We start from the raw sequence: 72,089 nt of genomic DNA on the forward strand, positions 1-72,089 counted from the left end.
CATATCTGCATATTATTTCTTTCATCATGATACACTACAACACCCCATTGTACAGTGCACCAATGGGAATTAAAAACCACAAAACGAACAAACTTTAACAAATACAGCAGTTATATATATACATATATATACATGTATATATATATCAAAGATATATCAAAGAACAACACCAGATATTACCAGCTGCAAAAAGCAAGTTGTACTTCTCAAGGACCAAACAAAAATGAAACAAGTTAGTAAGATTTACAGGCTGTACTTATAACTTTGGGTATGAATTACACAGTAACCTTTCTTTTCCACAGTGAGAAAAAGCTAGAAGGTCGAGTCCTGTTGTTAGATGGTGCAACTTTGTGGGATGAGAACAACACATGCTCTCTTTAAAACCTGCAGCCCCTTCTGTTAGCCCAGACAGTTGAGGTATTTATGTGCCACCATAGCATTAACAATGTCTTTTTTTTTGAAAGTGGGGGTTTATGATTTCCTGTATAGACTCTTGCCTATGGGAGTGTGAGTGAGACCAGTGCATCACAACTGCCAAGACCAATCAGGAGGAGATGGGTAAGGAGCAGTCTCTCATTCCAATATGGCAATGAACACAATCCTTCCTACTCTGCACTTCCTGAGAAATGTACATCACCCACAATTCCTTTTAGCCAATGTCACCAAGTCAATGTCAGGAACACATAATAGAAAAAAAAAAAAAAGCACAGAGGGAGTCCCTCATGAAGAAAAGTCCACACTACCTCCATTTCCTAGTTTGAATACAAAGCCATTTTCTTTTCTTTTTGTACCTAAATGCACTTAAATGTTCTTAAAGCGTAAGAAATTGGAGCTATCTGCTTTCAGAAGACGTCTAGCCCAAAGTTGTCTTTGTGAAAGCTCTATTTGAATGTCGCAATCCCATGCATGTGGAATACTGTGTAATGATTTCTAACACTATTTTAGTTGATACTGCAGGATATAGGTTCATTTTTGAAAGACTTCAAAACATCCACTAATCCCTTTTGGGTTTTAAATCCTACAAAAAAGAATGTCTTTTTCTTGGAGAAGTAATTTTGGCAAAAGGCAACAGCTTAGGTGTTTCAGAGTGATGCATGTACGACTTCAGCTCAACAAGAAGAGGAAAGCATTTTAGACAGGAAGTTGCTCTTGAGGAGGAAAAGCGATCACAACAGCCTCTCCTGTAAAGTCTTAGGGAAAATACAAGTATACAAGGAACAACAATTATGTACACGAAAGAGGCTTTTTGCTACCCATCACCATTCCAACTGAAAAACATGAAGTAAACTCCGTGGTGAAATAGCATCCTGGTTCCTGCTTGTGGTGGGGCCGGTGTCTGGGATGCTATTTCTGCGCTTGCGCACTGTTTAATTACAACTATTGGCTGTCTCAGGGCCGGACATCACTGCTTACCAGGAGGCACCTTTCTCTCTTGGGACCTTCAGAAGGCCCCCGTAGACAAACAGGTCTTCAGTATCAGGGAGGTACTTGCACACAAGAGTAACCTAGGCTTAGTAAAAATTTTGGAGAGAAAACCTTCCTTGACTTGTCTTGTTCCAAATGGCATGAAAATGGAGTGCTGTCATGCAGCCCTAGTGGCCACCTTCGGATTATGTGTTTCATTTGCACCTCCCTCCGCCCCAGCGTGAGAAATGAAGGCCATCTCTGGATTGCTTACTAACCTGAAGGCTTACATCCAAGAGTGGACCATTAACTGCTGCCTGGACTTGGTAAGCTGACCCCAGCTCTAGCTTCAAACACATTTCCTGATTTCTGACATCCCCACCCACCAAGACATTCTAATCTGGGGAGCATGTGGTTGACCCTCAGTGGGCTTCCATTGACATCTCTGGACCTGGTAAAACCTGCTGGGAAAGGCAGCAGCAACTTCGTCTGTGCTTTTAGGCTGATTCTCAAACTCCTTGTGCTCAAGCTAAGTAAAATCTTGAGCTGAGGTTTTGCTGTGTAGCTCAGATAGAAATAAAAACTTATCAGGTTTGGTTGTTTAAATTTTATAGTTGAGAATTTTAAAGTGGCTGCATATTACTTTGTCTCATCTGTCCGTATGTTAAATGTGAGGTTAATGATCAAAGGAAGAATCACATATTGCCTTCAGTATGGATATTTGTTCTGTTTAATATGGCAAATCAACTTGGAGTGTCTATGTGACCTGTTAGCTCCTTGCATAGGCAGAGGAAGCCACTGCCCCAGCTTCTTAAAGTCCAACTTTCCCTGATTCATACTTTCATCATTTCCCCAGTGCCTCCCCACCCAAGGAGAGCCGGCCAGCTCAGTTCCACTTGCACGTCTATCTGTGGGTGAGCCCTAACCTGCCTTCTCAAATTTCTTACTGTTACATACATAAATCATGCATAATTCATAAGCTCCTGCCAAACTAGCTTCTTGCTTTCCCTTGAAGGAGGCACAGTACAAATTATTAGTCAGGAGACAGCCATCAGCCACATTCTACACCTTACTCATGCTGATCTTCCACTCGGCAAGCCTCTCCCCCGTTTCTACCTGCAAAATTCTGTCCATTCCACAAGGCTCAACACAAGGGCTGCATTCTCTATGATCTTTTCAATGGAAGGAGGTCTCTTTCATATTCAAACCCTCACTGAACATTATAACTTCCTCATCTTACCTATCATTTTCATGATTGTTCTTTATTTATATATCTTATTTCCCTTATTTCTTATGCCATAGCACATCATAAGCACTCCATAAAAACTTGCTGAATGAATTATAATTTATTTTCCTTTCATTCATCACACATCCATCCATCCATCCATCCATCCATCCATCCATCCATCCAGATATTTATGGAACATCCATTATGTGCCAGGCACAAGTACCTGGTAAAATCAGGCCTGAAATTTATCTGTGTGTTTCAATAACCTATGCTATTGTAATAATCTGCCCTTATAGAGGAAGATTTGTTGTTATTTGTACTTCTTCCTGTCATTACCAACAATCGCATTATTTTTCAAGTTGCCCCTCATTGGCAATTAGCATTGCCTATCAAGTTTCTGCATTTCAGTACTTACCACACTTCTAGCTTTGTTTTATCCTTTTTGTTTGCCCACAGCTCCCTACTTAATTATTTTGGGTATTATATGTAATTTAATAGCCACCTTGAACCTTTTGAAATGAAGCAGAGTACCAATAAATCAACAACAACTAAAATATCAAATAATTGGCTCCAAACCACAAATCCACATGATGTAACCTCATTGGAAGAGCTCTTGCTGCAGAGAAGAATTTAATAAAATGTAGGTCTTCCTTGGACTCCTTTCAAGGGGGCTAAATTTCTATGGTAATTATTTATAAGGCGATCTTACTTTTAATGTGGTTTCACAAATGTGGTCTTAAGAAAATTATCAGGAAACACTAGTAAAATCATCCTAGTGATTGATGGTATTCGAAAACTGCATTGTGAAATCTGGGACTGTTTCATGAGAGCTGGGGAACATGAGGAAAAATATATCTATTTGCCTTATAAAAACCTTTTTCTATCATATTGACTAATTTCAAAAAAACCAAGTTTGCTAGGAAGATACTAATCAATTTTAGAGAAATAAAGAGATCAAAACTTAAAAAATTAGAGAGATACTATTTGGGAGAAGTGACTTCTGAAATGAAGTAGTTCATAGGATCTTCACGAAATCAATGCCAATGGTATTTCCAAAGCTTGTGTTCTCTCTCCTCATGCTCCAGAAATTGCATACAGCGGCCACCAGGCTATTATGACTTTAATACCTAAAACCTCTCTAGTAAAAGGAAGCTCTTTCACCCACATTAAGATTTTGTGATTTTGCATTCATATTTCTCTTTGAACATTTATAATGAATACAGCCCCACCCTATCTGCCTGGATATATCCCAGGCTTAACCAGATTTTATTTAAACTAGGCAGATTTGTTGAATTCTCAAGCCAGTTCAAAACTTCATTTTCACAAAAATTGCTGATGATTAGATTACAATTAACACCCAAGGATCTATTTCACAGACCAGGTACTGTATCTTTATGGCTGAGGTTAGGGGAGAAAAAACAAAACAAAATGGCATGGCTAAGCATTACATTAAAATGACAAATGGCCTAAGAAAAACTAGAGTTATAAACAATTAATATAGAAGAATGAAAAAGAAGGTCTAGAAAATAGTAGTTATTTGAATTGAAATGACATGTTGGCTATGGGCATGATATACAATCTATTTAAAAGCATATTAGAACGATAGTTTCAATTGACCTTTTAAAAATACTATGGTAAAGCCCAGTGCATCAGCCATGGGGACTTGTGATGTTCAGCTATCAGGCTGCAGTGCTGCTCTTTCCCTGGGCTGAGAGCCTCCAAGGGCACATGTCACTCTTTTCTGCATTCCTATCACTTATCACGTGGTACTTTCTCAATCAGGATCAGTTGAGTGAAAAAATGGACTTCTGCTTCCTATCCATAATCCTACAGTGTGCCAAGATGGCACTAACCTCAACCTGTAAGAAAGAATAGATTTAAACATTTGTTGATGTGTTCTGGAAAACTTTTGGCATAACACTAGATCCAGGAGAGAGAGAGTAAGGAATTTGCTATTTTGCCCCATTTTCAGAAATTCTCACAGAGATTTTAGCTTAACCCAAGCTGTGCCTTCACATACATGTGTACATATCTCAACGCAGCGTTGGAATCCCTGCAACCCAAGAGCAGTTAACAGACCACGAGCCTTCCCTGTTGCAGATTGTCTCCTCTAGCTAGTGTCAGAGAAATTCCTTCAAGAGCACCTCTTAAGGCCCAGATTTAGGCCTCACCAGGTAGCGATTTCTCTGGGCTTCAGTGAAATTGCTCTGGGAAATAACAGGGGGAAAAATACATGTCTGAAAGTGAGCTACCCCAGAAGAATAAGGTTCAGAAGTGAAATGTGATCTCATGGAATGCAATTACCTAAGAAGCTGTGCTTCAACATTTTTGTTTTCAGAGTAGCACCCACCAATCAAATGGTGGCATATCTTAAAAAAAAAAAAAGAAACACGACAGAATTTATAATTTTAGAAATCTGAAATAGAATTTGCAATGTGATCTCAGTGGCTGGGTCACTTCTCCTTGTAAAGATTTTCATCTGATTATAAAACAAACAGCCTCCTTCTTCAAGGCATATTAGTGCCATGAAATCATGCCCCACCTTTGCCCCCCTTCCATTCTATCAGCAGGAGCTTAGAGTCGGCTATAAGAGAAGGCTTGACAGGGAGTTAATTTCTGCCAACACCCTCTGGCCTTCGCTGCAAGAGATGTTATTTAATGTTTTGTGGGCATTTACGTAGAGCTTTGATGGTGCTCCTCACCCCATTACTGGGTCTGCACGACTGCTGTATGATAAATCTGAAGCCTTTGGGGAAATGGTTTCAGAGTCCCTGACCTTTGGGGGATCCTAAAGTTATATTTTGGAGACTGCAAGAATGTTGGTGAATAAAAAGAAGCATGTGTCTTTTTCATGAATTTGTTTTTGTGAGATTTCAGGACAAAATGCTGCTTGCTGAGGAAGTGCCAATGCCACCTGCTCACCCTGGCCTGGGGAGCCGCCCTCAGCCCGTATGCTGAGCACAGAGCGTTGCCCTTGCGGTCTCAGGTGGTAGAAATGCTGCCTTGTGCCCACACCCACCTGCTTTGGCACATCTCCACAAGGAGCTGCAGCCTCAGTGTGGTCCAAGGTTTTCTCCTTGCTTCTTGGGGGTCTCCATGAGAAGCAAAAACGATTCAACCAGCAAAGCAAAGGCCTGGGAAACATTTGCTGCCATCAGCTCTGATGGTTGCATCTAAGTTAGAATTTCTTGTAGCTTCTTGTTTCGTTAAAAAAAATTTTTTTTTCTATAAGGGGACCAGTCAGGGGACCCAGGTTAAACCCTTCAACAGAACTATCGAGAAGAGCAAAAGTAGCAAATGACAGGCTATGACTGGGGACTGACTTTGGGGAAGGCTAGACTTTGGAAATGAGAGGCAAAACCGCTTTCACCTTCTAGCCCAATAGGTTAAGTTACTGAAAATACATCACCACCATTTCTATGTATTTCTTGTGTTGTTTACTCCTACTCTGGAGAGTAATCTAACTCATCATTTGCAATCAGGGCCTCCGAGTTCTGTTTGTGTTTGCTTTTGCTCTTCGCTTTGCTACTTGTCCGGGTGTTGGCCGTGGCATCTGACATCTGTTGGTAATAGAAGCCTTTGTCTTCGGACGGCCCGCCCCAGTTCTCCTGGCTCTCACCCTCGGTGGCATAGGAGAAACCCTCCTCCACAGAGAAAGGGTCGTCCACGTCGTAGCTCTGGTACGTGCTTTGGTGCAGGGCCTCCTCGCGGGCGCTGATTTCCAGGGTGCTGTTCCAGATGCCGTACCCAAAATAAATGAGCATACCTGCAGGAGGGAGAGGCACAGGTGACTAAAAGGCATGGGCAGCTGCTTTGGGATCCATGGGATGAGTGGGGGATCACTCTCCATGGTGCAAGCAGGGCTGGTGGTCGATGTGTTTTCTTTGGTCTACACGGAGTTTGGAAGAGACTGGAGTGAAAGGCCATTAAAAATTGGGAGACTGGACATTAGGCAACCCATATTTACAGCTTCCCCTAGAAAAGTCTGACAACACGGCACCCATATTCCTGTATGGCTACTTAGGGCTGGAGGTAAGAGCTAGTGACTCCTTATACAAGATGTGGGTTCTCTAGGTCACCCCAGTCCCCACCTCCCCTGTTGACATCCAGCTCACTGCATTCAGGTAGGTGCCAGCCAGGAATCTGCATTTTTTAAACCTTGGGTTAAATATTTATGGATTAGAAACAGTGTATTCCCAACATTCTCACATTTTGTTAGCCCGTGCCTCCATCTTTTATTTTGCCACTTAGCAACATGCATATGTCACCCCATGCTTTCCCTTGGCATATTTCACTCACTGGCAGCCCAATACGCTACTGCCACACAGAGGTCCCTCCTGTGGCCTCCCAGAGCGCCTAGTGCAGTGGTCGGCAAACTCATTAGTCAACAGAGCCAAATATCAACAGTACAACGATTGAAATTTCTTCTGAGAGCCAAATTTTTTAAACTTAAACTTCTTCTAACACCACTTCTTCAAAAATAGACTCGCCCAGGCCATGGTATTTTGTGGAAGAGCCACACTCAAGGGGCCAAAGAGCCGCATGTGGCTTGCGAGCCGCGGTTTGCCGACCACTGGCCTAGTGCACGCCACTGTTATGGCCCTTAGAACAGCTATTGTGTGATTGCTTATCTGCACAGAGAGGTTCTATTTTATAGACTCTGCAGAAAACTGGCACTTAATATCTGTGGAATGAATGAAGGAGGATTCCTAAGAAGCATGAAATATCAGTGCAATTCCTTGTTTTGATGTCACTCCAGGCAAAGGAAAGAAACTTGTCTCTCTAGTCAAGCTGTAGCATTCATATGGGCCAATGTTTCATTTCTATTAGAATTACTTGATACAAAATCTAAAAATAATTTGAGAGCCCCATTTTCTATCTCGAAAACTGAGAACTATAGCCATGGGAGGTCATAGGGCATGATGATTAAGAGTGTGAGCTGTGGGTTCCAATCCTGCCTCCACCACTATTCACTGTGGTGGAGGCTAATTACTTAGCCTCTTGGCGTCTCAGTTTTAGCTTCTGTAAACCGTGAGAGCATTGTACCTATAATATGGGGTTGCTGTGGGAATGAGACCAGTTAAGCAGTAGTTTTCAACCGTGGCTGCACCTGAGGGTCACCTGGGAAGTTTTTGAACCACTCTGATATCTAGGCCCCACTGATATCTGATTTAATTGAGCTGCAGTATGACCCAACCATAGGTATGGTTTTTAAAGCTCCACAGGTGATGCCAATGGTCAGCCAAGTCTGAGAACCCCTGAGATCAGGAACACAGAACTCCTGATGCACATATTCCACCGCCAACTCTGGCCATATTATGGCCTGCCCATTGCATTGGGGGCCTCTTGGTTATGCAACCCCCTTCCAGGCCCCCGACACCCTCTTCTGAGCGGTACTAGTCCCTTTGGCTTTGCTAACCCTGCAGGCATCTGCTGGGCTCTTTGCTTAGAATAGCGAGGTCAAGCCTGCTTTCCGCTCTGGTGCTTGAGAAAAATCCTGCTCCCTTTTGAATTTGAAGTGTGTCTATTTAAGCTTGGATTTCTTCTTCCTTGTCTCAAATCAACCCCCCCCACTCCTCAACCCCCCCATGAAATCAACTTTTCAGCAGCCAAAGTAAGCAGAGATTTATAGTCCTAATTGGTAATAAATCCTCGAGTTAATCATTTGCAGATGTAGCTATTACTTCTCAAATAGTGACTTTATTTTTCTGAGCAGGGATTTTTACTTTCTTGTCTGGGGGTGGGAGTGGCCATGCTGGGTAGTCATTATCCTTATGTAGTAGCATGAGGCACTAAATTAAGACCTCTTCTAAAAGGGCCAGTGTGCCGCTTCTTGGAGAACGCCTCTGGTGGAAGCATGCCTAAGACCTGAGAATAAATTTCAGGAGACGAAGTAGAATTAGCAGATACCCTCTTTCTCTCACTTAATTTTGCTTTTTTTCCTATATTTTTTTCCTAAATATCCAGGCAGGTGCCAAATCTTGCCTCCTACTCCCATTTTGTATCTATTAGATCAGTTCTTTCCTTTCTGATCCCCTTCTCCAACCTTATTTATTTCCCTCCTGAACTCAATGCCATTTTTTCTTTTCCCATTGCCCCTAACTTCTCTGCCACCCATCCCCTCATTCAAGCACTGGTTTGACATCTATTTTGACAGGTCATCCCCTACCTTCAGCAGGTAGGTATTGGGGTGCCAGGTAGATTGATACTTATGGGTGTGAAGTGCTCATAGAATCATAGATATTCAGAGTCTATAGATCATTCATTTATTTGAATACCTTCATTTTATAGAAGACACAGAGGCTGGGAAAGGCTAAGTCACTCCCTTAGGTTTCAGAGGAGCCGAACCAGCATTCCCTATGGATCTAGAAAAGTCTCTTTCATGTCCAGTCCTTCACACCCCCTCTCCCCTGGCTGGTTTACAGACTATGCTTATTGCAGTGACTATTCAGTAAGAGGTTAGGTCTGCATTGTTCTTTGGGAGTGGCTGAACCCGGAAGGAACGTGTGTGTGTGTGTGTGTGTGTGTGTGTGTGTGTGTGTGTGTGTGTGTGTGAGAGAGAGAGAGAGAGAGAGAGAGAAAGAGAGAGAGAGAATATGTTGACTATGATTACTTTGGGAATGCAACCCATGCAAACCTGCCACATAAATATTTATGGGCCTTTTAATGTTTGCTCTGAGCCCCCTACAGTTTCAAAGGTGTGTCACTCTGCCTTCAAAAACACATTTCAAATATGAGTGCTGTAAACCAAGAAGCAACTGTGCGTGCAGCCCGACGGAGTAACTAGTAGGTATTCTCCAAGTCCTGGCTCTCTGTTTGCCTTTCTCCCTCTTGCCGACCCTCCAGCCAATTCAGGAAGAGTGGTGGGAAGCAGAGAAGGATCAGAGAAAAGAAAAGTGGCGGGGGACAAAGAAACAGAAGGAGACCAATGAAGTGAGGGAGGGAGGAGAGAGAGAGAGAAGAGGAGAGGAGAGGAACATGTACCACCATCTGTCACACATAAACAAAGGCTTTGTGTCGGAGGAGTAAACAGAGCTGCTAAAAGCCTCCTGTGTGGAAGCAGGGGGTTTTGTTTCTGCTCCTTCTCTCACTTGGCTTAGACAACTAAGCATGAGGTAGTTTCTGAAAAATCTCCGGGGATTCTGGGAATCCTGAATCATCTTAACTAAACTTCACACAACAGCTCTGGGTGCTGAGATCTTACAACGATGCATTTATGTGGCACCTTTATCTCAAGGAGCTCAAAAGATTATACAAATGTTATCTTGTTTAGACTCCTCCTAGCCTGTTTGAGAATGTGTGTGTGTGTGTGTGTGTGTGTGTGTGTGTGTGTGTGTGTGTGTGTGTAAGGTTATGGTTATGTGCATTTCAGACAGGAAACTGGGCACAGGACAGAGAAAGGATTGTCCACAGCAGCACAGTTAGTGGTCGGGCTGCGAATCCTCTGGGTCTCTCCAGGCTCTAATCCAGGGTGCTTCCATCTACCCGGGTGGCTATGAAGTATAGACTGGCTGAAAAAGTTTCTGCTTAATTTTTTATTTTGAAGGGTTTTTTTGAACATATGCAAAAGTGGAGAGAAAAGCAGACACATCACTAGATCCCCCTACCCCGACACCCACTCTCCTGATTCCTTCTCTTTAGATTATTTTGAAACAAATCCCTTTCGTCCTATGTATATATTTCTAAAACAGACTCCTTTAAAAATTTAACTTAGTATCATTACACATTTAAAAACTAATAAAAAAAGAGAAAACTCATGGACATGGACAATAGTGAGGGGGCACAGGGGTGGGTGGAGGTGGAAGAGGACACAGAGGAGATAAATGGTGATGGAAAAAATAAAATAAGTAAAAACTAATAATTGTTTAATATCATCTGATATCTACTAGTAACAATTTCCCTGAATTATTACATACGTGGGGGAAACGCTTCCCCTTATGAGGCTATATACTTTTTTCAGTGATGCTGTCATTGCGTGAAATAGTTTTGGGCACTGCTGTTTAGGTTGTCACTGGGACTGGTATTACATTCTTTTGTAAACACTTAAAGATGGCAAGGTTTTATTTTTGAGAGGGGATTTGATTTTGGCATAAGCCTGAAGTCATTTGGAATCAAGCCTCGAGAATACGATGGCTAATTGAGAAATACTATTATTTATTCTATTTGCATATTTAATTCTGCCGTTCCTTAAAAACTTTGATCCACTGCTTTGTAGTTACATATGTTATATCTGTAATAAATGAAAGGCAGGTGTGATATTGAAAATCAGAAGGGAATAAATATTTATGCTGCAGTACAACAAAACAAAACAAACAAAAACCCAAACAACAAAACCAAAACAATGGGCCCTGAGGCTCCCCTTCAGGACAGGAGTTAATTTTTTTTAGTTGATGGGTCCTGGTGGGAGGGGCACTCAAGGCAGAGACTAGTTAGCAGCAGAAGTGTTTCAGTAGTTTAACAACAGACATGGCTGTGCTGGGGCACGTGCGCTGCATGCCAGCTCTGGTCAAAGGTAATGGCTGTGAGTCCGTGAAAGGCTGTTTGCAGTGAAGGGCACTATTCAAAGGGAGGCTTTGGCTTCTTTTCTAGACAGAGTTCCCTGGTGGAAAACGTGCCCATGAGATGTTCGAGCTAGATGGAGGAAGAACCTTGCCTTCAGCAATTGAATGGGCTTTCTTTATGTAGTAGAACACTCTGTGATCATCAAGCCCTTTATAAAAAAGCATTTTCTTGTCCATCATCCCGAGAAGCTAGGAACTGCATAATCCAGCAGTGATCAAATCGGCACCGGAACTCACATCTCTTGAATACAGAGGGGGCGCTGTTCCCATCCCACCTAAATGCCTTGGGAAGGTTTAGAAATGCCAAGCCTGCCTTCAGATGCCAGGGCACCTCAGTATGAGCAGGCAATATACCTACGTGCTCTACTTGTGTAGATCCGTTCTGTAATAATGAAGCAAATGACCCCAAATCTACAAGTGAGAGGGGTGGGAGGAAGGGTCCTCTGGATCATCTGGGAGAAAAACCTAGAACAACAACTTAACTCTGAAAAGAGACTGGGGGAGCTGCAGATGGGTAACAGCAGGTTTCCAGTTCTGCAGGCACAAACTCAGGCTGGGGAGCAGGTCCCTGACCTCTGGAGTCCCCCAGGGGCTGCCTGTCCTCTGCTCAGAGCTGCATGTCAGGGCGGGATGGGGTGGGCCACCTGACCTCGGCTGGGTGGAGCTGCCTCTTCCTGGGGAGCACTTTCCATCAGGAAGCCCTGCCCGCTGCAGATAACTGGGGCACTTTGTTTTGCCCAGAGGCTTTTTTATTTTTATTACTCTGGGATCAACTTTCCAAACCCATTTGCCAACGCAGAAATGAAGACTGGATGGTACTGAGGTGTCCTCCCATCCAGCACAGTCTCCAGCAGCTCCCACGCTGCTGGTTATTTTTCACACCATGACAAGTCCTGTTGACTGTAATAGCAGTAAGGTTTACTATGGAGTGGCCAGGAAGAGCAGGCTTAGGACGGCAAGATTCTCTCCCTGGCCCTGAAACTAATCTAAACTGACACAAAGCCACATTACTTTAGGTCTCAGTTTCCCATCTGCAAAATGGAGCTGGGGACCCTTATTTTATTTGAAGGGTACAATGGCCATGAGACAGAATGCATTTTGTTAAAGAATATCTTTAAAAAAAATGTAATGATCCAAGCCAGCAGTTCTACTTCTAACTCAACAGGAACCCAAGGGAAATGTGTCCATGTGACCACCAAATGCATGTACAGGAATGTTCATAGAGGTTCTATTCCTAATAGCCCCAAACCGGAAACACGCTAAATGTCCATGGACACAATGGATAAATTCCTTGTGGTGTATTTCCACAGAGCAAGGCTGGATGGCAAGGAGAATGAACAAACTAAAACTATAGGCAACAACATGAATGAATCTCACACATACACATAATGCTGAGGGAAGGAAGCCCAGCCTCCGCTCTTTCATGGCTCTAAGTCTATTCCAGGTGCACTGCACATGCCCACGACAGGGCCTTCCATCTCTGTGATGGCCCTCTCTCCCTTCATTCTCAGGTGCCCCTGGGTTCATCACCCTGCCCCTTCCTCCCCACGTGTCTCCCTGTCCTGCACAGCACCTCTGCCAGCAGGCATACTTGACTATAACAGGATCCACCGCCACACTCCCTCCTTCTTAGAATCCCACTGGCCCTGTTGCCATCCTCAGACTGGCCTTCACGATTTTTCTTACTCTTTTGATGTTGAAGGTGCCAGTGGTTTTCTCCTCTGTCTACAAGGAGAATTTCAAACTTATGTATGGAACAGCCATCAGGAATTTGTTTATTTCAGTGCCCTCTCAATTCCCATTTCATGGCCCCTTCTTTTCCTCCTATTCTCCTCATCACAATGGCTGCTTTGGTCAATTTCCAATAAGATTTCAGAAGATAGCTCAGAGACCATAGGTGGTGTCTTCTCTTTGGAATATTTATGTTTTAGTACAGGATATATGGGCCCCATTGTCCAAATCACAAGTTCTATCTGTTCTCTACATCTATAGGCAAGAATTTGTTTTCCTCAGAGGGACTGAAAGCATTTCAGATGAAAACTTGGCAGCCTTCAAGGTAAGGGAGCCCACAAACTGATCTAACAGATAATTGATTCATAATAATGGCCCGTGGGGAACAGTTGACCTGAAAGACGCCCTTGAAAACCCCATTGCACAGTGTTCTCACTGGTCCCTCCTACTTTCATATCCCCAAGACTCTGCTCAACTCCTTGAGGTGGTCTTCACAAAACTGCATCAGCTAAGAGAAAAGGAGAATGAAGGCTGCTTTGTGCTCATTTTGTTGGGATTATTAAACATTTGCTGTTGGATTACTTCTCTTTCCTGAAGAAAAGAAACAAGTGCTGGGTAATCTTGTTGGGACTTGTGCCTCATTTAACTCTATGAGTCGTGTCTTCTGAAGGTCAAAGCTTAGGAAAACATTGTGACAAAATGCTGTGTTAAGATTCATTTATAGAGGGTTGGGTAAAAAATGTATCAGGAAGATTATCAAGTTATGACTCAGCCTAAATCTTTAAAAAATTACCTGATGTTTCATAAGAAGCTCCATTTAAAAATATCTCTACTGTTCTCCCCAAGAAAGCTATACTATGAATAGAGATTAAAAGGAAAAATCTGGTGTTTTTTGAGACTCAGAGGTTTAGAGGTGGGATATTTATTCTGTAATATCATTAAAGACTTTATAAGCCAATTTGGTATTGTGGGATGGATATATATTTTATATAGGCAAACATTTATTTTGAAAAATAGGAAGTTTTATAATTAAGTAATCTGCCTTGCTTGCTAATATCTTCTTATTCTTCTCTCTAGATGAGTGGCTCTCAAATTTGAGCATACATCAAAATCACCTGGGTGGCTTATTAAAACCTAAATTGCCCTTGGAGATTCTGTTTTGGTGGTGATAGGGTTCAAAACTGCATTTCTAACTAGTTCCCAGGTGATGCTGACGCTGCTGGTCAGGGGACACACTTTAAGAACTACTGTTCTAGATCATTTTAAACATGGCTGCACATTAAAATGACCTGCACACAAAAAATACCCCCAGTATTGGCCATATCAGACCAAACTGAATCAGAAAATCTCTGTGGCGGAGATCCTGAGCGTAGAATGTTTTAGAAACAATTCAGGTGATTCTGATGTGTGTATTTTTGTCCTAGGAGATGCTAACTAGTACACTAGCCTTCAAAGATTACCATGCCAAAGCAGTTAGCTCACAGCTGGGTGCTTGCTGACCTGTGGGCTCCTGTGCCCTGTCTAAATGGCCCCAGGCTGCAGGGTGGCATCCTCCCCTGTCAGGGAGTATCGGTTTCTGGAACGAGCTTGAAATTTGTGCTATCAGCAAAACTTTATTACAAAAGGCTCTCTGGGAGTTTTCTTCTGATAACTGGGAGGGCAGCCTGAGTCAGAACAGGTTCACGCTGTACTTTGGCATGTGATAGCTAGTCTGGGGGACAATGAATCACTTCAGGTTTTGAAAAGAAAGGCAGGAAAGCAATAGTTCTCATTGCTTTCCCCAATATTTTCTTATTTAAGCTCCAAACATCCACCACACCAATGCTAGTAAATTATCGGTATTTTTACAGATGAGTAACCTATAAACTGAGGCCCAAAGGAGTTAAGCAATCTTCCCAAGGTCACAAGACAAAGGTGGCAGAGTTGTGATTTGAATCCAGGGATGTTTGCTTTAAAGGCACGGGCCCCTTCCACTTCACCACCTTTGCAAAATGCCTTTGGGGTTACAGAGACCATAGATATCGTGTAGAACCAGCTACTTAATTTGTGGGTCCCAGTGCAAAATGAAACCATGACACCCCTTGTTAAAAACATTGTTAAGAATTCAAGAAGGCAGCAACAGAGCATTCAACCAAGTGTGGGGTCCTGTGTGACTGCACAGTTCGTACGCCCCGGAAGCCAGCTCCACCTGATGTTATGTGTTGATCCACACAAATTACATATCAGACTTTCTGATCCAATAAAAAGGTCTGTTCAGAGGCACCTGGTAGGGAGGTAGGAGCCCCAGATCTGAGCATGGAGATGCTGGATTGTAGTAATAGCCCTACAAATAACTTCCTGTTGACCTTGATCATGTAAATTTAACCTCTTGGAGGTTCAGTTTGCTCATCCGTGAAATTGAGAGAGGGACAGTGGGGAGGCGGTGGACTATATCAGTGTTTTTCAAACCTTAGGTATTTATATTTCACATTTTTAGTGTGGTGGCTATGACCATGGACTCTGGACCCACACTATCTGAGTTCTAATTTTGGTTCTGCTATATTCTAGCGATGTGACCTCAGTCAGATACCTCAGTTTTCTCATCTCTAAAATGAAGATTTCTGTGAGGATTAAATAAGTTAATATAAGTAAAGCCCTCACAATAATGACTATGTGATAAGTGCTATATATGTTAATTATTACTATGAATCATATAGCACTGGTACTATTTAGTACTAATGGTTTTCTTAATTTGACTCCCTTTTTAAAAAAAATAATCACCAGATTTATGTGAGTATGTCTATTTTTTCTAATGTGAAAATGTATAGTAATTATAAAAAGTTTACTCATACACTCTCTAAAATCAGCCCAAATATTACCAATGGAATAGTCACCCCACTGTGGGTAACATTGACCTAGAAAGTGAAGGCCCCTTCCAGCTTTAATAGTCTAGCAATGATTTAGTAAGTCCATGTATCTTTGTGTCTATACCTTCATTCATTTCACAAATAAATAACTAAAATATTTCTATCCACTTCAGTCACTCTACCCATGGTAGGATCTTTCCATTGCTTAGCTACATGTCCCAGTGGAAAAATGTTTAAACAGAGAAGAGAGATTGTGAATGAATCATATAAATGGTTAAAACTTTGACAAGTTAGTGCTCTTGTCCTCTGGAGAAATCCCCCTAATGTCTAACAAGGGATGAGACTTAGAAGACTGGAAAATTGAAACAAAATGCTTATAGGAAGGTACAGAATGTCCTTCAGAGGAGAGGAATCTGCTGGAAGACACGTGCTCTTTCCTTTGAGTACCATGCCCTTCCCTCCCCACCCCCCCACCCCCACTTCCCTCTATCTAAACCTTACCTATAGGCTCAGTTCCAATTCTACCTCCTCCAAGTCCTTTCCGGCTATTGTGATAGGAAGTTTCTTTGTTTCTCATCTAATGAGTGCTTTATAATAATAGAGAAGTATTTATTAAGCACCTACTATGTTCCAGGCACAGAGGCCGTAATATTGAACACCTATATCCCTGGCCTCAAGGAGTGGATTGTTTACTAATCCATGAGTCTCTATACTGTCTTGACCAGACTAGTTGACTCATGCATATTTATCTATCCTCTCCTTAAGGCAGGAGTTACTTATTCTATTGCTTTCCTATTCCTCAAAGCACCTAAGGATCCTCCTTAACTAAGTATTGGTTAACAGAGACTTTAGGGTTACTAAGTTGTATAGGGAACATAAAAATAGTGACTAAAGAACTTTAAAATGAGTCTTCACTTAAACATCCCTCTCAGGTTACTATTAGTATCAATCCCCAGACATCTCATAAAATCAGTGATTGTTAGACATGATAAACATCTATGGTGAATATAATATAAATAGATCACAAAGGAAAATTAGAAATCTTGGGGAAGGTATGGAACTTCTTGAAGGCAATGAAAGTGAGCTTAGAGAGAGCAACTCTATTCATACCCAAAGCTGTGAACAATTGAGGACCTGACAGAGTCATCTCAGTTATCAATAGAAGAAGGATGATGACGTGATGGGTACTTCCCAAGAGAATGATTGGAATATCAAAGGATAACAAAGGATCTTGCGGGGGCGGGGCGGGGGGGGATGAAAAACTCTTGAATAGTTTATGAAAGTCAATATGAATTGAGGGGTGTTAAATGGTGCCATAATGCAATTTTATCAGATAAAAATGATGCCAAAAATCCATACTTAATTTACACTTTGCTCATTTAAAAAAGTATGGCATGGTTCCTATTTTAATTTAATTTTGTCAAATACTTTTTTTCATAATTTTTAGTTTCTAAGATAGAATGCCAATCAATTTTTCACACCCTCACTTTTATAAGGCTGTTTCCCCCTCTTTTTATGTGGATTCATTTAAAGTGGACTTTTTATGGTATTAATTATCCATAAGAAGACTGTCCAGTAATAGTATTCATGGAAGTGATGGATTGATCAGCATCATTCTTCAGAACCAATGACCAAGACCATAGCAGGCAGAAAGGGTATAACTGACTTTCTTGACTCTAATGCAGAAAGCAAGGGTCCATAGAACCAGCCAGATTTTTCTTGGAATGGTAATACCTAGTCCAGCAAGAAGGTAATTTTGAGATAAGCTGTTTAATGCCTTAAAATGGAACTCTCAAGGCTCTAAAGGAAGTTGCTTACCCACAAAGCACCAGACGGCAAACCGGATCCATGTGATGGTGGAGAGCTTTAGCATGAGATAGATGTTCACCAGCATGGCAAAGGCAGGCACAAAGGGGAGGCAGGGGGCCATATAGGGCAGCTTCTTGGGGTTCTCTGGCTGCTGCAGGATCACAAACACCAGGGCACTAATCAGCAGCACCATCAGAACAACCAGAAGGATGGCCCACCAGCTCTGCTCTGAGATGTAGTCAGAACCAAAGATGATGAAGGAGCAGAAGATGAACATGAGGATGAAGAGCAGGAGCACACAGATGGTCACCGTGTGCCCTGTAGCTGCTGTGGGCCGGTCCATTTTGCCTGGAAGGCCCAACCGGATCCTCATGGTGTAGTAACGGGGCCCAATCAGCTTTTTTAACTTGATGAGATAAATGTTCTCAGATTCGTCGGCTTCTATGCCTGTGGTCATGTCCACAGTGCCATAGTTGGGGTGGTTGACATTGTAGGTTGACTTGTCTGATTTCCCTATGAGCATCTCATTGTCTCCCAAGGATGGTAAGTTCTTGGCCCCACATGGGTTGGTGGCAGGGCCAGAAAACTCTTCCCCTTCACTCACAGGAGAACATACTTCCTTCTCACCGTCAGCCAGAATGCCCTCCTTCTTCTTTGTGTGCTCCTCAGACAAGAACTTGACAAAACCATCAATGTCACTCTCTGGTTGGTAACGAAGGAGCAAGACACAGACAGAGACCAAGGTGTAGGCAAGGAGTGTGCCGATGGACATCATCTCTATCAGATCTCTCAGGCTGACTAATAGTGAGAGGAGAGCTGCCAGGAACCCCGACACGATGCAAGCCACCACTGGTGTCTCGGTGTAGGAGCTCACGTGAGCTAGAAACCTGGAGGGTTAATGAAGCACAGGGTTAACATGGCTATAGATGATGATTGACTCTAACATGGCTTAATTCCTCCTGGTCCCTTCCCTCCAATTGGCTTACGGATTCACTGCTTTAAATACAGCTGTGCTTCTGACCCTAGAATTTTGTTCCTGGAATACAATTTAAAAATAGTTTACTTTAATTCCTAAGTTTTGAGACAAACTTTTTATTAAAGTTCCTAGCTTATTATGTGATGTGAAGGGTTGACGGAATCTTGAATCTAGGAGGTATTTCAGAAACCTAAATTGAAATCCAGGATTTGTTAGGAAGAAGTGATAGTAGAAGTCACACAACTACTAGATGAGATAAATTTGGGGGTCCTCTGGAACTGTGCAGCCCAAAGTATGGTTCATGTATCAGTAGCACCAGCATTGCCTTGTAGCGTGTGAGAAATACATATTTTCAGGTTTCACCTGAGACCTACCACATCAGAATCTCTGGGAGTGGGGCTCAACAAACTATGCATTATAAAAAGAACCTCCAGAGTCTGACTTATGCCAAACCTTGAGACGCACAGCTTTATAACAAAAGTACAAGAAGTAAGCTGGTAAAATAGCACAATAATTAGGAACCAGTACTCATTGGTGCAGGCTAAATTCAGCCAGTTACCAACTGGAGACCAACAAGAGTGACTGAATGGCTGCTGCTTCCTTAGCAGTTCCTGTGGACCTTAATTAGGTTCCTGTTCTCTTCATGATCCTCCCCGCTCCTGCCTCTTTTACTCCTCCCTTATTTTCAGGATTCACACAAGACAATAAACCGTTCTTGGAGCCCCAGTGTCTTTCCTTTTAATTTTCTTTGACAGAAGAAAAACCTTGTAGTTGTCACATCCCCACCTTGGTCAGATTCTCCCTGATCTGTCCAGCTTCCCTAATATAGCAGCTCAGACCTGGAGATGACTTCAGGGGATAGGCTGAGGAACTGGAGCAGAAGGTGACAGCCAATGGCAGAGATAAAGTCCCTGAGCTGGTTCCCTCTGCACCCAAGGGCTCCTGGTCTCCAGGGTTTACACCTTGCTTTGTGCACTGGAAAGAATGCCTTCCCTGCAAGCCCCTCCCATGGTGGACACTGGGAACCAAGAGATGGGGCCACATCACCTCTGTGCTGGAGGCAGATAGACCACTTCATGCTCAAGATAGGGAGCTGGAAATGTCACTATATTGGTGTGGTTAAAAGCCTGGTCTTTGGAGTTAGGCCTTCTTGGGTTCAAATCCTGGCCCCCCACTCAGAAGCTGGGGGATCTGAGGCAAGGATTTTTGCCTCTCTGAGAATACTCATCTGCAAAACAGAGTTATTGTGATGACTTAAAGGCATAGTGTATATAAAGCACCTGGGATGCACAAATATTCAATGAATGGTAGCTATTGTTACTATTATTAGGTTCAGTTCATAGGGTATTTTTCTCTCTTTGATGAAAACTTTGAACTTTTTCAACTTCAGAGGGGCTGTGCAGACAGGGCCAGGTACCAGGCCTCAATATGAGGGCAGGCCTAAGATGTCCCAGGATGGGTTCTCCCTTCTGGAGGCCACCCAGTGTCACAGTTTGGCACTCATCATCTTTACAAAGGGATATACAATGTCAAACAGGAGAGGGGGCAGATAGAGGAACACATCAGTTTGTTCTGGATTGAGGGACCCAGAGTCAAATAGAGGAGCTATTTCAGGGCATAGCTCTTTCAACTCAAACTCTTTGCCAGGATGTGACAAGTTCCACAGTCTATGTGACAGGCATTCACATCAAAGTTGCAGGCAGGCTGACAGCATGTGACATTCTCCCTGTACAGGCATGACATAACAGCATTAATTCCATAGAGCATAAACCTTACCTGAAAAGGAGCCCATCACCAGCCATGGCATAAATGACCCTCGGCATTGGGAAGAGGGAGCCCAGCAAGCTGACCGTCAGTCCTGCAACTGACCCAATGGCCACAATGAATTTTGCAGCATAGAACCCATGAACCACAAACATCTCCATGAGCGGGGATTCCGTGTCAATGGCATAATAGGGCACCATCAGAGTTAAGATCATGCTCACCTGTTGAAACAAGAGAAAACATGGCTGGAGGTAGAGGGGACTGACAGCATGGATGAATGACCCACAGGAGAGCAAGTCAGAGAACCCGGGGTCAGAGGGCTGCACGGCAGTTTGGACCTGCCACTTCTTGGCACATAACTTCCCTTTAGAACAACCATTTGACCTCTGGTGTTCTCGGACTCTATTTTCTCCCTACACATGGATTTAGTGGACTAGACCAGATCACCTCTAATATCTCTCAATGGGCCTTTCATATCTGAGGAGTAAGTCTGCAGGTATTTCAGCCCCATGAAAGTACTGACAGTTCAATGAAGGGCAATTCCCAGGTGGGAGGAGCTTCAGCCACAGGCATTGGAGCCAGGGCCCGGCAGTGACCATGAGCACCCTGCCCACATGGATATGACTCTCATTTCTTTTAAACTTTCAGGGTCGTACAAGGACTTAACAGTACTCCCTGTCACCCCAAAGACCAGAGAGCAGAACTCCAAAGATAGTTGTGTAGGAGAGCCGTAGCCAATAAACTGATGAGACTCAGATGAGGACTCATATTTCCATTACAGCTTCAGGATGGAATCCAGTCTTACTCTGGGCCATAAGACCACCATGGCTTTGCTTAATCAGGAATCACTTAACCAGGACCTACCTCCCTTCATACATTATAGATCTGCCTAATATCCCTCCCTTCAGAATTGGCCTCAGGCAATGGAGCCACCAGTCATACGGCCAGGCTCCCCTTTGGCCTGCAAAGGCCAATGCTGGCATCAGGAAAGGAGTTCAGAGCCTGAAAGGGAGAGAGCGATGCACTTCTAGATCACTTCTTTGCCTATTCCTCAGGAGCCGAGAACCTCCAGTGAAGCAAGCCATGGGCTGAGAGAGGACAGCAGGATGGGCTACCACAGCCCAGCAATCCAGCTCTTCTGGTGGTGGATTGGCGGACTGCTGACCAGCACAGGAACAAACAGCTCCCGAGGCATAGCTAAGGCCCATGCATTCTGAACAAATATTTCACAGCAGCCACTCACCACTTGTAATGTCCCCTTTGGGGGTGGGGTGGGGTGGGCTGGAGGAGAGTGGGATTGATCTTACAGCAATTTCTGTTGTGTCTCCTATCCTCATTCGATCAGGATAGACAAAGAGTTGGTAGATGCCTGAAAGTGCTCTGTAGTCTATGAAGTGCCATTCTAAGGAAGGAGCAGTTATTACTAACCTTATTGTGTGTGTGCTGCAAGGGTCGACCCCTGGAGGTATAGGGAGGAATAGGAGAGGAAATGCGTAGCAGAGTGTCTCTGCTGCGCCCCCTGACACCACACCTCCCTGAGCACTCTGTCTGCAGGGAGCATCAGGATATAGATAAGAGGAAGCCACTTGTACTATGTGTGCATGGTGGGAGGTGATAAATGACCTATCCATAAATGTTTGGCTGGGCAACTGAATTTAACCACATATAAACCACATCCAAAGCTGCTCTTGTGTTTTCCTTTGGTTTCCAGGACAATCCCGTTTTGCAGCTTGCCTTAATGATCAGTTGGTCTGGCCTCTTTAGGTGGTTGCTAAAGATGGTTTTATTTTGTGCCTGGCCAGTGTGGTTCAGTGGGTTGAGAGTTGTCCCATGCACCAAGAGTTCACAGGTTTGAATCCCTGTGTGCCCGGGTTGCAGGCACACCGGGAATAGGAGGCAGTCTATCAATGTTTCTCTTTCATTGATGTTTCTCTCTCTCTCCCTTCCTCTCACTCTAAAAAATCAATAAAAACATATTTTTTAAAAATATTTTTTTTCTAGGGAAGGAGAAGGAGGTGCTTTTCCCATGCTGTGGCAGCAGGAGCCACAGGGTCTATAGTGTGCACCCCAGTTGCTGACTCTTTCCTAATTGTGGTGACTGGAGTGGGGCCCTCGGGGCCTGGAGTATTTGTGTAAACACACACCTGTTGGCTTGTCAGCTGGTTCTCTCCATTGCCAGGGGGTGAGGGGGATCTTGGATGTGGCTGAACTATCTCTGTGATAGAAATTCTAGGGTGGGAGCTGAGAGATGACACATCAGAAGTGTGAGGAGCATCCTAGGGTGTGATCCTGAGGACACAAGTCTGAAGGCTTTATTATGAGGACAACCCTTGACGGGGAAACCCTAAGGGGTAAGCTTAAACTCCTCTAAAAAGAAACAACAGCAGAAAGAAATTGCACCCTCCCACCCCCCGCATTTAAGGGAAGAGCATCTTCAGAGGACGATGTACTCTCTCTCTTGACTCTGGGGGAGCCTCGCCTCGCCTCGCCTCGCCTCGCCTCGCCTCGCCTCGCCTTGCCTCGCCTCTTCACTGCTGGGAAGCTCCCAGAAGACAGAAGAGCATTGAGGAGGGTGCACAGAGGCCCACAAAGCCTCTGCTCGCACACCCACCCGTTACTGCCAGCCTATGATCTGAGATCCTTGGACGGCGGCCCACTCCCAGCACACCATCCCCGGGCAGCAGTGGACACCAGGAGCCTGTGTGTAGGGCAGTTGGGGATGGAGACTCACAGGCAGTGACTTAAAGGAGGGCCTGGGCTTCTCCCATCTCCAGTTTGGAGTTCTGATTTTCATCTTGTTCATGAGTGGGCGAAGATATAGGGAGCATGGGCTCGTGTACAAACACCAAGGGCACAAGGAAAGGATCACTTCCTGACAGAAGGGGACCCAGCCCCAGAGCCACATTTTAGGGTCAAATATGAAAAAAGGCCATTAGGAGAGTCCCACATGTCTTGGTACTTACAGATACATATGCTGTCAGGCAGATGACCAGGGAGGCGGTGATAGCATAAGGGATGGACGTGTTGGGATTTTTGGCTTCCTCTCCGGTGGTGGCGATGATGTCAAAACCAATGAAAGCATAGAAACATGTGGCTGCTCCTTGCAGCACCTGTAGGGATGATGACATCTGTCAGTACCAGAGCAGTACCAGGGCCTTACATGTGGTACCCACAATTGCCCAATGCCCAGAAGACATTACTGAGTGGCAGAGAGGGTAACATGGTGGGACTTGTTGCTAAACACTTAACGTTCTGATCTCCTCTACTTTCTAGCTGTGTGACACTGATCCATTCCATCATGTGTAAAATGGAAATAAGGAGAATTATGCCCAAATAAAAATAAGCCATTCAACACATTCAAATCATTTTTGGAACTAAGTGGAGCTATAAAAAAAAAATCACTAAGTTGGCTATCCCCATGTCTTAGGAGAACTCATTAATCTCTCTGTGCTTTTATCACAAACAGAGGCTGTATGACTACCCCTAGGGGGCATTTGTAAATTTGGGGAGCTACTTGTGACCGTCACAGAGACATGGGGTAGGCACTTCAGGCATTTAGTGTAGTAGGCTCAGGTGTCTGCACAAGGAATTGTCTTGCCCAAATCACCATTAGTGCTTCTGATAGATCATCTCTATGGTAACTTCTAGATCTGAAGTGATGTAAAAGACTTTCAGATCTTCAGATATTCTATTGTCTTCCCTGGGAAGACAGGTAGAGACAGTTTGATTTTTCTGCTTTTTGGGGGGCTTCAGTGACCTAACAGGGCTACAAGGCAGGAGAAGGTCTGAGGTAGTTGGCTGTGTAAAGCTGGGGAGGTGGTATCCAGTGACATCTACTGGATGTCTGTCTGTCAGGAGCATGTGTGACTCCAGGGATGGTTGGGACTTGATAAGTCAAGGGTTCTGTGAAAATTTTCCATTGAGGAGCATGCTACTTTATTTCAAATAATCTACTGAAGTATAAATGCACCTATCTTAGCACCCTCATTATCAGCTGAAAGCAAAAAATGTGCCTCTTTGAATGCTTGGGGATGTCCCTTTAGGGGAAGGTGAGAGAGATTTTTCTGGACTTGTGTGTATGGGCTGAGGAGACTTGGCAGCATTTAAGCTCTAGCCAGGGGATCCAGGAGACTTGGCCTTTTTTTTTTTCTTTTCTGCACATTCAGTTTATAAATGATGAAATATTAAAACACATGCCAAGCAGACACCTGTCCCTAAATTTTCACTCTTACCTTTCCCACTGACTTCTCAATAAGTAAAAAACAAAATACTAAATTCTAGAACTTGCAAGGTCCATCTCAATATTGAAGATCTCAAACCTTCAAAAGCAACCGTTGTTCATCTGCAAAATGAGTTGGTCTCTTCCACAGTTTCTCTCGTTATGATTCCAATGTTTCACTTCCCTAACTGGGATTATCCTGGGTCTGTGCAATTCAGGGGGTCTATGAATTTTGTTGAGAAAGTATGACATCTTTATTTTCACTAACCTCTGATGGAATGTAAGCATTTCTTTCAATCAAGAATGTAGGTGATAACTTTGTCACTGGTAGCAATCATTTTTCTATCATATTAGGGTCATGGCAGAGATCTTAGAATATCAGTTGTGCTCATTGCTACTTTCAAATTATGATAGATATATGTTTTAATATTTAATGTACCAATAAAGAAGCACATTGTTATTCTATCACAATTTAAAAGTATTTTTATAACTGCATTTCAGTATAATTGATTCCTTCTGATTTCTTATGTAATTAGGTTATTCATTTATAAACACAGTTCTCAGGTGAACTTTACAGGCTTCACCAGACAGCCAAGAAGTCCATTCCCCCACCCATCCCCCAAATCTAGGAATTCCTGGTCTAGTCCAATAACTCAAGAAGAAAGAACTTCTCAAACAAGCAGTTCTGTAGTCAGAGAGCTACTCTCTGGGAGAGGAGATAACTCCCAATTTCACCCCAGCAAAGTCCTTCATTTTGGGGCATGGAAAGTGTCTTTAGCCTTCACACAAGGAGAGAAAACAGATGTACATGGAGGGTCACGGGCTTGGAAACGTGCTTGCTTTCACTTATCTAGAAAACGTGTCTGTTTGTTAAGGATGAACATATGCTGGGATTGCAGGCTCGCTAAACTGCCCCAATCAAGAAAAGCTTTGCTTTAAGACAGCTCCCCAAAGACAGGACCTGCTTACTCTTCCTTTAGCACTGCACACACACACACACACACACACACACACACACACACACACACACATCCCTCTTGTAAATCGTACAGTGACCTGATGTGACAGTTAGTTTGAAGGTGCATCTGTCCCAATTAGGATGTTCCAGGGCTACAGTTCTGTGCCTCTTTAGTGTGATCAGTTCTAAGTCTAATAGAAAGGTCGTAGGTCCTAGAAGAGTTCACTGCTGAGGAAAGGAGTGTGGGAGAGTCCTAAACAAGAATTATGGGGCAAATCTACCCCAGAAAAAAGTGAGAGGTCTGTAAAAACACACCATGTGAGGGACACCTGGGGACCTGGGGATGTCTAACTTGAAGAAGAGAAGACTCAGTGGAAGTCAAGAGAGCACACTTTCCAGTTCTGAAGTTTGGACCATGCTCTTGGAGGAGAGGTATATTATAGGCTCCAGGGGGAATCCCAGAGCCATCAACGTGGGTAGAATCAGCTTTAGTTATGAGTCCAGACTTTGTAGACTGTCAAACCCGGTTTTGCCACATATTAGGTTGGTGACCTAGAACAAGTTCCCAACCTCTTGGAGCCCAGTATATCCATCTTAAATGAAGAGAGTGATAGTACTTAACTCATAGGATTGAATGAGATAATATAATAAATTGCAGTCCTAGAATTCTGTAGTTGCTCAATAAATATTATCTCTTACCAGTAGTATTTTTATAACTTGTAAAATTTTCTAGGACAGATGAAACCCAGGGGCACAAACAAATTCCTTGCCCTCCTCCTCATTCTTCTCCTTGTTCTTGAGTGGAGGCAAAGGGAGAAAAACCAGCCCACCTGCCAAGATCAAACAGACCCTGGCCTCACAAGCTGTAGATGAAATAAACAGATTACCAAGGAGAAGATAATGGAATTAACAAATGAGGTCTCCTTTTTACTTCAGTTAGTTTGAATGAGGTTATCTCCTTGCAAGCAAATGATCCCTGATTGGTAAAGACAAAGGAGCCAAGAAGTGAAACTGTGTATGGGTGTATCTCTACTCAACTAACCACTAAAACTGCTTTTCATTTTACTCTGGCCGATCGTATTTATGATTAGAATACCTTTCCATGCATGAGAACATGAGTGGTACCTAAGGGTGAGCATCTGTGAATAAAATTGGTGTGTGAAGTGTATGTGTGTGTTACTGGTTTCATTTTATCCTACCTTTCCTTTACTGTTTTACATAAATAAAAAATAGTACTGACTTTTTAATTTGATGACATAGCAGAAAATGTTTTCCAAAGTAAACCTGGTATAGCTGCTCAGCCAGGAGATCCAGATGGGTCTGCGCCTCTATAGACCTTCGTGGGGAAGCAGCTCGTGTCTCAGTTGCTGGAGGGCTGCTGCTTAATTAGTTGTCAAAAGCAATGTCATTAGTAGCCTGCTACTCAGTGTGTGGGGTCCCTATGCTGACCCCCTTGTGCCTGGCTGATATTTGAGAGGCATTAGGGTGAGGCAGCCCTCTACGTCATGCCTTGGCCAATCTGCCAGATGCCTCGGAGGTAATTAGGCACCTTTATATAATTCACTCCCAAGTTAACAAGACGAAACTACAACTTTAATAACATTTTCGACCATGCTCATGCTCCAGCCATTAGCAGCCTGTTTGCAGCGACAGTGGAATGTACTACTAGTTCCCAGCAAATGGATTCAAATGTGGAGGACACGGAAAAGAACTTTTCCTTTGGAGGTCGTCAGCATTCCCCACAAATACTTGCTCTGAGCCATTTTCCTGGGAGCTATTTGTGCTTGTAGGGCGTCTTATTTGGTTAAAGAAAAACCATAAGATAGCATCAAGAACAAATAACATAGAGGGAATACACATCCAACAATGTTCAGGGGCTGAGGATTTGCAGATGGAAGCAGGGGTTCAGCCGAGGGCCAGCAGTTACTTGATATAGGGGGAAAATGTTTGTTGTTCTTAAGCTCTTCAAGACCAAAGAAGCATTTGACCCAGAACCTGAAAGTGAGTAAACCATTCCTTAAGCTATTTTCTTTGGAAGGAAGTAGTTGCAGCAGGGAAAGAGTAGGCCTATGAGGGGTCCATGGCCAGAGGACAGATTGCTCATTAACCCTTTCAAGTACTTGAGAATTGTGTTGCAAGTCATGTATTGGTATCCTTATAAACCATCCTCTACGCAGTGATTTCCTCCATCCCATCCTACCTAAAGAGAGGAAGAATGGAGTAGATTGGGACTCTGAACTAATCCCCTTGTAGGTCAGGTTTTCCCTAGAGAGTAAAGAAATTCATGCAGCAGCCAAGTAGGCAACTTGCTTTTATTGACAATTGTTAGATAACAGAGTAAGGAGTGTGTTTATTAATGTGGTGGATGAAATGCTCATGAGAAGGCTGGGACCTTAAAAAATAGGATCTATATTCAAAGTGGCCTTGCTGGACTGGAAAAGTGACCTGAAACCAAACTTGAGAAAGAACAGGTCCAGGCCAGTTCGCCAGGGAGGAAATTCACTCTGCAGAAATCCAAGGCCAGGCAGATAGCAGGGAGGATGAGTCAGCAACATCTTCACACTGGGATGTCCTTTGTGCTCAGATGGTGCTTTTAATCACAGCCATTAGGGCACATATTTGAATTTCCTGCAGGGAAAAGGGATTTGCAGTGAAAAATCCAAAATCCCAGCCGAACTTTTTTGCTGGCCAATGGCAAGCCTACTCAAGGTGGTTGGAGGTCAGTGGCCAAAAATGCAAAAAAAAAAAAAGAAAAGAAAAAGACAATTGGTCCCATGTGTTCACTACCAGGGGGTATTAGAGTATACAAGTGAGTGCTTTGGCTCCTCCAGCACTGGGACCACATTTCAACTCTTTTATGATTAAGATCTGTGGTCGAAGCTTTAGTTATTTTGGTGTAAAAGTGGAGATCATTGTATTTATTTTGCAGGGCTGTTGTGAAGATTAAAGGAAAATTGTATATGGAAGAGTTTGTCATAAAGAAAATGTTAAGTGTTGGGAATGGAATCTTCCTTGATTTTTATGGCTGATTTCTGATCTTCATTTCTTGCTATAAAAGCTGGTGAGAACCCGGAATATGCAAATGGAGAGCCTTTGAAGCTGGCTTAATGAGCTCCTTCCTTGATGAGGGAGGCTCCTGACTGAGGAAGGATGTGGCGCCCCAAAGAAGGGAAGAGGACACCCCCCCCCCCCCCGAAGAGAATAAAGACCCCACGATGAAGCACAAGAAGAAAGACTAAAAGACTCATCTTCTTCAGCATGGGCAAAGGGTATTTACTCTTTCCAGTAGTCACATGGGGCCTAGACTACAGTGTGTGCCATTCAAGAAAGCTACTAGGAAGATTTTTTAAAAAATATATTTTTATTGATGTCAGAGAGGAAGGAAGAGGGAGAGATCGATGGAAATATCAATGATGAGAGAGAGCCTGCAACCCGGGCATGTGCCCTTGGCTGGAATCGAACCTGGGACCCTTCAGTCCACAGGCCGACTTTCTAAACACTTAGCAAAATCGGCTAGGGTGCTACTAGGAAGATTTTGAAAATTTAACATAATTCAAGTAATTAAGAAAAGCTTTTGAATTGCTCTGACATGATATCTTGGTAAACAATGCACATTTGGCCTGGGCTGGAATTATACTCCCCTTTGAAGATAAGAATGAGACTAGGCCATCTCTGACAGCTCTTTCCAGGTCCAAGATATGATTTTGGGAAGGCTTAAAGGAAATAAAAATATAACCTGTCAGATTAACTATCTTATTTAAGAAGACTCAGAAGGGAGGGTCATCATGCACAGGGCATTGATGTAGTAAAGGGTTTGGGAGCCACCCAGACCTGGGCAGGAATTTCAGGCTTGGTACTGACTAGCTCAGTGACCTCAGGTAAGTAACCCAGCCTCTCTGAGCCTTGGATCCTCCATCTGTAACTTGGAGACAGCAGCACTTGCATTAAAGTTTTGTTGTCAGAATGAGATAATATTCATAGAGAACAATGCACAATTCGAAGGGCACCTAGCAGGTAGTGGATACATTCTAGCTCCTCCCTCGTGTCATTATCACTATTGCTAACTACACACTGTGCACATAAAAACATCCAAGATTTTATTCTCTTTTGCAAACATTTGGTACAATTAGTCTTCCCACTTGATAGCTGAGAAAATGTAAAAGCACAGAAGTTAGCTGTGCGCCAAAGTCTTACAGTAAGTCCATGACCCAATATTTTCTTACATTGTTAAGAAAATGGTGAGAACATTTTTGTGTGCTATGATGAAAATGCAATTGAGTTTCTGAAAAACACTTTTTCTTTGTCACTCTTATAATTTTTTTATCTCTCCTATTTGATAGGAAAGAAACGATTTGTATCATAAGCGAATACAGATTTAGGGATACAGAATGGGGTCAACGGTGTCTTTGTCTCTTCTGGTTTTAACCAGTTTCAGGACTTATTCATTTCAAAGAGGCAGAATAAACTTTGTGGTTCTGTGGAATTCTTACAGATAAGCAGAAGACTAGAAATCTTGGCTGAAATTGCTTCCTTGCTTATTTCTCTGCATTGAACAGCATGGCACGGTTCAAAATAACAGAAGTTATTTTGAGTGTTCTCCCAGAGAGATTTCTGGTCCCTGAACATCTTGGAAGAAAACAGTTTAAGAAAAAGCTACAAAAGGAAAATTGGTGAAATGCTGGACTTGCTTCTGCCACCATCTTAGGCAGGTTTGCCTCTCTCGGCCTCAGTTTCTCTACCTGTTTAATGGGGGAATAGGACCTGATGGCTGTAAAAACCCCTTTCAGCTAAAAATTCTCTGATTTATGTTCAACTATAAAAAAAAAAAAAAGAATGGGCTGGTGAATTTTACCAATTAACTCATTAAGTAAACATTTTTTAGTTATCTTAGAGAAAGAATCCAGGTGTGACTTAGAACTACTTGTCACAGGGGTGAGATCTGAACATGTCCTTTTGGTCCAGCCTACTGTCTTGCCAAGCCCCAGACCACATCAGGTGGATTTCTCTGTGTGAACCAGGCAGTGGAATGGAAATTATAAACTGTACCATAGGCCCACTCAACTGCCCTCAGACCCCAGCGGACTATCCACTTTGGGTCAAATGTGGGGTTTAGATTTAAAAATGGTTTGTTCCTGTCCTGGCTAGTGTGACTCAGTTGGTTGAAACGTTGTCTCCTGCACTGAGGGGTTGAGGGTTTGATTCCTGATCAGGGTGTATACCCAGGTTGTGGGTTCAATCCCTGGTTGGGGTACGTGCGGGAGGCGACCGATTGATATTTCTTTTTCACAACTATGTTTCTCTCTCTCTCTCTCTCTCTCTCTCTCTCTCTCTCTCTCTCCTTCCCTCTCTCTCTCTCCTTCTCCTCTCTCTAAAATCAATAAAGTAAATGTCCTTGGGTGAGGATTAAAAAAGGAAAAAGATAAGAAAATAAAAAAACAACATAAAACTGTTTGTTCCCTAGTTCTATACCCAAGAAACACTAATCTCTTCCCCACCCGTCCCTCTCCTGGCCTTTGTTACTGCCTTGTTTATGACAGATGGACTATCTGTCATCTAAAAAATCTATAGGGAGATTCTACAGATTTTGGAGTCAGACAGTCCTGGCTTTGGGTCCTTTGTGCTTACCTACCCTGTATGCTTAATAGCAAGTCATTTGACTTCTCTGAGTGTGAGTTTTTTTCACCTGCAAGACCAGAATGTAAATATTTCCTTGCACAGTTATTAGGAAGATTAAATAAGATATCACATGCAAAGCACTTAGTATTAGGTATATTGCAAGGGACCAACACAACAAATCTATCAGTTATCTATAAAATTGGATTTTAATAAATGTTTGTGAAACAGAATAAAATGAGAGCTACTTCTTTAGAACATTCCAATGAAAGGTGATGAAGAGGGTGGCGTGCAGGTTATGAGACACAGCAGCATTTTCCTGAAAACATGTTTCAGACTCATCACGGGGTGGAAGGCAGAGCATGGGAGAGGTACATAGGGATTTAGGAATGAACTCACCCCGGACCAGCCGTGGGGCAAGAACTGGCCCTCAGCCCAGTACTTCCCGTTGACGAAGAAGAGGCCTGCGATCATGATGAACACCCACACTGCCAGGTTCAGCACATTGAGCACGTTGTTGAAGCCCACAGAGTTCTTCACCCCCAGCGAGACGATGACAGTGACGATGACCGCGATCACCAGAGCCAGAAGGTCTGGGTAGGATTCTTCCCCTTTCCCTAGAGGGGAAAGACATGAGTTAATATTGTCCAGAGGGAACAAAGGCCATGCAAACTCCCAGCCCCTCCCCAGGGCATCTGCACTCAGCTCTGAGAGGAGTGGTCAGATTGTCACAGAGGGAGAAGAAATGCTGTGTGTGTGTGTGCATGCGTGTGCGCGCATGTGTGTGTGACTACACTGTGGTCTACAGGTGTCTATTTGCAAATGGGAAGGTTTTGGTATATAGATAAAATAACATGATATCCTTGACCCAAAATTGGGGTACATGATATGACAATTACAAGAGTCCTATGGAATCATGGCCAGAACATTTGAAGTTAGGACTATCCTGGGATATTTGGGATGTATACATAGGTCTAACATGTTACTTGAAAATTGTTTTATCTTCATTCTTGTTCACTTTATGGGCCATGAATTTTGCTTTCCACTCCAGCAGTTTTTTCATCATTAGAAAAGTTTAAAATGTGTGTCTTTGAAAACTATTGGAAGAAAGGTGTTCTTTCCATTTACGTGTATGTGGCTGCAGAGAAAATGACCAGTGGACAGCCTTCAAGGTCTTGTCCATTGGCCAGTGGACGCCTGCCCTCTATAGAGTGGAAAAGGCACTGCCTCAGCAGTCAGGCTCCTGAATTTCAGCTGCACTTTTGCCTGTAACCAGAGAGGTCAAGTTAAATTAAATTGCTATTAAGTACAGTGTAAGTAAGCACACAGGACCCAAAGCCAGACTGACTGACTCTGGGCAAGTGCCTCGCTCCTCTGGACCTCACCTGTGAAGTTTAGGGGTTGGACTCCCTGATGCTGGAGGACCCTTGCAGACTTAAAATTCTATGAAATAGTGTACTGAGGAGATGTGGTCTTCATACATTTTTATCTTCTCATGGTATCTGGATACTCAGCATTTTTGCTGCTTCTTCTCAGATAGACACACCAAAGGTAAAGGACTTGTACAGAGCCTCATAATCAGTTCCTCAAAGTTCTGGGGCAGGACCCCAAAGTTTCCCCAACTAATGTTTAGCCTCCCATGAATGTGAAAGCATAAAGCCAGACATCAGGATGGAAAATGGGAGGCAAGTGATGGACAGAGCTTGAAGTCTCAAGGTAATTGCTCCATGAGCTTCTGATCATTTAGTATTCACTCCGTTCCATTGCCATCCTTGACCTCTGCTAGACTGAATCCATTTTAGAAATATATTAATTTTTTTTACTCATTTAAAAATTAATACATGCTTATTTATGAAAAATTTAAAAATCTTCTGAGGAAGTCAATGGAGAAGTTTCTTATAGTTTTTCTTACATCATTTGTTTTATTTTTATGTATTTATTAACATGATACATCTATGATTTGCATCCTTTGTCACATGCCATTACATTAAAAACATTCCATGTTATTACAACAGTTTTCCTAGTCATTCTTTTAATTTCAAGCTACATAATATGTTTCCATGATTTACTTAGCCATTTGCTCCACTGTAGAATATTTAGGCTGTTTCTAATTATTTTTGTTATTATAAATAAGGCTGTGATGAACATCTTTATGTAGAAAGCTTTATGGAAATTAGACTGATTTCCTTAGAATAGATTTGCAGAAAAAGAATTACTTTGCAAAAATAACAACAACAACAACAACAACAACAACACACACACACACACACACACACACACACACACACACACACACACCAAACCAACACGTATTTAAGGCTACTGATACATTTTGCCAAGTTGTGTCCTGAAAGGAAAACCCACTATTTGGCTCAGAAAGTTTGCATGTTGGGGTGAGAGGGTGTGGTGGTCTTACCCAGGCCATTGAGGGTCCCCACGCTGTTCACCATCCAGCGGCTGAAGGTGTGGTTTGCCAGAGAGTCAAACATGCTGCTCAGAGCACTGGCACCGGCTGCAGTGCCAATCAGGTATTCCAGGATCAGGTTCCAGCCGATGAAAAATGCCACAAACTCCCCCACAGTGACATAGCTGTAGGTGTAGGCCGACCCCGTGGTCTTCGGGACACGGACTCCGAACTCTGCATAGCAAACACCTGCATTGGACAAAACACACCGGTGGTGGGCTGTGGGAGATGAGCAAACCTCTTGGTGGCTAACGATGTTGGGTAGAAAATACTGGGAATCTCTGGGATTGAAGAACACATACACAGAGCTTTATGTATAAGAATCAGTTCAAAGCCAGTAATGTTTTCCAACCTCACTTCTGAAAAACTTTTTAACCTGAATGCCTGGAAGGCAATCAGAACTAATTCTAAGGAACTATTAGAAACTGATCTTCATTTAGAACAGTCCCCGTTTGTTGTATGGGTCTCTGTCACTGTTCCTTTGGTGTCAGATATCCTTAGTGAATATGAACCTAACTCATTATGACCCTACAGCTGTTGGCACCAGGGTTAGATTATGTGTAAAATTCTTCTGTTTCATTTTTACATCTTCCAGAAGATGCATCTCATTGGAGAGTGATACTTTGAGCGATTTGTGAACATCTTTTACTATATCTAGGGGACTGATAAAAAATTCAAATGTAAATAACTGACTAGTTATTAACAAGGAAATTAAGGTGCCAAGTTGAAGGACATGACCACATGCCAAAGATAATTTAATGAACAGTTTTAGAGTGCCTACTATGTGCCTGTCAGGCTGCTGGGAATAAAAACACACACACAAGTGAGACAAGGCCTTACCCTCAAGGGGAGATGTACCAGAAAATTATGGTAGGTTGGATAAGCTCAGTGATATGGAAACACACAGGAATGAGAGCAAAGATGAGAGACATCTACATTAGCTGGTTTTGAGAAATATGGAGGAGTTAACTGGACAAAGAAGGTGTTATATGAGGTAAAGACATGGCAGAGAGAGAGAGTTTGAAGGGGAGGGGGGATGGAGGGGAACGTGCAGGCGGGCAGCTAGGAGGGTCAGGGCCAACTCTGCCAGAATCATCTATTGAATCATAATTTCAGGAGATGGGGACCAGGAACCTGTATTTTAACAAGCTCCCCACTTATTTTTTTTTAGAAAATTTTTTTTATTGATTTCAGAGAAGAAGAGAGAGGGAGAGAGAGAGAGAGAGAGAGAGCAAGAGAGAGAGAGAGAGAGAGAGAGAGAGAGAGAAACACCAATAATGAGACAGAATCATTGATTGGCTGCCTCTTGCATGCCCCCCACAGGGGATAGAGCCTGCAACCAGGGCTTGTGCCATGACCAGGAATCGAAGTGTGACCTCCTGGACCATAGGTCGACACTCAACCACTGAGCCATGCCGGCTGGGCACTTCCCACTTATTTTTGAAAAACATTGGTACATTACCCCATTCTTTGTTTAATGGAATTAGAGATCAAATTAGAAAGAGGCTGGGGATACACCAGACTCTTGGGAGTTGGGAGAGTTTCCTACACTGCAGGAGCTCTGAATGTGGGGCCAGTGGCTGAGGTGCCAAGTTGAAGGACAGATGTAGGGCAGCTTGGAGGAAACACAGCAGGAATGGGATGAGGAGGATGGCAGAGGGAACTCCAAGTAAACTTCACCTCCAGTCCCAATTTGTTAACCCTGAAGCTCTGTCATCACAAATCAGGGAACAAGAGTTCACTCTTTTGTGAATAAAGAGAGCACGTTTCTTTTCCTTTGGAAGTGGGGAGAAATCAATGCAGAGAAGCAAAAACAAATGTCAGAAGCAATGACACACTGAATGATGACATGCGATGCAATGTCGCTTTTCCTTCCTCTCAGTGATGTCAGTTGTCAGGGTGTCCATATGGAAGGAGCCCAGGATCAGACAGGCTGCGCTCTTGTCTACCTCGAACCTGTTCCACCTTTTACATTCAGTTTCCTCCTTTGTAAAATAAAGGAATGGGACTGGGATGCTCTCTGAAGCGTCTCCCTTCTCCATCACTCTAGGATTCAACATGCTATATTGGATTTTTGCTGCAAAATATATTGAGCATAACCTAACTTTTCTTTTATGTCAGTTACTATGTTATTCTGTATTATGGAGATGCCCTCAGGGCTAGCAGAGCCATCTGTGTCTACATTAAATGGCTCAACTGCTATTTATTTTGAGTTCCTGTGTCAGCCCCCCTCCCTCACTTTGTAAAACAGTTTTCCATCTCCTTCCTGGATGGTCAGTTATTTCTCTTCGTTGCTGTCACAGGGCTCACCCTGAGCAGACAAACCTCCTCCTTTCTAAATTGCTGCTTCTAACACCCGATGTTTGAATTGTTGGAGGGAGTCTAAAATTAAGAGGATGTGGTCTTGGAAAGAAGACCCGAGGGACTCTTCTGTGAGGAAATTGTAGGGTGTATAAGCACCAAGTATGAGGACCTAATGAGACTTTCTCGCTTGGAGGACTTCTGTGTTTTCTCCTGAAGAGAGCTGAGTTGGCACATTACCGAGTAGGCTATTCTTTAGTGCAGCTTGAAGGACTAGGAAGCAACTAACTCCTCCTCTTTGGTGTAGGATCCACATTTGTCTGTTACAAATGTCTTCTCTCCTCCTATCTTTACCTCCTCGTAATATATAAGGCTTATAAATGGTTCTTTTTTCCTCCAAGCAATGATTTTGAAACAGGCTCAGTTTGAAAACGTAATGTGGAGATCCAGTATTGTGCATTCTTACAGTCTCTTCTTAATATCTGATCTGCCAAATCAAATTTTAAATCACTCAGTTCGTCATCAGAATCGAATAGCCAAGACTTCACTAGGTCTTAGGAAGGGACCAGCCCCTTGCTGTCCTAAGTCAGGCTGTGCACAGAGTAGGAGCATATGGAATCTTAGCCATTCATTTCCCAAGGTCCTGCTTGGATTCAGGTGACTGGAGGTTGGGGAGGATGGTGAGAAAATCAATTAGCCACTATCCATGTAAGACAATTTCTGCTCTCAGTAATCATACATTTGAACACATTGTAAGGGAATTTATAATATTTTTAACCTTTCCCATTTATGTGTATGCAGGAATCCAGGCTTGTGGTGGGCAAGAGAGAGTATCACAGCTAGAACTAAAACTCAGGGGTGAGAAGTGAGTGATCTCATCCCAAATGTCCTGTTAAAAACTGGAAAATGCTGTGTCATTTATCTATTTTCAAGTACCTGGTGTGTAAAGAGACAAATTCAAGGGTATCTTTCTATTCAATGAGAACTTTTAAAAAAGTGCTGACAGGGTAATCTTGGTTTTTCTAACCTAATAACTGAGTGTCCAAGACCAAGTCACTTACCTCACCTGGATAAAAATGAGGGGGCAGTTAGAGAAGGTTTAAGGTAGCTTCTAGTTCTATTATTCTTTGGTTTCATAGCTGGAATCTGGGTCAATGGGGAAGTTCTGTAGAAAATACTTCAAACCAATGGTCCTCAGCAAAGGTTACTGCCTCCTCGGGTTTGAATTCTGGAAATCTGTAGGAGTGTCTATGGTTCTCATGATAATTGTGGGCACAAGCTGCATTAGATATTCAGAGGGACTGGGCTGTTAGACATTGTGCCACGTGTGGGACTGTCCCACAGAATGAAGCATGGTCCTGTGTCTCACATGACTTCTGAAGATGCCAATGGGCAATCATGCAAGTAAAAAACCTGTTTATTATTTCTGACTCTACCTCCATGTTGCATATTAACACAAAGCATTTTTCCATGGCTTTATCAACAGTGAGTTTTCCAGGACTACAACAATGGGGTAAATTGAGGGACAGCTGTAATTTGTTTTGTTTGGAATTTACCAAGAGTTGGCCATCATTCTGGAAAAACTACATCATCCACAGCAACATGACTCATGGTCTTTGAACACCAAACAGTATACCTATGTGAGTGTACATTTGTAGCAGTTGCATTTGTAGTGGTTCTACAGACGATGGCAAACATCTGATCACTTCATTATGTCTCCTAACATTATGTCTCCCAGATTCACACATTAAAATAAATATTTTTTATTAGAAATTGCTTTTCTTACATTTATATTTCATACTCAGGGCACATTATTTTTAAAAAATATATGTTTTTTATTGATTTCAGAGAGGAAGGGAGAGGGAGAGAGAGAGAGAGAGAGAGAGACAGAAACATCAATGCTGAGAGAGAACCATTGGTCGGCTGCCTTCTGCACACCCCACACTGGGGATCGAGCCCGCAACCCAGGCATGTGCCCTTGACCGGAACAGAACCCGGGACCCTTCAGTCCGCAGGCTGACGCTCCATCCACCGAACCAAACCAGCTAGGGCCACATTAATTTTTTTAATTAAGTGTACAAGAAGGTAACATTATCTCGAGTTTGTATTTCACAAGCATAAAGGAAGCATTATAAAGTATTTATTACCTAAAGTTGATTTGGTGTACTGGGTGGAGAATCACCATTTTAAAGGAGAGATAGATTTATAAATAATCTGTACTCAATTTAGTAATGTGTTTAAAAATAATTCTTCCCCCAGAGTTACCTTTCTAATCATATTTGCTGGTGCTATTGTCAAAGTGCATTCCTTGGCTGCCCATCAAGTGATTGGAGAGGGAGAGGCATATTGATTCCAATAGTATAACCATGTAGCTGGAGAAAATCAATATAGAGTACTATGTTGAGGTCCAGATAGCCATCAGTGAGAGACTGCATGCTGCAGACCGCATGATGGACGGTTCCCATTAGAGCTGTTCAGAGTTAGCAAGTCTAGGTACTTGAGAAATATGAAGGATCCATTTCAGCAGGACTAGAGGAAATGAGTGATTTCTCATAGCCTGCAACTGATATTCTTTTCTTTAAGTATATTGTAAGTGTATCTGTTTTCATCTTGTCATATCCCTTGTGTTTTCTTTTATTTCTATACCTGAACTATTTTTTTTTATTAAATTGACACATTGCTAGCCTAAAAAGCACGTAAATTAGGATTTACACATTGAAAAGATTGGACAAGATACCAGGAGATTCCATATTTGAAATATTTCCTATCAATCCTCTCTTGTGTACCCCAAATGATGTATGATTTGGGGTTCAGAAAAATTTAGTCCCTTTCAACATGAATTCTTTCCAACTCAGAGAGTCCATGGTTCTATCATATACAGGCATACTAGGTCAGCCTGAGGTTAGATACCTCCAGAGAGCCTATGAACACTGTTGAACTTTCCAACTGTGCCTGAGACAATGCCACACTATCGTAAAATATTACTACATGCTACCCTTCCTCTAATTTCATGTCTTCACTCACAGCTTACCCTGGCTCTCTAATACTCTCTTAGAACCAGAAGGCCAATATTCTCCAACTTAAGAAGGTGAAAAGGAGAAAGACCCAGCTGAGAGTAGGCAAACGGTAGAGAAGTGTTTCTTGACTCAAGAAATGTATTTCCTTCCACATTCCACTGAAGAAAGCCATTAGATAAATAAGTACTTTTAAAAAGTATTCTTTCACCTGGAAAGATTAAATCAAGTGGTTATTCACATTGAAATGCTAATTTCTCTACTCCAATAGAGGTTTTCCCATTAACTTGTAGTGTAATTTATGGACTAATTCCCTAACCTATTTCTCAATTAACTTACTAATTTCCTAAGAAAGTTCTGACTTCCTAATTTCCTTCCTTTATGTGACACACATTGTTAAGTGCCTACTAAATTGACCACTGTAGTGAATACCAGAGAGAGACACAACAATAAGTAAGCAGATCTCCTGACTGTGAAGTATCTACCTTTCCATCAGGAAAGAGTTTAATAAACAAATGATTCCACATGGTCAGTTTTAATACTATAGAGTGTTTATGAGGTGCTCTTGGAGCTCTATGGGTCAGCTCAGTTCTTGGGGGGGGCATGTGTCTTTGGTTTATGGAGGAGTGGGGAAGAAGGAAGAAGGCTATTGAGCTGTATCTTAAGGGTGAGCTGGGCTTTGCCAGGCAAAAAAACATGGGAGAGGGTGGTTACAAGCACAGGAAAAGGCATAGCTGGGATGGCACACGAAGGCTATTTTAGGGATTGAGGAAGATGAGTCTGCAGAGTTGGACTGGGAGCAAGTGATTGAGAGGGTGGGACCTTTTTAATAGATTGGGGGAATCTAGCTGAAAAAGACTGGACAGTGTGTCTACTTTTATAGTTTTACAGCTTTGTCTTGATTGTTAAACCCTCTTTGCACACAAAGTCTTATTTGAGAGCCTGATACATAAATAAGTAAAGGCAGGGTGGTATGTTTGAAAAGGGACAGGAGACCGAGGCTGGCCTGCCCAGGATTTCCCTCATCCCATACCTCCCTCAAGCCCCGACCGTCTTTTGTGGATGCACAAGCCTGTACTGAGCATGGCATGTGCACAAGTGTCAACTGCTCATTGGGTTTGTTCTCTTACTTCCTAGATGATGCCCCAGACTGAAGTTGCATATTCAATTAAATACAGAGCTGGGGCTGGAGCAGAAGTCTCCTGATATACAGGCCTAGGAGCTTTAAATTCATTCATTTATCCAAGAAATTTATAAGGCACCATCTCCATGATTCTGTGTTAGCTTTAAGGGGTTCAAAGTTGAACAGAAAGACTGCTATCCCTTTTTTGTGTGTGTGTCTTATAGTCTAGTGGAGAAGACAGACCTGAAAACCAACAATTATATAAAACAAGAAAGGATATGTTGGTTGCAGGGAGTGGGAGGGAAATGCATGAACTACTTTAAGAAACTGTAAAATTGAGTTTTGAAGTAAGGTCTTCAGACCACCAGAAGGGCTGTTCAAAGGGAAAGAGGGTATCAGGAGATACAAGGGGGAGTGGAGGGAGCTGTCCAAGAAAACAATTTGCCATCCCTGCAGTTTCATTAAGGCCTCTAGGATCAGCAACGTCTTGAGCGCTGCTCAGAGTTCAATCTCAGAGGGTCTTGCTTTGTGTGATGGGCATAAGTTGCAGGCATCAGGTCTGATAAGTTGTTTTGAACATACTATAACTACAATACTTCATACAGGGTAGATAGGTAGGAAGGTTGGGGTGGGCTGATCTGACAAATGCATGAGGTCACTGATTCCTCATTCCTGAAGACAATTTCTCCTGAATGTCAATCATGCATCATCTCCCAGACACAGGATGGAATCAGCTGATGGACTACATCCATGCAACTCACCACTTAGGCCCGAACATGTTTTTAAGTAAGTCCTCGCCAAATATAGCATTTTGCTGAGATGGTGATTACCCATTTCCTTCTCATTTTCTTAAAACATCTTTGTTCCATTTATAAATTCACAACAGGGCTAAGACACGTCATATACATTGCTATGGTTGCTAGTACTGCTTAAATGTAGATTGGGAGTAGGGTAGAAGGAGAAATCCCAGGACCTCAGAGAGAAATCGAGAGTGAATTCTCTTGGAAACGTTTGTTTTCTCTGTGACACTGAATTCCAGATGGTGTATGATGAAGTGTCCCCATCATTGCTGACCCCCTTGAGAAGCAGGTTGCTATATGCTGAGAATCATCTATTCAGCCCCCTGTCATGTGCTGTGGGACCCTGTGATTTGCACCGATGTCCTCTTCCCAGTGTTCTTGATAAGCCAAGAAAATTGTGGGTTTCTTTTTCAGGGAGTAATCCATCAGGCGTGCTCTCCCTCCCATCTCCCTGCTACTGTCTCTTCTCCTTACGCAACCTGGGCCACTCACCTGTCAGCGAAGCCTGGGCAATTTTTACAAATGCATCTGGGACTGCCTATGTTTCTTTGTGTCTAAGAAGAGACAATTTTTTTCTGCCAAAGCAGGCCCCAGGTGGACAGTGAGAGCCTGGGTTTAGGGGATGGACAGTATCATCAATCAGGGATCGTATGACACAATTAGTTACTGAATCTGACAGGGCTCCAATTAAAGATGCGTAGTGAACAGAGAACTCGAAAGTTCCAAACCACAGCACCAATATATCAGCATAGAAACAGGAAGGAAAGAAGCTGTCCACATAACAGAGAAGTAATCCCTGGCACGGGTCAAGGAAGTTTAATTATTTGCTGATTACATATGACTAGACTATCTGTGTACTCTCTTCTCTAGATCTCCCTCTATGAAAGTAGTTTAGAGGTTATTGGAGGCCTGATGCCTGTTTCCATAATCGTTTCTATAACATGATGAATTCAAGTATTATATTATCTGATGTTATTGCTAGTTATCATCATTAGTGGACATTATTTTACTTTTTAAAGAACTGTATCATTTATGAAAATGATAATAATAATAATAATGCACATGTGGTTGCTTGCACGTAAAGAATCCACAGGGTTAGCTGTTCCCTGAGGCCACCTTCTCATCTTGTTCCCTCTTCATTGCTGAGGTGGCAGAGGAGCTGGGACTGCCTTTTACTCTGTTCTTAACATTTTTATGTAGGTGACCTTAGGCTAGCATCAAAGGCAGTCTCGGAGGGGAAAAGACATTACAAAAGAGAAAAGCAAAATAATGTTTTTGGGCATCTACCTGTGCTCGGCCCTCATCTGATGCTCAGGTAAGCAGTGAGGGAATGCTGAGGCCTCAATCTGCAGCCCTTCTGCTGTAGGAGAGGCAATGAGGTATCACGGGAGCCACACAGCCTCCGAAGAGAGACCCAGAGAGAGGGTATGACAATTATAGAGAATACACGCAGATCATGTTGCCCAGTGCCTGGCACACAGTATGTACTTAATAAATGGCAACAAAAATTATTACTGTGGCCTTGAGCAAGTCATCCAAGTCACTGAGCCCGAGTTTCATGTGGAAATGGTGATGGAGACTCCTACTGACATGTCATACCATGGCACATCTGCAATGTTGGGAAGCTCTAGGTTAAGTGAATTTCCCAAGTCACACAAGTAGTAAATGGCAGAGCAGGGCTTGAAGACCAGGTACAGGGACTAATTGCGATATCGGGTTGATATGTGTGTGTGTTGGGTTGGGGGTGAGTTGAGACATTGGATCTTTCTTTACAATTCTATCCTCTCCCTGGGTTCTTTTTTATTACCCTAACTCATATAGGCAATGTAATCCAAATTCTTCTTCTTTTTTCCCAATTTTTTAATTGATTAAGGTATTATATGTGTACATATCTTCCCATTGCCCCCCCAACCCAATCCCATACATGCCCTCACCCCCCAGTGTCTTGTGTCCATTGGTTATGCTTATATGCATGCATACAAGTCCTTTGGTTGATCTCTTATCCTCCCCCCCCCAAAAAAAAACAAAAAACGTCCCGCTGTAATTTGACAGTCTGTTTGATGCTTTACTGCCTCTGTATCTATCTTTTTGTTCATCAGGTTATAATGTTCTTTATTGTCCATAAATGAGTGAGATCATGTGGTATTTTTCTTTCATTGACTGACTTATTTCACTTAGCATAATGCTCTCCAGTTCCATCCATGCTGCTGCAAATGGTAAGAATTTCTTCTTTTTTATAGCAGCGTAGTATTCCATTGTATAGATGTACCATAGTTTTCTGATCCAGTCATCTGCTGATGGGCACATAGGCTGTTTCCAAATCTTAGATATTGTAAATTGTGCTGCTATGAACATAGGGGTGCATTTATCCTTTCTGATTGGTGTTTCTAGTTTCTTGGGATATATTCTTAGAAGTGGGATTACTGGGTCAAATGGGAGTTCCATTTTTAGTTTTTTGAGGAAACTCCATACTGTTCTCCACAGTGGCTGCACCAGTCTGCATTCCCACCAGCAGTGCACGAGGGTTCCTTTTTCTCTGCATCCTCGCCAACACTTGTCGTTTGTTGATTTGTTGATGATTGCCATTCTGACAGGTGTGAGATGGTACCGCATTGTCGTTTTGATTTGTATCTCTCGGATAATTAGTGACTTTGAGCATGTTTTCATATGTCTTTTGGCCTTCCTTCTGTCTTCTTTCAAAAAGATTCTATTTAGGTCCGTTGCCCATTTTTTTATTGGATCATTTATCTTCCTTTTTTTAATCTTCCTTTTATTAAGTTGTATGAGTTCCCTGTAAATGTTGGAGATTAAACTTTTATCACTGATAACATTTGCTAATATGTTCTCCCATACAGTGGGCTTTCTTGTTGTTTTGTTGATGGTTTCTTTTGCTGTGCAAAAACTTTTTATTTTGATGTAGTCCCATTTGTTTATTTTCTGTTTAGTTTCCATTGCCCTAGGAGTGGTATCGGTGAAGAAATTGCTTCAGCATATGTCTGAGATTTCTCTGCCTGTGGATTCCTCTAGTATTTTTATGGTTTCCCATCTTATGTTTAAGTCCTTTATCCATTTTGAGTTTATTTTTGTATATGGTGTAAGTTGGTGGTCTAGTTTCATTTTTTTTTTTGCATGTATCTGTCCAATTTTCCCAACACCATTAATTGAAGATACTGTCTTGACTCCATTGTATGTTCATGCCTCCTTTGTCAAATATTAATTGAGCATAGTGGTTTGGGTCAATATCTGGGTTCTCTATTCTATTCCATTGGTCTATATGCCTGTTCTTGTGCCAGTACCAGGCTGTTTTGAGGACAGTGGCTTTGTAATACAGCTTGAAATCTGGTATTGAGATCCCACCTACTTTGTTCTTTCTCAGGATTGCTGTGGCTATTCGGGGTCCTTTTTTTAATTCCAGATGAATTTTTGGAGAGTTCTTTCTGGGTCTGTGAGATATTCCGTTGGTATTTTAATGGGGAGTGCATTGAATCTATAGATTGCTTTGGGTAGTATGGACATTTAAATGATGTTGATTCTACCAATCCATGAATATGGTATGCTCTTCCATCTATTTATGTCTTCCTCTATCTCTTTTTTCAATGTCTGTAGTTTTCTGAGTAGAGGTCTTTTACCTCCTTAGTTAAGTTTATTCCTAGGTATCTTAATTTTTTTGGTGCAATGGTAAATGGGATTGTTTTCTTAGTCTCTCTTTCTGTAAGTTCACTGTTGGTGTTATAGAAATGCCATAGATTTATTGGCCTTAATTTTGTATCCTGCTACATTGCCGAATTCATTTATTAAGTCTCATAATTTTTTGATGGAGTCTTTAGGGTTTTCTATGTACCGTATCATGTCATTGGAGAATAATGACAATTTTATTTCTTCTTTTCCAATTTGGATGCCCTTTATTTTTTCTTCTTGTCTGATTTCTGTGACTAGCACTTCCAGTACTATGTTGAATAGAAGTGGTGAAAGCAGGCATCCCTGTCTTGTTCCTGTTCTTAGGGGAAATGGTTTTAGTTTTTGCCTATTGAGTATGATGTTGGCTGTGGGTTTGTCATATATGGCTTTTATTATGTTGAGGTATGATCCTTCTATTCCCACCTTGCTGAGAGTTTTCATCAAAAAAGGGTGTTGGATTTTGTCAAATGCTTTTTCTGCGTCAATTGATATGACTATGTGGTTTTTATCTCTCAATTTGTTTATGTGATGCATCATGTTTATTGATTTGCAGATATTGTACCATCCTTGTATCCCTGGGATAAATTCTACTTTGTGGTCATGGTGTATGATCTTTCTGATGTACTGCTAGATTCCAATTTGCTAGAATTTTGTTGAGGATTTTAGCATCTATGTTCATGAGGGATATTGGCCTCTAATTCTCTTTCATTGTGTTGTCTTTATCTGGTTTTGGTATTAGGGTGATGCTGCCTTCATAGAATGAGCTTGGAAGTGTTCATTCCTCTTGAATTTTTTGGAATAGTCTGAGGAGGATAGGTTTTAGTTCTTCCTTGAATTTTTGGTAAAACTCCCCTGTGAAGCCATCTGGCCCCAGGCTTTTGTTTGCTGGAAGCTTTTTAATGACTTCAATTTCTTCCATAGTTATTGGCCTATTGAGATTTTTAGATTCTTCCTGATTGAGTTTTGGAAGGTTGTATTTTTCTAAGAATATGTCCTTTTCCTCCAGGTTGTCCAGTTTGTTGGAATAGAGTTGTTCATAATATTTTAAAACAATTCTTTGTATTTCTTTGGGGTCTGTTGTTATTTCTCCTCTTTCATTTCTGATTTTGTTTATTTGGGTCCTCTATCTTTGCTTCTTGGTGAGCCTGGTGAGAGGTTCATCAATCTTGTTTATCCTTTCAAAGAACCAACTCATGGTTTTGTTGATCGTTTGTATTGTTTTTTTGGTCTCTATGTCGTTTATATCCGCTCTGATCTTTATTATTTCCTTCCTTCTGCTTACGCTGGGCTTTTCTTGTTGCTCTCTTTCTAACTCTTTGAGTTGTAGGGTTAGATAATTTATTACCATTGTTTCTTGTTTTTTGCAGTAGGCTTGTAGAGCTATGAACTTCCCTCTTAACACTTCTTTCCCTGTGTCCCATAGATTTTGGATTGTTGTGTTTTCATTGTCATTTGTTGCCATGATGTTTTTTTATTTCTTCTTCGATCCTCTGGTAACCCAATCATTGTTTAATAGCATGCTATTTAGTCTCCAGGTGTTTGATTTTTTTGGATTGTTTTTATTGTAGTTGATTTCCAGTTTTGTGCCATTGTGATCTGAGAAGATGCTTGAGATGATTTCTATCTTCTTGAATTTGAAGAGATTTTGCCTGTGTCCTAATATGTGGTCTATCCTTGAAAATGTTCCATGTGCACTAGAGAAGAATGTATATTCTTTAGCTTTGGGGTGAAATGTTCTAAAGATGTCAATTAAATCCATCTGATCTAGTGAGTCATTTAGGATTGATGTTTCTTTGCTGATTTTTTGTTTAGTTGATTTATCCATTGGTGTCAGTGGGATATTAAAGTCCCCTACTATGACTGTATTGCTATCAATCTCTTCCTTGATATCTTCCAGAAGTTGTTTTATGTATTTGGGTGCTCCTGTATTGGGTGCATATATGTTTATCAGAGTTATATCTTCTTGTTGAATTGCTCCCGTTAGTATTATGTAGTGGCCTTCCTTATCTCTAGCTATGGCCTTTACTTTGAGGTCTATTTTATCAGATATAAGTATCGCAACCCCAGCTTTTTTCTCATTTCCATTTGCCTGAAAAATGTTTTTCTATCCCTTCACTCTCAGTCTGTGTGAATCCTTTGTTCTGAGGTGGGTCTCTTGTAGACAGCAAATATATGGGTCATGTTTTCTTATCCATTCAGCTACCCTATATCTCTTGATTGGTGCATTTAATGCTTTTATATTTAATGTTATTATTGATAAGTACATGTTTGTTGTCATATTTTTCCTTAATGTTTGTGTTTCTTTTTGCCTTTCTCTTTCTTCTTTTTACAGCAGTCCCTTTAGCATTTCTTGCAGGCTTGGTAGTGATAAACTCTCTTAGCCCTTTTTTGTGTGTGAAGCTCCTGATTCCACCTTCAATTTTGAATGATAGCCTTGCTGGGTATAGTATTCTTGGGTTCAGTCCCTTGCTTTGCATCACTTTGTAAATTTCATTCCATTCCCTTCTGGCCCGGGGTGTTTCTGTTGAGAAATCCATTGATATTCTAATAGGAGAACCCTTGTAGGTAACTTTTTGTTTCTCTCTGGCAGCCTTTAAGATCCTTACTTTGTTGTTGGTGTTTGCCAATTTAATTATGATGTGTCTTTGTGTTGGTCTTTTAGGGATCATCTTGTTTGGGACTCTATGTGCTTCTTGGACTTGCATGGTTTTTTTCTTGCCAATATCAGGGAAGTTTTCTGTCATTATTTCTTCAAACAGGTTTTCTATTCCTTGCTTCTCTTCCTCTCCTTCTGGTACCCCCATTATGCAAATGTTGTTTCATTTTGTGTTGTCCCTTAGGCTCTCCTCTTGCTTTTTAAGTCTTCTTTCCAGTTGCTGCTGTGTTTGTGTGTTTTTTTCCTACCTTTTCTTCTAATTCGCTGATGTGGTCCTCAGCCTCTTCTAGTCTACTGTTTAAGCCTTCCATTGTGTTCTTTATTGCAGCTATGTCGTTCTTCATCTCCTGTTGGTTCCTTTTCATGTTGGTGACATTCTCATTCAGCTCCTTATAATTCTCATTGAGTTGTGTATATTTGTCATTGAGTTGTGTGTATTTGTTATCCAGCCGTTTGAGCATCCTTATAACCATTACTCTGAATTCTTTCTCAGGTATGTTGCTAGCCTCAATTTCATTTAACTCCCTTTCTGGTGATTCCTCTTTTTCTTTCCTTTGGGGATTGCTTTTTTGTCTTTCCATATTTTCCTGTAATGTTTTAATTGTAGATCCAATTGCTTTGCTACCCAGGTTCTTTTGGGGATCTAGTGTCATCTCTCAGGTCTCCTGGACTTGATAATCTAGTGCAGCCCCCTACTTGAGCTGTTTGGGTTCTCTTGATGTAGGCCTGCGAGCTGGAGAGGCACAACTGCAGTCTCTAGAAGTCAGCAGCCATGGAGGGGGGTGTCCCAATTTTTGCTGTCTTGTGCCCTTGATTGAAATCACAGCAGGGACTCACAGTGGCACCTAGGAACAGTCTGTTGGGGTGATGGGGCTCAGGGGGCCTGCGCTCTGGAAAGGCGTGACTGTGATATCCAGAGTTCTGTAGTTGTGGGGTGGGCAGACTCAGCTTTTGCTGCTGTACCTGTGGTGGACAGGTGCTCGCTCCCAGTGGCAACTCACAGGGGCACCCACTGTATGTTTGCCAGTGAGGCACACTGAAGCACTCTGAAGGGCCTTGGCAGTGTAGCCGCATAGTTGAGGCATCTGTGGGCAGGTGTCCAGGATGAGTGATTTCAGAATTTCTACTGCCCTGGGGTGGGGGGAGGAGAATGCATCCCTGTTTGTCCAAGATCCAACCCAGGAATAGCTCACAGTGGCTCCCACGAGCGCCCTGTGGATAGATGGGCTCAGGATGCCTGCCGGTTGGAAATGCGCATCTGTGGAGGTGTGTTTGCCGGTGCAGAGCTCTGATACACTCTGAGGGGCCCTGGCACTGAGGTTGAGCAGCTGGGGTGTCCGTGGGCAGTTATTTAGAAAGAGGGAATTCAGAATTTCTACTGCAGGGCAGCGCGCCCTTGTCTGTGCAGAATCACACCCAGCAGCGTCTCACAGCTGCTCCCCCAAGTGTGCTGTGGATAGGGGGCCTGCTCATGGAAATGTGCGAGCATGGAGGTGCCTTTGCCTGCACAGAGCTCTGACACACTCTGAGGGGCCCTGGCACTGAAGTTGCACAGCTGGGATGTCTGTGGGCAGTTATTCAGGAAGAGGGAGTTCAGAATTTCTACTGCAGGGCCATGCGCCCTTGTCTGCACAAAATCACACCCACAGGGGCTCCCAGTGGCTCCCAGGTGCTGCCTACAGAGTGGAGTGCCCTGGATGCCTGCGTGCTCTGGAAATGCGCGAATGTGATGTCCGGAGTTCTGCTGCTGGGGAGCGGGGAGTTGCACTTACTGCTGCCCGAACAGTGCACCTTTGGAGGTGGAGGTCCCAGGGTCCACGGGTCTGCAGGTGGGGCAGCAGGATTTTGGCTGGAGTGGCTGCTGGGACAAGGGGCAGTTCCAAGGCCTGTCTGGTTGGTAGTGCTGATGAGTTCCTAAAAAAGGCCGTTCTCCCCTTCAAGATGGCGTGGGCTCCGTGCCAGAGTCCCGCAGTCCAGGGAGTGCCTGCAGCGGTGGTAGTCTCTCCCTGTCCTAGAGAGCCTGGTCTGCCAGCCCCTGCTGCTCCTACGGGGATTTAACTGTCCCTCACTCACTCACACACTCACCACACAGATCCACACACTCTCCTTTCATCCCCTCACTCACTCACCTCCGTCCTGCCAGTCACCATCTTCCTCCTCCCCAAATTCTTCATTTGGCAGAGGGAGAAATTGAGGTCAAGAGATGTGAATGACTTGCCCCGAGCTGCTGCAGGACAGAGCTGGGACTAGATCTCAGGTGTCCTGACTTGTGACCCAGGCCCTGTTATCTCTTGCTGCAATCATAATTATGGCAGGTGTGCCTGTCTTATTTCTTTGCATTGATGCCAAGCTCTTTATCTCAGAGTTCTTTCCTGTGTTCTTCAGCACCTTTGCCACACTGAGCCCAGAGCAGGTGGCCAGTCCCTCCCGCAGCCATGCCAGGTGCTCTTCGTATTCACTGTCCACCCTGCTAAGAGCTGCAGAAGATGTAAAAGAAGCCCAGGTTCTCCTGGGTTTGCTGGAGGAAACTCATTTTCACAATAAGCGATTTTAGAAACTGGCAAGTTTCTATTACAATGTGCTCACCTTCTCTGAACTGGTAACTGACATCCTTCCTACAGGGCTGTCAATCAGCCCTGGATAGAAGAGCTATATGCACTTCACAACACCCTCCTCACTGCTGACAGGCACTAGAAAGGTACTGAACTTAGAAGTAATTTCCATGACCTCGGTTACAGAAGTTTTGAGCTCAAAAAGTGTTCTCCTAACCAATAGAATACAGTGAGCAACAGGATCTTTTGAAATCCCAATAAGAGTGAAGGTTTCCTTGACTCATTTGATTCCCTTTGATGAGTTTTTGAATTTTGAGGGATGTGTCTGCATGAAGCAGGGTGCAGGTAACAATCTCTGGAGCTAGGCTGAATTCAGTTTAGACTTGGCCTTTGACACTGACTACCTGATGGCCCTGAACGAGCCACCTAATCTCTCTGAGCCTTAGTTTTCACATCTGCAAGGTGAGTATAATAATGGCACATATTTTGTAGGATTTGTTGGAAGGATTATGCACCTGGTGTTCAGCTAGTGCCGGGCACACTGTAAGTCCTCAATGATTTAGCCATTATGATTCGCCATAGAATGAAAACACTAATATCCAGCTAGCAGGGAGGGTGGGAGGATTAAATAAGGTGATGTATGCACAGTAGTATTTGCCTAATAATAGTAAAAACAATAGTAATAATAACAATGCCAACATTTATTGAGTGTTAATAAGTTATGACCTAAAGACTTTACAAACATCAGGAGTAGCTGGTATGATTAGTAAGAGTTCAACAAGAAGCTGTTTTATTTGGACACGATTTTGGAGTTCCTGTCTTCCAGAGGCTTGAAGACTGGCATGCATTTGTTTTCCTTTGCACTTCCTCCCCACCCTCTCAATGTTTCTGTCTCTTCCACCTCCCAGTATGGTTAAGAGCAATTCTTAGATATGTTTTGGGGAACCAATCAATGTAAATTTGTGGAATGAATGGTAAAAGGCTGCTAAAAGACCAACCTTCCTGATGTTCACCTCTCACGTCTGATTTCAATTTAATGAGGGGAAAATGGTTGGTTCTTGAAAACAAAACAAAGAAACTCACAAGACCCGCTTAAATGACTCAGAATCTTTAGAAATCTTCCTCAGTCATGAAAAATCCAACCTGAGATGAATACTGAAATAGGGAGACTCTGCTTAAGCTTTGCGAAAGTCCCCAGAGCCAGCCCAAGGAGGAGGTTGGGAAAGGCAACTGCTTGAGAGGACTCTGCTTCCCTTATCACCTCCCCAGGGATTCAGTTACCATGGGCTCACCTGATGATGAATCAGAGATGCTAAAGAGCAAATGAGGATGGCAGGAAATATGAATTATAAACCCTAGTGCTAAACCATAAACTAAGAGTGCCAAAAAAAAAAAAATACTACTTGGTGTGATGATTATTATTGCCTTTTAGACCCTCTCATTGATTGCAACTTATTAATCCACATCTAATGAGAAATATTGGCTTAAAGATCTCAGAGGCAGCCTGCTGAAACGGAGGGCATGGGTTTTGGAGTTCTACAGACTGAGATTTCAGTTCTGGCTCTGCAATGAAATATCTGCCTGCCTCTCAGGAAGTTACTTTAACCTCTGACCCTTTGGCTCCTCATCTGAGAGCAGAATTAAAATTACCCCTCCCTCCACTGGATTGGTGACATTGAAATAGGTGCTACATGAAAGCACTGCATGCAGTGTCCTGCATACACAGGTTAGTTTACTCTCTTTCGAGGTGTTCTGTGAGGGTCCTCTATACTAGAGTTTTCTGTTTCTGTGTTCATTTTCTATCACCAGAATGGTGTTGTAAATCTGTTACTCTAATGACATTATTTCAAAAGCATTCTTATTTATTATGTGTCCTTTTTTCAGCTAGAAAGAGCATTTATTCGTTTCCCCTCAGCCTACCTCATCCACCCAGGCTCAAATTCTCTCTATCCTAAGCTTCTTTTCCTCCACTGTTAGGGCCTAGTGCCTCATAATCTCTTGCCTGTTCCATACAATATGCATTTGACCAGTTTCTCCACCTCTCTTCTCTCCACACTGTTACTAAAGTACAGATCTGGTCATGCCACTGAGCTTCTCAGTGCCTACAGAATGATATCTAATCTTGGCTTGGCCCCCAAATTCCTCCTCTAAGAACCTGTTTTGTTTAGTAAATTATCTGGGTGGACTATTCTGTTTGGGAGATGGGAGTCTTTGAAAGATGGCCAGGATGAACTTGGAGGGAGATAGAGATAAGCAAACCTCTCTGGATAAGATATGGTCAAGAGTCTTAGGGCTTGACAGGAAGCAGGCTAAGGAGTTTGAGGGAGAAAGGCTGCCCATCAATGGGGCTGGAGGCAGGAGCCAAGAAGAGAGGGTTGGTGGACATTCTCTAAAGGCAGGAAGAATTGGAGTGTCCTATATTCAATTGTAAGCTTGCTGTCTGCTGGAATGGACTGCATTATATCTCCCATCTCTGGCCCAAACTTTCAATAAAGTCCACTGCACATACAACCTTGCCTCAATGATACATGGGGGAGGAAGAATTGGGGTGTCATCTAGTTGGATGAAGAGGTGGAAAGGATTATCGGGAAGTGAAATGCAGAGTGGAGACAGACACTCCATGGAAACAGAGATTTGGGACTTGTAAAACTAGGAGAAAAGTAAGACTCACAACTCCATAGTTTTATTAAAAAGGCTCTAGATTTTCTAATTGTGCATTATTGGGTATTAGAAGCAATTTTACTTAAATATTTCAGGACAAATTGACCTCAGCAAACTGGAAGGCTTAGCGTTGTGCATCCATTATAAATCTGGCATGACACTACTTTTCCTTTCTTTCCCCATCAACAGAACCTCTGAAATACTGGGTTGGCAATATACCTAATGAGAAGATTACATTTCTCAGCCTCACTTTCTATGGCGAAGTGTCCAGGTTTTAGCCAAGGTAAGTAGTAGTTACAGGACAAAACTTATCAGAAAGGTTCTTATAAAGGGGACAGAAATGTGAGAAGTGACCTGCCCCAACTTTCTGTTCTCCTTCCTGGAACTCAGACACACTGACTGGAGCTCCAGTCTGTTTTGGATTTTGAGGTCACCCGGAGAATGGAAGCCAAGCATCTGGATGGTAGAGCAGAAGGATCAAACAGCCTGAGTCCCTGGGACTGTGGGGCCACACCAGCAGCTTCCCTTCAGATTTCTTTTCCATAAAAGATGATGGAAATTATCTCTCATTTTTAGTTCTCCACTGTATGCAATTAAACCTAACCGGAATCTGTTAATACAGTAGCGGAATAGCAAAGTTATTAAGGGGTGGGCTCAGGCTACTTTCACTGTTCCTTGCTCTGCCACCTCCTAAGCAGTAGTCGTAAACAAGTTACCAAACTTTTCAGAAAACTTCATTTTTTTCATCTTTAATGGAAGATAATAACACCACTCATCACATGGGGGTTTTGTGAGAATTAAGTAAAATAATGTGCTAAGTACTTAGAACTCTTTTGGTATGCAGTAAGTGCTCAATAAATGGTAGCTGTTGCTGCTACTATTACTGTTATTAGTACCATGATGCCATGGTTACTTGTCAGGTTTGGTGTTCATTCTATCAATAAGCTATGGGTCCTCTAGGGTAGACACAATTTCTTATTAATTTTTGGTAGTGCCCGAGGACCGGTATATGATGGGTACCCAAAACATCTTTATTGAGCTCTATCTTATTGTACTTTTGCCAACTGTTTCTTATGAGTAGATGATAAAAATTAGTGGTATTGTGCACTGGGATGGGGACCAATGCTGTGTACCCATACTGTTCATTTAATCTCTACCAAAAACATTTGAGATATGAGCTTGAAGGGTTATTGTAGAAAGTGCATGAACTTAGGAGTCGATTAGATCTACATTCTGCTCTAGGTTTAATTTTAATGATATGAAAAAAGAACTGGAAATAAAGCTGACCACCCCCTTCCCCAGTCCATATTTCAGAAAAAAAAATATTCAAATGACTTAAATTCATAGTCATGGTTGAAAGACACTGTTGGCACAACAAATTTGAATCTAGATTCTGTTATTAAATTTCAATTTCTTCATATGTAAAACTGGAGATGATAAAACCTACCTTGAAGAGATATAATGAACAATATAAACTGATGAACAAAAATAGATCCAGAGACAGAGAAACATCGATCAGACCATTAAACCTCAGAGGGAAGGTAGGGGAGGGTGGGGGTAAGAGGGAGAGATCAACCAAAGGACTTGTATGCATGCACATAAGCCTAACCAATGGACACAGACAACAGGGGGTGAGGACATGAGTGGGGGGAAGGACAGGGGGTGTAATGGGGGAATAAGGACACATATGTAACACCTTAATCAATAAAGAAATTAAAAAAAAGAGATATTATGAGTTTTAAATGTGATAATATATGGTAAGCTCCTAATACAGGGTTTGGCACAGAAAGTAATGACCACTTATTTGGTGCTACCTGTCAGGCATTGACCTGGCACTGTGCAGGCATCTCATTTAGTCTTCACAACTCTGTGAAGTTAAGTATTATTATGACCACTTTCAAAGTGGAGAAGCAGGCTCAGAGAAGTTATGAAACTTGCTCAAGTTTTCACAGGTAGTCTGTGGCTGAGCCAGGTTCCAGTCTAAAATTAACATTAGTGATTACTGTACAACTTATGAAATCCTAATTTCAAACATCCCACTCTTCAAGTTAACTTCTATCCTCTAGCATACTTTCTCAATATTTTTATTTCAATGATTTTCTGAACTCATTGAGAGCACCAATCTCCAGTGATCTTAATACTTCTTATGAATCACCACTACCCTCATGTTCTCATTTCCAACCTATATTGTATGGTCCTGCACTAGTTCCTCAGCCTTAGAAAGCACTCCTAACCTCATTGCTTTTTTTCTCTCTGCCTAGAAAAAGCTAAATCTAGTTAATTCCAACTTTTCATTTACTCCACTCTTATAACCAAGCAGCTCTTTATCCTGGAGATAAGTGCAGATAGTAGAGACCGACTCACCTTCAAATTTATGACCACAAATCTTGGTGGTTGATTTTCCCCACTTTGGCATGGCTTCTATCAGCAAAGGTGTTAGCTCTGTTTATCCTATCCTAGCAATATAAAGGTGAACACATGACCTAAGAAAAGCCAATTAGAATATTTCCCTGATATTTTATATGGGAATACTGGGTGAGAACGTCTTTTCCTTCAGGTTGTGATTTGTAAAGATGAAGCCCTGGATCCAGCCATTGAGCCAATACATTTCTGATTGGTTGTGTTTGGCTACTGTGTCTTTAAATGAAAAGAGTTCTGATTAATAAAGACTTCAGAGCAGGGGCAGAGAAGATAGAGATGGAGGATTGGTTTAAGAACTATGTAGTAGGCAAAACTGGTGGGACTTGTAATTGAATGCAAAGGGCTGAGGCAGAAAAGGTTGTACCTAGGTTTCTGTCTGGAATGTGAAGTAGAGAGAGAGAGAGAGGGAGAGGGAGAGGGAGAGAGAAGAGAGAGAGAGAGAGAGAGAGAGAGAGAGAGAGAGAGAGAGAGAGAATCTGGTTTGGAGGAGGAGGATATGTTTCTAACATGTTGAATTGAGGTATGTCTGGAACATCCAGATAGAAATGTTTGGTAGAGTGTGAGGCTTGGAGGATATGTATATGATTGAGATATGAATTGATATAAGCATGGAAATACTGAGGGAAGTTGAAACCATGAGAAAGGACATAATCACCTTGGAGAGAGTGTAGAGTGGGAAACACCAACATTTAAGGAGCAAGTAGAGAAAGGGAAGTCATGAAGGGAGTTATAAGAATTTTATATTTTCACACAAAGTCAAGAGAATGTAAAATATCCCAAGATAGATGGCATGATTTTGTCAAATATGGCAGAGAGTTTCAATAAGGTAAGTGCTGAAAAATATCTATAAAACCTGGCAAAGAGGATGTCATTGGTGACTTCATCAAGGTTAATTTCATTAGATAGTGAGGACAGATACCAGAAAACAGTGGGTTGAGGGATGAATCAGAGGTTAAGAGCCATCAATGAGGAGTTTGAATGAGAAGGGGAGGAGAAAAATTGGAAGTTTCTAGAGGAGAATGTGAGCCTAGAAAGAATTATATTTTAGGATGAGAGATACTTGATTAGGAGCCTGTTGACAAGGAGATGTTGAAGACACAATTAGAGAGGGGGATTATTGAGAATAGAGGAGGATGGGGTTAGGGGCTCAAAGAGTTGAGTTGTTTTGAAAGTGAGGACATTTTAACCTCTGAAACTGGAGGAAAAGTGGCAGGTGTGGGTGATTGATAGGGACATATTTGGTGGTAGAATATTTAAGGAGCTCATTGCAGATATCTTCAAGGGATCAAGGTTGTCTGCTCTAAGGGAAGAGATATGAACTGAGCAGGGCTTGAAGAGAGCAGTGTAAGTGCAGAAAAATCAGTGAGAAGATTTGACAAAGGGCAAGTGGAAGAACTCATGGGCTCAGCAGGAGGATGAAGACCTTAACTTTGTGGCATGCTCCTCTGTGGGGTTGAGTAATCTTTCCCAAGAGCTCTTGTTCGCCCAGGTGCAGACTTGGGAAGGCAGAGATTCTCAGTTAGATTTAACTGGGTTTTTCAGAGGTTGATGATGGACAGGAGTCAAGGGGTTTGGGGGAATTCTTGATAAGATTTAGGAGCAAGTGCAATAAGGGAATGAGCTATGGTTAGAGACAGGGGTTTTAGTTTAAGGTTCTTGAAGCAAAACTATTCTAGGTGATGACAATACCAGAGTGTGTCCACAAGTGTGGTGGCTGATGTGGCACCAGTAGAGGTGAGGATCAAGTTAACCACATGACCTCACTGAATGCAAAGTTGGAAGAAGTGTACACAATCAGGGCTCTTGGTACAGCCTACAGTACAAGACTGGCTGGTCCAATCTTAGGTCTACCTGAGCAGCAGAAATGTCTAGGTTATATAGCACCCATGAACACTGTGATGAAGGTAGGCTCCCAGTATGGGACTGGGCCTTGTTTGGTTTCTAAATGTAATGTAGCATCATTAATGAAAAGATGTGGGTGATTCATTCATGAGAATCATCATGATTTGGGAGAGTGGGCCATAATAGGATGAATCTAGAGGAGAATGTGCAGCCTGCATTAACTGGGAAGGACTCTTAGCTGTCTGCCCTATACTCTCTGTAGGGCCCTCTGGTTATATGTCTGCCTTTTTTTCCTACCATTACTAGTCTGTTCTATATGCTAACACTTTTAAATCTATAAATTTATGGTAAAAATCTGGCACTGTCTCCCAAATAATTTTTTTTTCCAAATGAGTTTGAAAATGATTGCAATCAGGTTAACAGAATTTTAAATACTCATGAAATTCATCTAGGTGAATAATTTATTTTCATCTATAAGGAAAAATCCTTTGTTCTGTAAGAACCTCAATTATTGGGATATTCATACACATTAGAGAATGACTTTAGAAAAGGAGATAGTGATAAAACCAACAGGGAAGTAAGCCATGACAAGAGACAGATAAAATCAGTCTGCAAATATTTCCCTCATCATATAAAAAAGGAGTCAAATATAAACCAGTGAACTTTCTGGTTGCATGTTTCTAGTCTGTGCATCCCACGTGGATGAAGACTAGTCGGGAAATGCAAAATTAATGCATAACTTTGATGGTATGTATTAGCTCACAGACCTCCCAATATGAGTTAGCATTCCTACTTCTCATGACACATTTGAAAAGAACATGACATTCACCCCTTCATGAGTTGAACCACATGATCTACCTCATGGCTTTTGCATTATAACTATCAAGAAGCAGAATGCTTTCCTTTACCTTCTTGTTCAAGTTGTCCATTGACCTGTCTCTGGCATTCTGGGAAGGTACTGTGTGGATCACAACTCAAAAGAAGAGGAGGGAGAGGAAATAGGAAAACCATTTCACAGATGATAAACGCTAAGCCTGGTTTCTCATCTAAAAAACCCAACAAATAATGAGTTTTATGATTCTTTCTCCAGAAGAGAGAAAGCTCTAGAAAAGCCACTCTGTAGAAAAGCGACTCTGTAGAATATCAGTCTGTGGTGGAAGATGTACTTTGTGAGTCTCACAATGGCTTTGTATTTCTAGCCTGGTTTTCTCCTGCTTGGGAGTCATAGTACCAGTGTGAGGTTCATCAAATCCTAATCATATCAGACTTACTGACTTCTTTTGCTACTCTTCCGATCCTTTATTTATAATGTATATCCTAGCTGTATTCACTTCCCTCCCCTATAAAAGGACCGACATCTCTTCCAACGGACATGATAGGGAATAAGAAGTTGGGAGATGGTTTGGCACCAGAACAATTATTTGTATCAAAAAGCAGTGGAAAAGGTAGTTATTCCATTTGAACCAAAACTTTTCTCTGAACTCCTGGCAGTCCAGGCACAAAGGAAGCATGAAGACCACTTCTCTGTCACTTCATACATCTCACCACTAGATACTCTAGAATTGTGGGATGAACAGAAATAGGTCTGCAAGCATGCTTCCCACAGGCATTCTGCTGCACGAAGACCCTTACCTGATAATATGGATGCAACAGCTGCAATGATGAAGGACACAATGACACCAGGTCCTGCCATTTCCTTGGCCACCAGGCCAGAAACCACGTACATCCCTGTGCCCACGCAACTGCCAACGCCAAGTGAGATGAGGTCCACGGTGGTGAGCACCTGGGCTAGCTTGGTACCATGTGCTGTGGTGCCCCCTGTTCCCTCCAGCATGGACTCCACCGGTTTGGTGCGCAGGATCCTGGAGTGCATGGCATACCAGGAAGCCCCCCACTGTACCCGCCGGGGGTCCAGGGAGGCGAGGAAGCCACTCATCCTGAGTAGTAGGGGTTCTGGTGAAAGTCAACTGATGGAAGAGGGCTATGGAAGCCTTAGTGGCTGCTTCTGGAACTCATTTAGTGCACAGGGATCTTCTTTTTAGGAAAGGTCCAGAGGGACCCAAAGCAGCCTTTTCCTGGGCATGAATGTCTGCAGGAAGAACACAAGAAAAGAGAAGATGAGACTCAGTGGGAAACAAACCATGGCTTGGAGGCATGGTCGGAGGTCCATATACTCTATGCTGTGAGAGCTGGCCTATCCTGTGTACTCATATGTAGGAAGGCTTCATTCCCCCCTTGCGTCCCCTCCAGTCCTGAATGACAGTCTGTAGTTTGCACTGTGTTGCACAGTTGTTTGGAAGATCATGGTTTGAGTCAGGGCACTGCCACTTACTCCTCTGGGACCTTGTGTAAGCTGCTTCACTTTTCTGTACTCGGGTTTCAACTGTACAAGGGGGATAATAAAGTCTGCCTAGTGTTTATGTGAAGATTAAGTTGGGGTATGTCTGAAACAAGCTTAAGACAATGCCTGGCACATGAAATGTGCTCCCCTCTTCAAACGTTAAGTATTTTTTACCTGGCTTAGCCAAGCCTTGGTCTGTGATTCTGGGGCATATCCTTTGGGGACACAATATCCTCATTTTTTACATAAGGATGTAAAATTAGACCTATGACTCTCAAGAGGGCCAGTGCCATTCCATGGGGTTGTTTGGAACCTTGCTCTCAAATAAAATAAAAAAATGTTTCTTATGTTGTACACACCCAAATATATTTCTTAATGAGCACATATTAGTCTAATAACCAGGAAAATACTAATAAAGACAAATCAAGATTAGTAAAACATTTCACAATTATTCTAATTTTTTAACATTATGAATGATGAGCATAGTTCTAATTTATCCATCCTTATTCATACAGACAATGTATGAATTAAAGTAACCAATAGTTCCACTATTATGGATGAACAGCATAATCCAAGTTTTCACTTGACCAAGTGAAAAATGTTTTGAACATTGTTTTGCTCTCAAAGATTGAGGATGGGGGAGCGGTCCTGGAATTTGATGGTGGGCCCCAGAGATGCTAAATGCGTGGGAATATCTCATCAGGCATGCTTGTAGATGAAAATTCTGGTTATGATGATCTGAATCTAAAATCTAACTTTGTTTTACATATAAACACGTGGGATTTGGGGGGAAGGTCACTTTTAATATACAAGTTCATTGAATTTTTCAGGAAGGCAACTATAGAATAAATTAAAGGAAGATTGTAATTTCTTTAGTTTGGAACTTAAGAGTTCTTCACCATTTCAGAACACCAGTGTCCCCTGGCAATGCCACCATGGTACTGCCTCTCCCACGCTGCACATGTGGAATAGCCTGCCATTTGGAACTGGCCCATGTGTAGTATTTTTTCATGTAGTGCATGCATCTGACAACTTCATTTGGACATGCCTGAGTGTCTACATAGTGAAATATGTTATATACAGGCAGGTTATCCATGACTTTTGCTTCGGATGTTAAAGAGGGGTGTGGCCAAACACTTATCACAAAAGTGAGGTGTTGGGTCTGATAGAACTATTGTATTAGATGATTTCAAAAGTGTTGTCAAGTTAGAAAATGCAAAGATTATATGAAGCTATTTTCTTTGGAAGCCAGAAATAGTATAAAATCCTATAAATTAAGAATTAAAGTATAGCTGAATATTGTACTGTGCTGATAGGCCTAGGACATTTACATTTATAGGTACCAGCCCATGTAATATACTAATATTAATGAATACTACTTAGTACTTAATGTAACACTTGTCTGTCTCTAAAGCCTTCGCAAACAGTACCTAATTAGGAGAATTGTGTGAAATATGGCAGTTTGGTTCACAGGAATTGGGTGATTACCCCACTGGTTAAATTTCCTCCTAGACTTGACAGTAGTGCTCCATGATGTGTTTTAATTAACTTTTAAAAAATGTATCTTTATTGTTGAAAGTATTAAAGATGTCCCCTTTTCCACCACCATTGACCTCTTCTAGCCCATCCCTGGCCTTCACCACACTATTGTCTGTGTCCATGGGTTACACATATATTTATATAGTTCTTTGGTTAATCTCTCCCCCACCACCCACCCCCACTCCCTCCTCCCCCACCTTCCCTCTGCAATTCAGCTGTTCCATGTTTCTGTGTCTCTGGATCTATTTTGTTCATCAGTTTATTTTGTTCTTTAGATTTGTTGTGTTTCAATTCTTAACAATACCTTAGGTATCAGTGCAGTTTGATAGTGCCACTTTATATGCCAGAGTCATTTAAAAGCCTAGAGTGTCAGTATTCTTTATTTATTTTTTCAGATTTCTAGATTTGTGAGAAAATATGTCACATGTATACCAGAGAAGCTGCAAGAACAACTGCTTTGCTTGCACTCTTATGGGGAAATTCAGTATTATCTGTTTAATTTCAACTCAGCCAGCATATATTGAACATCTATTATGTGTCAGGCATGGTGTTAGGTTTAGGAGTGTGAAGATGTGGTACCGGTTGTCATGGAGCTTCCCATCTAGAATTGGAAGTGATGGAGAGCCAAATTACAATGCAAAGGTGGTCATATGTTTGTTTTGTTTTTCTGGAAAGTCTTTTTTTTCCTATTATAAAGCATAGCATGGCTTTTTTTTTTCCTGCAGAAAATCACACAATATAAACAATGAAATTGAGTGAGGAGAGACAAGGTAATACAATACTCAGGTAGACAAATAGAACCAGATGGTTCAAGAGAAGAATAAGGGCTATGTTATGGGTTGAATTGTGATACCCTCGAATGAATATGTTGAGACTCTAATCCCCAGTACCTCAGAATGTGACCTTACTTGGAAATAGAGTCATTGCAGATGTAATTGGTTAAGATGAGGTCATACTGGCATAAGATGGGCACCTAATCCAATTTGACTGTTGTCCTTATAAAAAGAGATTTGGACACAAAGCCACACACACAGAGAGAACAAGATGTGAAGATGAAGGTAAAGTCAGGGTGACACATCTATAAGCCAAGGAACACCAAGGATTTCTGGAAAACCACCAGAAGTTAGGAGAGAGTCATGGAACAGATCCTTCTTCACAGCCCTAGGAAGAGACCAACCCTGCCGTCACCTGGATCTCGGACTTCCAGCCTCCAGAATGTGAGACAATAAATTCTGTTGTTCAAGCTTGTGATAATTTCTTACAGCGGCCTTAGCAAACGAATACAGGCTACAAAGGAAATCAAACAGGGTGATAAAGAAGTGCAGGAGTCTCTGCAGTCATGGCATTGGCTCCTGAGTGATGAAAAGGAGCCAGTCATTCCAGGTGTCACTCTTCTTGCAGGGGTGTCTACAGGGAAGAGCCAGAGTGGCTGTTCTGGGAACTGAGTGAAACTTGGACAGGGGGAGGGGGAGGATCTAAGTGCTATGTAGAGCTTTACGTGTGTTGACTAATTTAATCCTCACAACAAACTGCCTTATAGATGAAGCAGTGAAGGCAGGGAGAGGTCCAGTAACTTCTCAGAAGTCACCCAGCCCATCAAGGCAGAGCAAGCACTTGGCTCTGGGGTGTCCACTTGCAGAGCTCCTGTCCTCACTCTTGGCTCTCCTGCCTGAGGTGTGCAGGGTCAGACTGTTGAGGGTCTCACAAACCAAGATGAGGGGCTTGAATTTACTCTAGATTCAGTGCAAAGCCATTGGAGGGTTTTATTCAGGCAAGTGACATGATGTGATGTATATTCTTTATTCTTTGTTTGTCAATCCTCATCCAAGGATATTTTTTCCATTGATTTGAAGAGAGAGTGGAAGGAAAGGATGGGGGGGGGAGGGGGGAGAGAGAAACATTGATGTGAGAGAGACACATCAGTTGGTTGCCTCCCACAGAAGCCGGGAATCGAACCCGAAACCCTTTGGTTCGCAGGTTGACGCTCTAACTATTGAGCAAAACTGTCCAGGACAATATGATTTATATTCTTAAAAGCTCATTGTAGCTGCTCATTGTAGCTGCTGTGCGAAGTTAACTGAGGAATCATGCGTGATGGTAAGTTACTTACAGGACGGATGTACAAAGGTGAGTAAGGTGTGCACCTCCTGCTGAGGGAGGCCAAGGTTCTCCATCCTGGCTGCACGGTGGAATTACCCAGGGATCTTTCACAAACACTGGTGCCTGCCCCAACCTCAGAAACCCCAACTTAACTGATCTAGATATAGGGACTTGTTAAAGCCCCCCAGGTGATTCTAGCAAGGCAGAGTTAGGGTCTCCACCACCAGTTGTGACAGAAGTGCTGGGTGTGGAAAACCAGATATTGCCTGTGATGGTTGATTTTATGTTTCAACCTGACTGGGATTAGATATACCAGTGGGTAAAATATTATTTTGGGGTGTGTATGAGGGTATCTCTGGAAGAGATTAGTGTTTGAGTTGGTAGACTAAGAAGACTGCCCTTATCAGTATGGGTGGTTATCATTCAATCCATTGAGAACAAAAAGGCAGAGGAAGGGTGAGTTCATTGGTTCTGCTTGAGTGTAGACATCAATCTTCTCCTCTCCTTGGACATTGGTGCTCCTGGTTCCTTTTGGAGTCAGACTGGAACTTACAACACCAGTCCCTCCTGATTCTCAGGCCTTCAGACTCAGACTGAATCACAACACCGACTTTCCTGGTTCTCCAGCTTGCAGACAGCTAGTGGTGGGACTTCTTGGCCTCCATAACATGGGAGCCAATGCCTATAACAAATCACCTCATCTGTATCTATATACATCCTATTGATTCGGTTCCTCAGGAGAACCCTAATACATTGCCATTTTCCCCATGGAGCCACAAGTTGGACAGGTCCTTCCCGTTTCTTTCCCAGGGCAGGTAGCTGGGCGACTAGGCAACTGATTTCTGTTGACAGCGATTACAGAGGCTGTGCTGTTTAGAGACACCTTCTGGGATACTTGTCCTGACCAGCCTTCATCACACACTTTCAGAAGGACACTGAGAAATGAACCAGGCTTGGTGGAGAGGTGGTGGTTTCCATTGAATAGACAATTGAGAACAGTGGTGAAGAAAACTCAAGTAGAACAAAAGTAGAGAGGGCGAGGATTCCTCCCTGACTGTCTTTTCTTCTGAGCGCTTGCTTTACTGATGCAAACAGGGGCTCGGGGCATTTCCTCTCTTGGTTGGAAATCTAACCGGAGAGAACAAAATGTACAAGAGAAAACATGCTTCTCAGTGACTATTGGCAATATCCATATTCATTACCCCCCCAGATTATGTTCATCAAAGACAGTTTTGGAAGCTCATTGCTGTAGTCTTTCCAGGATGAGTAATGAATGTGTATTGTGCTTTCTCCAGCACTTTAATTCCAGTTTCTCAAAATACTTCACAGCTTTACCTAAGGAAGGCTTACAAGGCCTCCGGGAGAAGAGAGTCATCATTGTGGTGTTTGCTAGGGTGCTTGAGGGTTCAGCGGGCTCCAAGGATAATGACGGTAAGAGCAGGTTCGGGTCAGGATGAAAATAATTGCAGCTTAGAAGTTCACTGAGGTAGGATTATCGAATTAGGTTGGAGTTGGCCAGAGAGGAGAGGAGAGGAGAAGAGAGGGAAGGGGAGGAGGGGAGGGAAAGGAATGGTGGGGAAGGGAGAAGAGGAGAGGAGAGGAGAGGAGAGGAGAGGAGAGGAGAGGAGAAGAGAGGGGAGGGGAGGAGGGGAGGGAAAGGAATGGTGGGGAGGGGAGAAGAGGAGAGGAGAGGAGAGGAGAGGAGAGGAGAGGAGAGGAGAGGAGAGGAGAGGAGAGGAGAGGGAAACAGAGGATAACAAAACAGTAAACAGTCCCGACTCATTCCTGCCTGATTTTGCAAATACACCGAGGGATTACAGAAATCCCTTTATAACATTCCCATGAGTAATTGTCCAGCCTTTGCTGAAACATCTGGAGCAGCAGGGAACTTGGCTGGACAGTTAGGACGGCTACAGAATTCTCATCAGTGTCCCCTGGCGAGGCCAGGTTACAGTTAGAGTGCAAGGTGCCTGGTTTGATGAGGCCTACCAGGTGACTGCAGGGTCAGAAGGAGCCTTCTGAGGCCCATCCCCACTCCTGTAACCTGGGGTCCTGTACTAACCCTCTCCCCTCCAGCCTCACTGCTTTTCCTCCTCTGGGCTGAGCTCCTGGCTCCTTAAGGATGTAATTCAGCACCCAGGTTCTCTGGGTTCAAACTCTAGCTCTGCCCTTACTAGCTAAGTGACCCTGGGCAAAGCCTCTATATGTTCCAGTTTTGCCATCTATGAGATGGGATAATAAGGGTACCTAGCTCACAGGTGGTGGCAAGGAGCGAAGGAGGTAATCCGTGTGAAGCTGTCAGCCCAGTGCCTGGCACAGCGTGTGTGAACGCTATGGGAGCGTTAGCTCAAACTACTCTGCTCTGGCCACCTGGCCAGGTCTCTTGGTCCGCTGCTGCTGACACCCTTTCCTGCCACCTCCACCTCCATAGGCAGCTCTCAGAGGACCCCTGGCCTGCTGCCCAGTCCTTATCCAGGGCTTTTCTTTGCCAAAACTCCCCTGAGTTTCTTCTGGCTGCAGACTGAACGCCCTGGTACTTTCACTGCCGGGACTCGTGCTCACCTTTCTCACGTTTGCAGAGTGGCGTTCTCCCTCCCTGTGTTTAATCTAAAGGGGCATCTCAGCAGATTTGCTTGGGCCTTTGGGGGTTATACCTCCTCTCATTCTTCTATACTCTTGACTTTTCTGCCCAAGATGCACACACACCATCGGGTGGCTGGGACATACCACTGTATCCCTGAAAGCATGACCCCCTTCTGACCTTCATGCCTGTGGCTCACTCAGCCGGAGTCTTTGACGGCAGAGGCTCTGCTGAGGTCCTTGCTTCTGTTGCTCTTCTAGTCCTTCCGAGCTTGCCCGATAAGGCTCTGTGTTTGCCTGTGGCCCTCACTGCGGATGTACTGGCCTGTCAGTCACTCTGACCTTACACTGGTGGTCAGATACAGATCAGGTGTGTGTGAACCTCAGGGTATGCCCATCCCTAACAAAATACCCTAGCAAATTGAATTGAGATCTGTGTCCTGGCAACTTTCTTCTGTTGTCCCCTGTGTTGCTCTTTGTATCTGTGAAATTGAGGGCTAATCTGCTTATGGGACACATCTTTAAGTCTTTGCAGACAACAGACGTATCTCTTGGAGTCTTATCTTTCCCAGACTAAACATCTTCAGTTCTTCAGTGACCAGCAGTGTTTTACATGTTACAGATTCTAGTCCAATCACATTCTGATTTGTACTTGGGCAGCTTGCAGTGTATTACGCTTGGCATTTCTGGACCATGACAGAGTGGTTGGGAAGATGTCTTGCTCTGTGTGTGTGTGTGTGTGTGTGTGTGTGTGTGTGTGCACGCGCGCACACGTGCACGCTCCTAAGTCATACAATGTTGGTGCCTGACAAATTCACTCAGATATACAATCGGCTTAAAAGCCAGGGTTTCTGATTTTCCAAATTACTGATCTCCCCAGTTATATCTTTACTAAGTGTTTGGTAGATCAAACCCATCTCAATTATTATTATTCTTTTTAAAAATATGGAACGCTTCACTGATTTGTGTATCATCCTTGTGCAGGGGCCATGCTAGTTTTCTCTGTATCATTCCTGTTTTAATATATGTGCTGCCGAAGTGAACACTCAAGTATTTTTTTGATCACCCACCATATCACTTAACAATGCAATAACTGCTAGTCCATTTATATTGCGCGTGGAATCTCAGATACAGCTGGCTTTGATTTGCTTGGAATGTCTTTAAAGGTGAGTTTGAATCTATGACAACTGAATAGCTATGCAAAAGAGATCATACCAATTCCTCTTCCTCTTCAAAGCTTGTTGTTTCTTTGTTTCTAATAAGTTATTGAGTGCTTTAATCAGCTTTCGGAGTAACAAACAATCTCAAATTTTAGTAAGTCACAACAATGACATTTACCTCTTGCTGTGACTGTGCTCCAGGCTGTGGAGTGGCTTCAGGTCTTTTTGTCAGTCTGGACTGCGAGTCGCCACATGTCTGCTCATTCTGGATTCAGGCTGGTGAGCAGGCCCTACCTGACACTTGTGGGTCTCTCCTGGCTCAGGCCAAGAACAAGGCCTGGTGGGAATGAGCAACGCCTCTTCTGCTTCTGGTGGAAGTGTCATTTCCTCAGACTGTCCATGAAGTAAGTCCAATGGCCAAGCCCATAGTTAATGGGCTGGGTTGCGTACCCCTCCCATAGAAGGCATTTTAGTCACATGGCAAAGGGCCAGGTTGTATTCTTTTCTTATAAAGGAGGATGTGCATAGCTGTGACCATTATATAACTCATCTCATTGAGCCCATGCCATATACTAGGCAAAGAAATTGTATTTTGTTTTGAGGCTTTTTTTTTCTTTTTTTTTTTTTTTTTTTCTGGAATGAGTAGAAGTCTATGCATCTGAGGTATAAACTCTGTTGTGTTTGTTCCTGTATTTCCACACCTAATTCTATAGAGATATAAATATTGATTTTCTTTAACAACCAGTATAAATCCAAAATTCACCTGCTTCTGACACCAAGCAGAACAAAACAATAAGCAGTCATTTTAAATTTATTTTCTTGAAATAAATAATTTTTAAAAAAACCTTAGGAGGATTGATTTTTACCTAGTCTGCGACAATATTTCTGCTTGAAAAAACGTTTCCCATTCTGCTTCCCTGTTTGTCAACACTCCAGGGGTTGAGAATATAATCTGTTTATTTATTTGGCAGAAACTGTTGTGAAAACACTTTCAAGAGAATGTGTACCAGCGAGAATGTCTACTCAGCGAGAGAAGTGAGAGAAGCTTGTCCAGAGATCTGGTTATTTAGCACGGAGGTACCACGTTTCCCCTCTCGCACCCAAGTCAGGGAGGCACTCATAGCCTGACCTCACCTTCCACTCTTTTCTCCCACTGACCCCAGGTCCCAGATCGCAGGGCTCTGCATAGTATCATGTGTGTTAACTACTTGGGCCTCCTCTCCTCTGATTTCCTATGGAACCCCCAACTCAGTATGTATTAAATTGCCTTGCACAGACTGTTTCACTCTCACAGGCTAGGATCTCATTAAAAACCTCCAAATGGTTTTATACTACAAAGAAAATGAAATCCTGATTCCTTACTCTAGCCTACAGGGCACTACACATTATGGTGTCTACTTCATCTCCAAGTTCACCTCCCACCACCATTCCTCTTGGTTCAGCCACACTGACCTCCTTTTGGTTCTTGAAACACAGAGAGCTCTTCCTTATTTCATGGACTTTGCACTTGTTTCCTCTGCCTGGAATCTCTTGCCCCAGGTCTTTGCATGGCTCTCTCCTTCTCATGATTCTGATCTCAGCAGAAATGTCACCTCTATGGAGGGAGACCTTCCTGTACCAGCTGAGCTAAAAGTAGCCCTTGTCTTTCATTCTCCTTCTCTCATGTCCTATCTATCTATTTATCTATTATCTATCTATCTATCTATCTATCTATCTATCTATCTATCTATCTGACTATCTATCATCTATCATCTTCTATATTTTGAGTAATTGACCACCATTTGACATTTATTTATATTTTCACTAGAGGCCTGGTGTGTAAAAATTCATGCACTGGAGGGGTGGGTCCCTCAGCCCGGCCTGCCCCCTCTCACAGTCTGGGAGCCCTCAGCAGCAGGAGGCAACCTGGCGATCAGGGGAAGACGACGCCCCCATCACACCTCTGCTGCTGCCACTGCTGGCAGTGCAAGCCTCGGCTGGCCCTGGTTACCTGAGCCTCAGGTGGCCCTGAGTGGCTGGGCAGCCACCATCCAAGGCTTGCCTGCACCTCGGACCAGCCCTGGGAAGCTGGGCAGCCACCATCCAAGGCTTACCTGCACCTCAGGCCAGCTCTGGGTGGCTGGGGTGTTAAGGGGACTGGGCGCTGCCATCTTGTGGCTGTGGGCGCCGCCATCTTTGAGAGGGTGTGAGGGTCAATTAGCATATTCCCTCTTTATTAGATAGGATTGTCTGTATCCTCCCTCTAGACTGTAAACTCCTTGAAGGTAGGGATTTTGTCTGTGTCATTTTTTTTACTGACTCCCCAGTGATCACAGCAGGGACTGGTACACTGTAGGTAATCAACAAATATTTGTAGAAAAAACAATTTCTCCATAGAACTAAAAAAGAGTACTAGGCATAAAATATCCTATCTAATAAAGAAGGAATATACAAATTGACCATCATGCCATCACAAAGATGGTGGCGCCCAAAGTGGAGGCGGGGTTTCCACAACACAAGATGGCTGCACCCACAGCAGAGGCCGAGTTCCTGTAACGAGCCTTAAGGAGCAATCAGCAGGTACCTGAGGCTGTGTGGAGCCGGGCTGGGGCGGGGGACCTGAGGCTGCCCTCCCCCCCGCCCTGGCATGTGCTGGGGGACCTGAGGCTCTGCCCCCTCCCAGTGGGCCTTGATGGGGGACCTGAGGCTGCGCCCCCCCTGCCTGGCGGGGCTTGACAGAGGTGGGGCCGGCCAGGTCTGGGTCTTGCGCAGTTTTAGTCAAGGGAAGACAATTAAAAATCCACAATATTATAGTATTAAAATCTTTAATATGAAATTATTAAAATTAAGTTAAGGTTAGAGTTGTACTTTTTGATGTAGACATTCCATGTAGCTCCTTGGAGACCTCAAATAGTCTTTTACCCAATTAGAGTAATAAAAATCTCCTATATCACAGACTTTGACAGTCTAAGAATGTAATACATTTTTGGAAAATGGAGCTCTGCTTTGCCCTCTTCATTTCTAGATTCAGAGTCTACTTTGAGGATGGGGGTCTGTGAGCTGCAGGCCCCAGGGGTACACTCTGAATTCACAGCCCAGAGAATTCCTCTCTGGAGGCAGGTTTCTTCGACTATCATCAAGTCTTTTCATCAGGAAATCTGAAAGCTAGGAGAGCATATTTCAATGCCAACAGCCCTAAGTCACAGAGGAATGCCAGATTTCACTTGGGGACTTCTAAAGGAATTTCCAACCTATAAGCTATTCAACTGCGAAGTGCTTGCTTCCAAGCTGCTGAGTTAAAAATTTCCCAGATTGCAAGTTCTTAAGTTCAAATGTATTCCTCACAGAGCACAGCAAGGTGCAACTGTTAATGCAAATACAAATAGTTAACAGAATGGGACAATATGTCCATTATCACAAGTATTCAACGAAATGCCAAATAAAAGGAGGTATTTTCTCTTATTAATATGGCAAAGGTCAAAAAAATAAAAATACTCATTGCTGAGGAGGGGGTCAAAGAAGTGATGCTTCCGCACACTGATGGTGGTGGGAGTGTGAACTGACATACATGTTTTTTGAAAGTAAATCTATCATGTGGAAATAATGAGGTGCAAAAAAGTTTTTTCTCAAGAGCATCCTCTGCAGTTTTATGCATAGTGGTAAAAATTGGAAACAGCCTAAGTGTTCACAAATAGGAACAGAGTTAAATAAATTATAAGGCATTCAAGGAATAAAATAGTATGCAAACATTAAAATATTGTTCTAAAATAATATTTATGTACAAAAAAACTACTGAGGATATAATAAATTAAAGCTACTATAACAATAAAGAATATAAAATTGTGCATGAAGTATGATACAATTTTATTCATGTGCTAAAATATTAAAAGTATGGATCTATGTATGGTGGGATTAGGAATGATTTCTATTTTCATCTTTTTTGTGGTCAGCATGTATTCCTTTAAAATCAGAAAAAAAATGTTTTTCAAAACAAAACAAAACATCCCAGAATAATGAGCATGTGCCTTCTTTTGCTGAGGTCATCAATGGTTTCCTTGTTGCTAAATTCAATGAATGCACTAAAGTGCTAAAGCCCTCATCTCTCTCACTTGACCTGTCAGAGGCATTCAACACAGTTGCCCAAGTCCTCCTCACTCTCATTTCCTTTAATAGCAGTGAGGGCTATGGTTTGTGTGTATATGTCATATGCAAGTTACATGGAACTCTCTTATTATTCTTTTAGGAATAAGCTATTGTGATTTTTTTTTCTTTTTCAGTATAATGGAATTTTAAAAGGAATAACACATCCTCCATAAGATTCTTACTGCTGGTACAGTTTTAGTTCTTAATATGGTGTCTACTATTAAGTGGAATCACAATGATATTTAGATGTGACCATGTGTTAGACAGTATAAGTCAACATCAAGAAACCATTATGTTGATGCCTAGATGTCTTTGCTTAAAAGTGGCCTACAGGGGAAAAAGAGATTAAATGCTATTTAGTTCAACATGAAAAAAAAAGGGGAATCGGCTTGACCAATATGAACAAGAATATAAATATGCTGTAAGGCAAAGGGTATAATGGTTTATAAACTTCCAGGTTCATCTGGACTGTTTGGTCATCTTTATACTTTGACCTATGCTTGGAGTGGTCTGTCTGAGACTGCTGCCATTGACCTCTTCCTTTCCCTCAGAAGACATCAGCCCAAATCTCACCTATTTTTTTTTTTTATGCCTCCTCTGGAAGAGATGGCAATGATGCCCAATGTTTAGAATCAGCCTAAGGAGAGCTCACTTTACTATGTTCTGCATCAGTGAGATCCATGAGCTCCTGGACCTCTATCCTTAATGAGCACTATCTCTCTAGAACCAACTGGGATGGGAAGGAGGATGGGCCAAATTGCGTATCATATTTTGACAACTGAAGGCTATCCTAGTAAATAACCCTCTGTGTTCAGAGTCTGGGCTTGAGGGTGCTTAATTGAGTCCATTTGTCATAGGCAAGTGCTGACAGAATAAGTCCTTCCTGCTTATGGTCTGAGTCTGGCCAGGACCCACATTCCATTTGGTTAGTGAGAAATCCTTGAATGAAAAGGAATGAACTCTCTTTGAGGCACATCGCAGGACTGAAACAGTGCCCTATTAGTTTGAACTCTTGGTTTCATTCTGTTGTAAGAAGATAAAGGGTAAAATAGACTAAGAGGGAATCTTTTATTATGAGGCTAAAAGCTGAGATGTTAAATGGTTATATGTCTAAAATGCAAATCATCCTATATAATAAAAGGCTAATATGCAAATTTTCCCCTCGGGAGTTCGACTGACTGGGAGTTTGACCACTTGCTATGACGTGCACTGACCACCAGGGGGTGGTTCAGAATGAAGGAAGGCCCTGGCTGGGGGGGCAGAGGGGAGGAAGGAAGGCCCTGATCAGCCCTGATTGTCGGCCAGGCCTAGGGACCCTACCCATGTACAAATTTCATGCACCGGGCCTCTAGTACTGCATAAAAAAGAGTGTTTTCCTCTGTCTTCTATATCTGCACATCTGAGGTAGAAACATTGACTCATGCTCTTCTATGTGCCAGATGCTGCCCATATCTTATCTTGGGTAATCTTTACTGAAAAGTTGCATCACTTATAGGATGCTTACTATGTACCAGGCATGATTTTAACTGATTTATATATGTTCTTTTTACAACAACCCTGTGAGGGAAATATTACTTTTAACCACTTCCAAATTAAAGTTGAGGAATACAGGGCACAGAATAGTCA

General features: G+C 42.6%; 1 protein-coding gene and 1 non-coding gene across 2 annotated transcripts; both read right to left on the reverse strand.

Moving 5' to 3' along the window:
* Positions 1 to 6,075: 6,075 nt before the first annotated feature.
* On the reverse strand, positions 6,076 to 58,557 carry SLC7A14 (solute carrier family 7 member 14). The gene is made up of 7 exons (XM_028146605.2): positions 58,254 to 58,557; positions 33,526 to 33,762; positions 31,509 to 31,726; positions 23,283 to 23,429; positions 20,332 to 20,540; positions 17,589 to 18,466; positions 6,076 to 6,398 (listed from the first exon to the last, which is right to left on the reverse strand). Exons 1-7 carry the CDS (start codon positions 58,555 to 58,557, stop codon positions 6,076 to 6,078), a joined length of 2,316 nt encoding a protein of 771 aa, XP_028002406.1.
* A 7,563-nt stretch (positions 58,558 to 66,120) lies between these two features.
* LOC114231831 (U6 spliceosomal RNA) lies at positions 66,121 to 66,227 on the reverse strand. The gene has a single exon (XR_003617823.2). It is a non-coding gene; the product is annotated as a U6 spliceosomal RNA (small nuclear RNA).
* Positions 66,228 to 72,089: the final 5,862 nt, after the last annotated feature.

Source organism: Eptesicus fuscus, chromosome 3, assembly GCF_027574615.1.
Source record: "Eptesicus fuscus isolate TK198812 chromosome 3, DD_ASM_mEF_20220401, whole genome shotgun sequence".
NCBI lineage: Eukaryota > Metazoa > Chordata > Mammalia > Chiroptera > Vespertilionidae > Eptesicus > Eptesicus fuscus.

Bases quoted from the DNA above. Each gene is read 5' to 3' on its own strand.
- SLC7A14 (XM_028146605.2), bottom strand. From the start codon at position 58,557: ATGAGTGGCTTCCTCGCCTCCCTGGACCCCCGGCGGGTACAGTGGGGG. The intron at 18,467-20,331 runs GTAAGGTTTATG...TTAACCCTCCAG, and splicing joins GGTGATGGGCTCCTTTTCAG to GTTTCTAGCTCACGTGAGCT. The intron at 6,399-17,588 runs GTAAGCAACTTC...TCCCTCCTGCAG, and splicing joins TGCCGTCTGGTGCTTTGTGG to GTATGCTCATTTATTTTGGG.